Here is a 70,887-nt window from a genome sequence, read left to right on the forward strand (position 1 = left end):
TTCCTTTTGTGGTGCTGGGTAGAATGAGGAAGTAGGATGTCCTTCCCTGGCACTAGGGCCAGAAGCAGCCAGGGCAGGCTGCAATCCTGAACAAACACACTTAACAGAAAGTAAGACCAATTGAGGGCAGTGACACTTTCTTCCACGTAAACATGCATGGGGTTGCACTGTAAAAGAGTCTTACGTCATGGCTGGTGAAGTCAGAAGGCGACGGCCGGCTAGGCTGAGCTAGACTGGGGCTGTGATGCCTGTGTGCGGAGGTAAAGCTGCCCAGCTTCTCTCTTGCATTGTCTGTAGGACCTGCTTAGAAGCTGCCTGGGCACTGGCTGGGAGATGAAAGCGGAGGCATTATCCCTGCACTGAGACCATTAATCCCTGGACCTGCCCGGTCAAGGAAACAGCCTCTCTCCACTTAATTGTTTGCCGAGATGGAGTTATGCAGAGAAAACCATCCTTTGGTCTGTGGGACGAGGGTGGAGCCAAGGCCCAGTGGCCGGTCTCTTCCCATGGCTGTTGCAAGACTGACCCTGGGGACAAGAACGCTTTCGGGCAAGACCTGTTGTGGGGGATGGGGTGGCCAGCCTTTCGGGGGTGCATGTGTACCTCACAATTCAAGCACAAACCTTGAATACAGTGACATGGGGTGCCCAGGTGTCCTACTAGGAGCCAGAGGGCAGTCCTCTAGTTTGGAGAGCTGGTAGAGGTCAGTCCTCTAGGCATTTATTGAACCCCATTTGAAGGTGTAGACAGGCTACAAGAGGTCCCTGTTAAATAGGGTGACCCTATGGAACGGAGGACAGGGCTCCTGTATCTTTAACAGTTGTATAGAAAAAAAGGGGTTTCAGAGGTCATTTGTATGCATGCAGCACCTGCTGAAGTTAAAACTCCAGGAGCCCCCTTTCATTTCTGGTCACTCTAGTATAGCTCCTGTCTTTTCTATTCCACTGTTAAAGGTACAGGAGCCCTGTCGGCCTGTGCCTATGGTCACCTACGACCCAGGTTCCATCCCTTCCTAGGGTGACCTTGTCACTTGCGCAAGGTCCTCTGCTGTTTAGGCCTGGTAAGGGCCGGAGGGCACCTGGTGCTCTAGGGTCAAAGAAAGCCATTTCCCAGGCAAGGTGTCTACTGGCAGCAGGAAGGTTGTGGAAGAGGAGGCTCCGGGTGCGAAAGCCATGTGTGAGCTTACGAGCTACAGAAACCCAAGCGGAGCTCACTGAGTGATAAGGCCAGGGCAGGGGCGGGGGGCATGTACACAGCAGGGAGTCCAGTTGGGCAGCAGTGGATCCGCTGGCATGGCTCTTGGGATGGGAAGAACAGGATGAATGAAGCCTGTTGGAGCTGCGGAGCGCCACGATCCGTGCTGCAGGTAGACTGGAGGATCCTGTCTTCCCCCCCAGGGCAGTAGTCTTTAGCCTTTTCAGATCCAAGACCCACCTGTAGCCGAAATAAGCATTTGGGAGACCCACTACAACTTCTTCTTTTAATCATACATCAGTGTGGTGGTAGTGCTTCTTTTGTGACTCACCTTAGGTCAGGCTGGAACCCTACAGTGGGGCCCGACCCGACAGCTGAAGGCTAGTTGCCCACATGCCACCGTGTGTGTGTGTGCCCGCGTGCGCGCAGAAAAAGCAGTTTGCAAGAGATGGAGAGAGAGCTGTGAGTGGGCTGAAGGCACGATGGGGGTAAAGGCAGGAGGTGCCACCACCCTGGGAATTTGGTGAGAGAGAGGGCAGCGGGTGGGGTGGGCAGAAGGTAAATCTGGATCTACTGGTAGATTTCTGGGTGATTTGCAGCGGATCAGCAAAGATCCCCGATTCCCATTTTTTTGAAAACAGCAGCAGCAAAATGTCTCTTCTCCAATGCCCCAAAATTATGCTGAAGAAAGCTTGCGGTAACCAGGAGTGGAGTTTGTGTGGAAGGACTGTGAGTTCCGTTCCGTTTTGGCACTCAGAACACATCCCCTGGCTCAGCATTCTCCGCTTCAGTGTGTCTGTTTTGCACCGAGCTCCGGTCGATGGATCTCAGTGCTCTAGTAAAAACCACAGTAGATCCTGCACGCCTGGGCTAGGGGATCTGCTGCTTTGCAAGAGCATTTGCTGTTTGCCTCCATTGATGCTCAGACTGTGTAAATTTTACCAGAGGTTCCCAAGTCCCCTCTTGTCCCAGGGAAACTACCCTGGATGTTCTCACTGCTCACAAAAACTTTCTGCATCAATCTTTCTACAGCTGAGTGTACTAGAGTCAGCCTCAGACTTACCTGCAGCCTCCCACCAACCACGGAGGAAGCAGTAAACTGGGGTAGTCCTTATGGCCTCAGAGTTTAACTTACTGCCCCTTCAACCAGCCAGGTTTATTTTCCTAAAGAGTTGTTCCTGAAACCTTGGGGCTTCTTTCCTGAGCTGGCTGATCTTAGGCATGGCGGGTACCATTTTTGCTAAATAATTCAGAAAATGAGTTCACTTCTAGTATACAGCAGGGTGCTCATTCTCCCCAAGGCCTCGACTCCACCCCCACCCCCAGGGCTACCCTTCTCTCCACCCCCTCAAGTAGTCTTGATACAGATCGCCGGCAGCAAAGGAAGAGCAGTCTAGTTTGCCAGGGTACCGGAACTCCCAGCTACCGCATGTGGCTAACAAGGCCGAGCACGGTCACTTTTGCCACCCTCTACACATGAAGGGCCAGTCTGTGGAGAGGAGAGCTTCCCACATCCATGGGGGCTCTCTGCATGATCCAGAAGGCTGATTTGGGTCATATGTGGCTTGCGCGCCTCTCTGTGTGAATGCTGGCTGGCTGTGTGTGAAAGTGGGTCCCATGTTGCAGGATGGGATTAGAGGCTGGTCTCCAGTCTGGACAGGTTGAAGACCACCGACCTACGCCCCCACTCATCCTCCCCTTGTGCAGCTTTGGAGGATGCCACCGTTGCCGTGGTGCCTGAAGCTCCGCAGATGTTGGCAGCCTGTCTGGCCCACCTGCGTGCCGGCCATTTACAAAGGTGATGGCCCTGCTTTTCTTTGCAAATGTATATTTGCTCTCATTAACATAACCAGAGGGGAGACATAAGAACATACCAGAGGGAGCATAAATAACTCTATACAGAAGGACACAGAAGGAGGCAGCAAACATAAGAGTCAGTTGACCAAGGAAAACGGGCGCAGAGCAGAGTGCATTGCAGGCACCAATCCCACAGAGCTTAGCTGTAAGCCACCAGTTCACGAGGACCCCTCCTCCTCCTCCTCTTTACTTGCAGTGCCTGCTGGAAGAGTAAATGCAGGGGGGAGGGGGGGGAGGAAGAGGCTCCCAGTGCAAACACTCCATGGCTGGTCCCGGAGCGCAGCTTTCCTGCTGAGAGCTTCTCCCAGGAGCATTTCCAGTTGCAGGAGATTGTGAGTCTTTCACAGTGTGGAAGGGTGAAGGAGCATCAGGGCCACGTGGATCAGAGAGGCAGGTCTATGTCTCGTACCGTCTCAAGCGCAGCCAGCGCAGCAACCTTTGCATAGGAACATCGGGGCTAGACGCTCCGTTCAGGCCCTCTTCTGCTGTCAGGTGCTGAATTGCTTTCAGCCCAAGAACCATCGTCAGCGGGACATCATCCGGACAAACTCTGTAGACAAGAAGGGAGAGAGGAAGGACATGGGAAGGTGCCTTCTCGTGAGTCAAACCCTTGTCCATCAAGCTGAATGGTGGGCAACTTCAGAGGACAGGAGAGCTTTCCACAGCTGGGATGCCACCGCTGAAAAGCCCTGTCCTTAGTAGCCAGGCGCCTCACCTCATCTGGCAGGGGCAGCCAGAGAAGGGCCTCTGAGGCCGACCTTAAGAGACTGGGCAGGGATATAGTATGGGGTGAGACGAGTCTTCCGGCAGCCTGGCCTCCAGCCGTTTACGGCTTTGGAAGTTAAGAGCAACACTTTGAATTGGGCATGGAAATGGACTGGCAGTCCGTGCAGATCACAAAGCACTGTTGCAATATGGGAAAATCAAGCAATCCCCGTTAGCAATCTCCTTGTCTTATTTTGGACCAGCTGAAGTTGCCAGACCTTTTTCAAAGGCAGCCCCATGTATAACACATTGCAGTAATCCAGACAGGAAGTTACCAGGATGTTGATAACTCATCCAGACAAGACTGAGATGCTGTTAGTGGGTGGTTTTCCTGACCTGATGGAGGGTGGTCAGCCTGTTCTAGACAGGGCTGCACTGCCCCTGAAGGAGCAGGTTTGCAGCTTGGGGTTTCTCCTGGAGTCCTTGTTGTTACTAGAGGCTCAGGTGACCTCATGAGTAAGGAGTGCCTTCTGTCGGCTTCATTTGGGTGCCCAGTTACACCTCTATCTGTACAGGAATAAGCTGGCTTCAGTAGTTTACACTCTGGTAACCTCCAAGTTAGATTACTGCAATGTGTTCTATGTGAGGCTGCCCTTGAAGACTGTTCAGAAGCTGCAGCTTGTGTAAAATGCAGTGGCCAGAATGGTAGCATGGACCAGAGGATTTGAACATGTAAGACTGACTCCGGCTTGCTTGCATTAGCTGCCTGTATGTTTCTGAGCTCAATTTAGGGTGCTGTTTTTAACCTATAAAGCCTTACATGGCTCAGGACCACAATACCTGATGGAATGCCTCTCTGACATGAACTTGCCTGTACACTACGCTCAACATCTAAAGTCCTCCTCCAGGTGCCTACTCCAAGGGAGGCTCGGAAGATGGCTACAAAAGAGAAGGCCTTCTCGGTGGTGGCCCCCGCTATTATGGGATGATTGCTGTCTTTTCAGCGCCAGGTCCAGACTTTTCTCTTTTCCCATGCAACTGGAAGCATGTGATGAGTTTTAATCGATTCCGGATCTGTTTTTAGGTTTGGTTGATTTCTCAAAGTTGTTTTTAGATGTATGTTGACTTTGTGTATGCTGGCTATTGTGCGTTTTTATGTTTTCTCATTTTGTATATTGCTTTTAATGGTTTAATCTTTTGTAAACGGCCCAGAGAGCTTTGGCTATGAGGCGTCATAGAAAAGTAATAATAAATAATAACAACAACTGCAGCTGTGCTTTCTCCATCCAGAAAGGGTCGTGGTTAGTATATCAGCATAAGTGTATCCGTGGGACCTGCCCCACCCACAGGCTGTGAGTTCCTTCGCACACCTCTTGCCATCCTGATGGGGGGAACAAACGAAGCACGAAGGAGGGTCTTGGCTGGCTCTTGCCTGCCGCGTTTCCTACCGGGCAAAATCCTGTTGAGATGGGACAACCCCCCCCCCCCCGCTTTCTCTCACCTTCAAAATCCACTTGCCCGTCTCCATTGAGGTCAACGTCCCGTATGATCTCCTCAATGTCTCGGTGTCCCACTTGCTGCCCAAGTAGCTTCTTCATCGCTTCTCGTAGTTCATTGGTACTGATTTCTCCGTCGCCGTTGGTGTCGAACTACAAAGGAAGCCACAGGCGCAATCCGGTAAGCCACGGAGAGTTGGAATCGGCCTTCCTTGTCCTCTCAGGTGCTGCCTCCGTAGTCCTCCACCTCGATGGACTGGGGCAAGATTCCAGCCTGTTCCTGCCTGCTTAAAATCAGACTGTTTCTCCATATCTATATTTAATTCATTTTGAATCCGGGGGAAATCAATTTAAGGAGGCTTGCAACAGAAAAAATATTAAGGGTGTAATCCTATGCATGTTCAGACATGCATAGGATTGGGGAATGGCTGCGGAATGCTGGGAGTTGTAGGACTTTTTTTCTGTCTGAACGTGCATAGGATTACACCCTAAACTGCAAGGTGTGAAGCCCAGCCTGGGGGTAACAATGCAGGAGCAACCCTGCTAGATCAAACCAAGGGCCCAATGAATCCAGGATCCAGTTCCTCACGTCTAAGGGCTGCTGAGAGACCTGTTCTCCATTAGTTTATCGAATTCGGTCTTCCCCAACCCCCACCATTCCGAAGTCTATGCTGGCTGGGGTTGATGGGAGTTGTAGTCCATCATATCTGGAGTGCACCAGGTTGGGGATTGTAAATGACCTTATGGTGACCATATGGAAAGGAGGTCAGGGCTCCTCCCATATCTTTGACAGTTGTATAGAAAAGGGAATTTCAGCAGGTGTTTTGAATGCATGCAGCACCTGGTGAGATTCCCTCTTCATCACAAGAGTTAAAGCTGCAGGAGCCCTGCCCTTTTGACCAGAGACAAATTTGCATTGAAGGTGGCCGTGCAGTCCGGTTCTCACCTCTCTGAAAGCATCGCGCAGCTCCTTGACCCCGATCATGTCTGCCGTCTCTGCCAGAAGCTTCGGTCCCATCAGCTCCACAAAGTCATCAAAATCGACATGGCCACCCACTAGGGATGCAAGGAGGACGGAACGCGTATCAGAGATCGCAAGGACCCTGTCTGCATTGGGAGGCCTTTATTCCTGCAGGGCGTTGTGGTTTTGGTTCACGCTCCCCCAACCCCTCTGGTCACTTCATCTGGATCAAGCACGACGGGGTGGGAAGGGGGCTGCCTATATTCCCTGGTGCGCCGTGGGGCTGCGTCGGTCATACGGCTTCTCTGTAGCGGCTCCCACCCTCTGGAGGACCCTCCCTCATGTTGTTTGGGAGGTGGGAAATGCAACATCTTTTAAATGCCTCCTGAAGACGCACCCTTTTACAGAGGCTTTCCCTGGATTTTAACTTAGCTGGTTTTATATTGCCTTCTTAACTTTTAACTTGATCTGACACTTGTTGTATTTTATGGTTTTAACTGTGCACTGCCCAGAGAGCCTTGGCTAATGGGAAGTATAAAAATGTAATAAATAAAGTAAATAAAATAAATACGATGCAGCAGCCACCTTTCCGCCATCGCAGGGCTTTCCCACAAAGCTGTGATTTTAAAATGTTGGAGACTTGCCCTGACATTTTTGCTGGAGAGAGGTGACTGCGGCACATCCATCCTCAATCCTTGCTCCAGCATTGTGGCGGAGGCGTTCCCCAGGCGGATGGTGACCCCTGATTGGTTGCCATCCGCTTGAGCAGAGGGCAGCCCCGGCGAGCTAAATGGCCGCTGGAAACCTCGCGCCCTACCTCTGTGTCGGGACTAGCCTCCGCCACCGCGAAGCAGAGAAAGTGCGGGGTTTTGTTTAACGCAGCAGCAACCCGACGCCATAGAGGCAGCTCCCAGGTTACTGAGAAAGCAGCATGGGCAGCGTGATTGGCCTGTGCCAAAGGGACTCTGGGAAGGGCTTGCATCTCAGTAGAAATTTGCCATTCTACCTGTCAACACCCACTGCCTTCCCTCCCCCCCCCAGCTGTTCTGCAACTGCTCCAGACTCCGCGTGTGCAAAAGAAAAAAAGAAGGGGAAGTGTTTTGACCTCCAAGTCCCACCATCCCGAACCACTGTAGACCAAAACATCTGGAGGGCCACAAGTTACCCAGACAGTTATTGACAATGATAAATGAAACCAGTCTTCTCAAGCCTCGGACTCTGAACTTGCAAGGGACGGTTATTCATTATATTAGTTCTACGTGATCTTCTCATCCTTTAAATAGCCTTTGAACCCTATTTCTCTCTGTGTGTTTTGGGCTCTGTGTGTATCCATGCAACCTACATTCTCAACACACCAGCTTTGCTGTCCATATAAAGTCTGCTGTATCTTAAGGGCTTGACACAGATTTGGAGCAAAAGTAATAGCGCTCAGGATTAGCTTCACGGCTGTGATGCACATCAGAGTTCCTGAAGCAGCATGTCCAGCAGGCCAGTCTTCACAAAGGCTGGAAGGTGTTTCTCTCCAGCCAGCCGGCTATGGTTTGATGTCACTCATTTATGCCAGTGGAGACAGGGACTGGGAACCTCCCCATAAACGCTCATGTAATCCTTGACTAAGGGCGAGTCGTGAAGAACAGAGGCAACAGCCCTTTGCTTCACTCACTCAGCCCCACAGCTGACTGCAACCTGTAAGGGTAGGGCGAGGGTTAACTGGACCTTGGGACTGGCATGTCTTTTAATTTGTGAATTTTATGGTTCCCTAGGAAGGGAGATAAGAACCAGGCAGCTGTATGGGGGAGAAGACTGGAGCCAAGCCGATTGTAACTGTCCGCTTGTCCTTGAGTGATTAACCATCCCGGGCAGAGGTGTGAAGACACTCCACGCATCAAAGCTGAAGGGAGGGGGGAAGGAGTGAAAAGAAGAGTATAAAGACGTTCCTGTGATTAGAACAGGGGGTGTCGGCTGAGTGCGGTCTGGGTGACGTATGAATTGTAGTTTTAGTTTTTTAGCTTGCTTGCGTTCTTAAATATATATATGCATGCTTTTATAGTTTTATTCTGCTAATCCCATGTATTCCTACCCTTTTCCTAATAAATGGTCTTAAACCTCATTTTGTGTGAGCCCTGAGTGTCTGTGCCTGGGGATCCGTGCTAAATCCAGTCGAGAAGCCAGCTGGTTGCTGGGCGCTCTTCCTTTACACAACCTTCCTAGGAAGAAGGCGCACCCGGGGATTGGCATCTGTTATGTGCAAGGCAGCTCATGCACATCGCCTGGCAGGGCTCCTGCTTCCTGGCTAGACATGGCAGCCTGGACAAAAAGCACAGAGCAGGGCTGCCAAAGCACCGTCAGCCTCAGGGCCAAATTCAATTCCCAAGGAGCTCTGGGGCTGAATCCCAGTGGTGGGTGGGACCGAAGGCAAAAGGGGAGGGGCCAAAGGAAAAGGGGCGGAGCCAAAACACCAGCCTATTGTAGTTTAAAGCACTGACTGCCAGTAACCCACCTTAAGTGTCACAACCTTTCAGAACGGGGCAAAACTTCAGAAAAGTTGGGAAAACACTGAATGATCATCAGTTGGGGGGCGGGGGGGAACGGGAACCTCCTGGAGACGTGTGGGGAGAGGGATGGTCATCTGGGGAATGCCGGCCAGCTGGATCGGCTTATGGGCCTCAGTTTCTCCACCCTTGCCAGAGAAGGAGGAAGGGGCCTGAGGATATCGAAGTCAGAAAGTGCGTTGCAAATGCATCGTTCCGGTCATCTCCCCATTCTGCACAACTGCCCTTCTCACGTCCTTTGTGGTGTGGAGAGAACTCCCTCGGCCTGGGGGCATCTCTCCCAGCCTACAGCACAGGGCCCAGAGCAAGACAAACAGGCCGTCCCCTTCCAACTGGCGAACGTCAGAAGAGCCCTGATGTCGGATCAGACCGAGGGTCCATCCAGTCCTGCACTCTGTTCACACAGGGGCCAACCAGCTGCTGACCAGGAACCCACAAGTGTGACATGGTGCAACAGCACCCTCCCACCCACGTTCCCCTGGAACTGGTGGTCCAACTCGCTTACCAGAGTTGTGGGTAAAAGCCACCCGAATGCAGCCCTGCGCAGGCCGTGGGGTGTGGGGGCAGGGGAGAGAAGGGCGGTGGGGGCGGTGGAGCTGCGCTAGCCCCTCCTACAGCTCCAGCACAAAAGAGGGGAACGCTGCACATGCTTCAGCCGTGAAACGAAGAACGGCCTTGTGTGGGGCGGCCTGGTTGCTGCCGTGCAGGTCGTGTATGCGATGGCAGGACACGCTCCACGGCCGCTTTCCCCAACTTTGGGCCCTACAGAAGTGTGGGGCTGCCTGCTAGCTGGGGAGCGCTGGGAGGGACCGCCTGGTGTAAAAGCCGCTGGGGGAGCTGCGCTTGTGCAAAGAGGCAGGCCGAAGGGAGGCGAGGGGGACCGGCCAGAGCCTGAGCTGCAAGGCAGGGCTGGGGGCAGAGCAAGCGAGGATCCGGCACTCACAGTTCATGTTGATCTGCTGGGACAGCTCAATCAGCTCCATTTCCGTCGGCATGTAGCCCATGGTGCGCATGCAGTTGCCCAGGTCCCGGCAGTTGATGTAGCCATCTCGGTCCTTGTCGAATTCCTTGAAGGCCTCTCTCAATTCTGCAGGGGCAAATCCCACCCGAGGACAAGGCCGTCAGTGAGGGAGCCAAGCTGCGTCCCCCTGCTAGCAATATCACCTGGAATGACGCCCCCCCCACGTCCCTAGTGAACAGAAACGGCACGTTGGGGTGTTTTCCGCACGGGGGGGGGGGGCTTGAGCAGATGCCAAGAAAAGTGCCCAGGGGCACCACGTCACTTAGCCCTGCCAGAGCCCATTGGACGGACTCTGGGTGGCCAGGGAGGGTGCAGCACAGAGGCCTGTGTCAGATCCCAGGCACTGACATGGCAGCCAAGGACTAAGGCAAAGCGAGCAGATCCCAGAAGCAGAGCCCCCGGGAGCTGGTGCAGGGTAGCAGCTCAGGGTGTGAGCTGGGAGGGCACCACTGGAAGTCCGGTTTCGGCTGTGAACTTGCTGGAGGGTCCGAACAGACAGACAACTGTTGAAAGTGGTCTGGTCTGAGGGAGTCTTTGCTCCCCATGGTGTTCACACGTGCATTTCTTTTTCCCTACTCACCATTAGGTTTTGCAAGTTTATCCAACTATGCAAAAACCTGCAAAACCTGTTTAATGAGAGGCAAAAGTGAGATGAGGAAACACACCTTGAACAGTGCCCTGCCCTTCGATGTGCTTTCAGCTTGCGCCTGTTTCCTGTCCCACCCCCTCCATCTGCGATACGAGGATGTCAGGGCTGACTTACATTATAGGTTTTACGTGAGGATTCAAGATACACAAATGGCCCGGAATACTCCAATGCAGGCTTCCCCAACCTGGTGCCCTCCAGATGAGTTGGGCTGAAACTCGTATAATTCCCAGTCAGCATGGCCATTGGGGACACCTGGTTGGAGATGACTGTATTATGGGAAGTTTGCACCACAAATCACACCATGGGGAGGCCCTGAGGCCAACTCTATGTTGCAAGTGGTCTCATCTGGACCTCCCCAATGCTGGCATGGAGATAAAAGAGGTGTGCAGGAAAGATCCGTGACAACACAATGAGCTTCTCTACATTAAGCAAAAATCCCGCATCCTTACCGGGCTTTCTTCTTCCGGAGTCTTTCTGGGTTTACGATGGGTGCCTTTAGATGGCAAACACAGGATTTGGAATTGAAAACTTTTCTTCTTGGTAATGCTCTATATGTTCAATGAAACACCACCATCTGGTGGTGTTTATAGCACAACACCAGCATTACACACTGCCACTATAGCGCCATTATGACAGCTTATCTCTGATCTTCTTGAAAGCGGAATAAAAGGGGGAAAGCGCAGGAGATGTCCTGGAGGTTGACGGCATTGTGTAAAGGACCTCAAACTTCTGTGAGTGACTGATCACGAGCATGAAATAAATCGCTCGTGTAGAGAAGCTTAATGTCTGTGAAGCACATTTTGGGGGGCAAACAAGAAGATGCTGGCCCAATCCCCCTCACTTCTCTTTTCAGGATCTTTCCTCATCCCGTAGGCTTCTGGTGACTCCCATCAGAATTTCCCTCAGTCTTCACCCTCCCCAGAAATTCTTTCTCCCTTTACAAGGGATTTCCAAAGGGCAGAGAACAGGAGAACACCTTACCTTCTATTTCTTCAGGACGCAGCTCTCTGTCCTACAAGGAAAGGACATCAGTCATGATTAAAGCCAGCTCCTGTGGGAGCGGGAGCAGCATTAGGGGAGCGCCGGCAGGCTTGGAGTGGGGCGCTCCCCTCAGAGCGTAGGAAGCCAGCGCCTGGCGCTTCCAGCCCGGCATTGTCTACTCCGGCCTTCCCCAACCTGGTGCCCTCCAGAGGACTTGGAATGCAAGGCCCATAATTTCCAGCCAATGTGTTCCAAGACCTCTGCCATGGAGCCACGGCCCCTCCACAAAGGCGCAAGGAGGACGACAATGTTCAGGACGGGTTCAGGATGAGCTCCTGGCAAGCAGAGGCTCCTCCCAACCAGTGACGTGGGCAAATGCTGCCTATGCGGGACGTTCCGGAGCTCCCCCCTCCCCAATCCTGGTGCTCCCTGCCTCCAACTCAGGTGTACCACAAGCTCCGGAGAGCCACGGGAGCACCTGCAAGAAGAGACGCTGAAAGAGGCGAGCAGGTGGCCGCTTGGCGCTCTTCGCGGAGCCCAGGCGCGGTCGGGCTGCCGCTCGCGGAAGACTCGGGGTCGCCCCGAGCTCTCCAAACACCGGTGCCGCCGCTGGGGAGGGCTGGGGCCGTGGAAGCCCCCAGCCCTTCCTCGGGCCGGCAAGGGCAGGGAGCCGGCAAGAAGCGCGTCACAGCAGGAGGAGGAGGAGGAGGAGGAAGAGCAAAGGCGGGCCGTGGCGCGAGGAGGGGCCGCGAGCTGCGCCTGGTTTGGGGGGGCGGGAGGTCCGAGGAGGGGGCGGGGAGGAAAGAGCAGAAGGGAACCCCCGCGGCCGCAGCCCGGGCGGAAATGCGCTGCTCCTGTGCGGGGCGGGGGGACGCTGCCTCCGTCGGGGCTGCCCTCCCAGGCGACCCGGGCCCCGGCCGCCCGGCCGCCCGCGCGCCCAGCCTCTGGCCTCGAGCTCCTGGCGTGGTGGAGCGGCCGGCCCCTCGCCAGGGCTCGGCCCTTCGCCGGCGCTCCCGCCTCGCCTGGAACGAGCGCTCGGCAGGCTGCGGGGCGGCTTTTTGGGCGCGGCTTCCCGGCTAGGGCGAGCCCGCGGGGCCACGCGGGAGCAGGCCGGAGCAGAGAGCTGCTCGCCTTGCCCGGGCACCGCTGTGCCGGATGGGCCAGCGCCGCCGGAGCCCTCGAGCGCTTCCAGGAAAGCGGGTCCGGGGGCAAGAGCGCAGCCCTCTCCGGCCCGTGGCTGCTTCCCTGTTTGCGATGACGGGTGGCCCGGGCAGGAGGAGGAGGAGGAGCAGCGGCGGCGGCGGCGGTGGCGGCCCTTTGCCAGCTTCCATACGAGCATCGCGGTGGCGAGGGCCGGAGTGGCGCCTCTCCCCACCGACCGAGCCCAGCAGCCGAGCCAAGAACAGCGCCCTGGCTTCCACGCCGGCCTTGCTGGGTGGCAAAGCGGAGCAGAAGAGTTCGGGTGCCCCCTTAGGGTCGCCAGGGGAGAGCTGTGGCCCCCTGGGGAAGAATCCAGCCGCAAGGCCTCTGCAAGAGAACTTCCCAACAGAAGAAGCGGCCTTATACTGAGTCAGACCCTGGGTCCACCTAGCCCAGTATCGTCGACACTGACTGGCAGCAACAGCTTCCCAGGGTTCCCGGCAGGAGTTTTTCCAGCCTTACGTGGAGGTGCTGGGGCCTTGTGCATGCAACGCACGTGCTCTATCCCACTAAGCCATGCGCTGCGGTTTGTGCCTAAGGGCCAGCCGGGTCTCCCTCCCTGCCCCCAGAATCTACGTCCCTTTGTGCCTCCTGGCAGGGCTGCCTCTGTTGGGGATCTACCCCTTGGCGTCCTTCCTGCTCAAGGTGTGCACTTGGATAGTCAGATGGGTGGGGGGCAGGGGGCTGGCATGCCCCTGATCTGGGCTGCTGGGGGGAGTTCGAGGCCCAGGGAGTGGTGTGTGTTTGGCTCCCCCCTCCCCCCCCCCCCCCGTGGCAGCCCACGGACCGCTCCGCACCCTCTGGGCTTTGCCGTGCCTCTCGCCCATCAGGGTGCAACTTACGTACTGGCTGCCTGTTTTCTGCGAAGCCCTTCCTCAGGAAGATGCACGCCGGCCCCAGCAAGTTGTGCATCACGGCGCAATTCTGGGCGAGCACCATGAGTGGACCCTGGCACTCGCCGGCTGACGGCCCCTCCTCACTCATCTGGACAGCCTTATAGCATGTCTTCTCCTCATGGTGGATCTTCTCAGCCAAACCAGCAGCAAGTAAACAACACAACAGAGGAAGTTACCTCCCTGTTCCTCCTGGACCTGCACCGGTCCAGTCAGCTACTAAGGGGGAAGACACCATTGTGTCAGCTGTGGAAGCAGCAGCAGCAGGTCCTTTGCCTGCAGTACAAGCCCAGCTGAGCTTGCACACCTCCTCTATGCTTTCCAAGTAGAAGCTCTGGATCAGCTAGGCAGGGTGATTGCTTTTTAAAATGACAGCATAAAAAGCCGTGTGTATACACTTAGAAATGCATCCTCTACTTTGCAAACACCAGCTATAAAACTGTTAAAAATGCACTGGGGATTGCGGGGATGTCTGCTGATGATGTTCCAGGTACTAGCCAGTAGGTGCTCTGCACAACTGGCTCTTGCCTTCCCCATCCAGACATGCTAGAAAGCGGCAGATTCTCTCTCTCCCCCCGCGGAGCTTTGCTTCAACACATTCTGTGTGCTTGCAGGGCAGCAAAGGGTTGTTCAACGAATTTCCATCAGGTTGAATATGTTACGTCTGTCTTCGCCCCTGGCAAGCCTTTTCGTACATCCCCTATCCCAGCTCTGAGCAGCCAGAACTTGAGTTCTCTTTTTGCAGGTGATGAAAGCCTTGCCTGCTCAGAGGAGCTCCCCTTTGAGGTGGCATCAAACGCCTGCTCAGCACTGCACACATCCCTCCGGCGGCAGGCCCAAGGCAGAAAGGGAAAAAGAGCGCCTGGCATCTTTTCTGCCGCCAGCCCCCAAACAATGCAGGGATTCACGCCTAGGCTGCAAGACACAGGCGTGTAGTCCTTTGCACGTTCGGGAGGAAGCCGATGAGAGAAACGTCTCCCCGGGCTCCCACTGAACGTGTCAGGCAATCTGCACAACCTGGAACAGGCAGCTGTGCGTTAGTAAGTACAGCGCGTCCTGCGGTATGCATGCTCTCGCTTATACGCGTGGTGGTCTGTGTTTCCAGGACCACACTGCAGGTGGGGCCAAAGTGGGCACAGGGCTGCGCTCGCTGACGGTGTCTGCTCTGGGCTTGAGGGGGCCTTGGCAAAATGCCCTCCAGTGAGCCCCCTCCTGTATCGGTTGGCCCTTGTGGGCTTCTGTGCTGGGAGGCAGCAGCAGCCTGAGCGGCGTCTGTCCAGCCATCCTTTTAGGTTCTCACTATTTCCTGGATGTCGTGTTGCTCTGGAGCATTGTGGGGAATTAAAATGGCATCTAGTGCCGGTTGCCTCGGGGGTCTTGGAGCGCAGGCCAGGTTTATTTTTCATTTTTAAGAGTGGGGAGGCAGGCAAGGCCTCAGCAGTGGGGTCTACCCTGGGAGCCTAGCAGCTGCCCAAAGATGCCAAGTGCTGGTGCCGCTCCTGCTTCCTGGGAATTTTGATGGCCGTTTTTAAAAAAGGGAGCTTGTTTTTAAAGCTCCTAGTCCCTGTGGCTATGATAAACTTGAAAGCCATCAGGCAATTGTGTTGAGGTCTCAGGTCCCAACTCAGTGTTACAGGGTCCATGTAGATGCTACTCAGTCACATCTTCAACCCATGTCTCCCTGGTAACATCTAGTGAAAGGGGTGTGCTGCATGCTCAGGGCTCCCCTACTCCTTTTCACTGGCTGGCCGTTTTCAGGAGGTGGCTGGGCATAAGAGCCGAGGACTGCAAAGGGGTCTCCTGCCACGATGCCACCCCCACCTTCATGCATCTGGTCAACTGATTAAGGCTGAGGTCTGCTCATCTACAGGGTGTGGCGGGAACTGTCATAGTACTGCACAGGCACAACATTGGCAATGGACATGGAACGTGGTGCCCTGGGCATCTGATTTTTTTTAAATACAATTTCTCGCCTTTCATGTTGTCATGGCAGAAAACAGGAGGGTAAAATTTTCAGAAGCTCCTGCTTGCACATTTGTGTGATTCCTGGTGTTCAGAGACCAGGCCTTCGTCGCCTTGCATATTTCTTCTGAGCAAAATGACCAAACCAGTGGCCACCATGAGCTGGGATAGCCAGACCTGGAGCCCATGGTTGGCCCAAAGCCCCGTGGCCCAGAGCCCCAAGCTCTTCCCCCCCTCGCCCCCCTCTCTGCTCCACCTCCTGCGGGGTGCTGTGCTTGCCACAGGCTAGCTCCCGGCCTATGGGGGTCCAGAGTGGAATCCTGCACCGGGAGCTCTAGGCCCCACCAGGGAGGCAGCAGCTGGCCTTATATAGCCATGCATCGCACGAGCTCTGGCAGGACCCTTTTCATCCTGACATTCCCATGCGGCTATAAAAAGCCAGCCGTGCTCGCAGGAAACTTTGGATTTTATGTAGTAAACATGAACAATCCCATCGCTGTGTTGACAAGGGGCCGAGAGCTCCTCTCCTCTGAGTTGCTCTGGCCGCGGCGGGCAATCTCCTTTCCCCAAACTACAGGCTGCAAGCGCCTTTCGACACGGACACCGACGCTCACAGATTCCCAGGCTCGGCTGTGTTTATTGGCAGAGTGCGTTTGTTGCACGACACACTTCCAGCCTGATGGTAGCTGGCATTTTGAAAACACACACAAAAAACACAGCCTGCTTAGGTATGATGCTATTGGCAAGACGGTGCAGGAATAGCATCAACGCCAGAATCACCATAAACCACAAAGACACACCGGGAAGGAAAGCGCACAGCTCAGGACAGAAGTGTTGTCATGAAGACCATGACACAGACAGGAAGATCCTCCCTGCATCGGAAGAGTGTGACGTTGCACTGGACAACACTGTTCTGAAGAGGGGGGAGGAGGGCTGGGGGACAGCTGCCTTGGCGCACGGCTTTTGGGTGTCCCTCTGTCACCTCTGGCCTTTCATAACAAGGCAAAACAAGCGCAGCCGTCCAGTCCAGCCATGGACGCTACATCGTGAGGTCCGGACCATGCGGTGTGGCTGCTTGGTGCCACCTGTGTCTTGAACCGGGCCCTCAGAAGGGACCCTCTGCTCCCTCCTGGCTCACCTGTAGGAAGGGTGGGGGCAGAGCCTGGCCTCGGTTGCTTCTGGGATGTGGATTCCCCAGGAGGAGCTCTGTGAATCTCCCCATCTAAAATGGTTTCTAGGTTGCTTTCTGAATGTAATCCCCTCATGTGGCGTGGGCGAGAGGGCTCCTCCTCAGCCTAAATTCTGGGGGTGGGGTAGCACGTGGGGTGGGAAGCTGTGCTTCTGGGTCTCCCCACCCCCACCCCTTTAAGCCAGACTCTTGTTCCTCAACCTCCCCACAATGCAGCCTGGCCCTGGAGGTAGGACATACCTCACACCAGAGGCACTAGCCAACCTGGCTCCCTCCAGATGTGTTGGGCTACATTGGTCATGTTGGCTGGGGGTAATGGGAGCTGTAGTCCAGCCCATCTGGGCGACTGCCAGGTTGGGCAACGCTACACAGAGCTTCTTTTGGCTAGCCAGTGCGCCTGGGTATCGACGGAATTTTGCACCCACCTTTGCCTCTTGGGAACATCACTTTCAGTGTTGTCTTTTGTATGTTTTAATTTTAAAAAACAAAAGTGATCACAGCCAACCTTCCTTCCTCCCTTCCCCATTCAACAGTCTACCTCCAGGTAAACACACCTCATTAGATGCTGCCCTAAGACTAATTTCTGATCTCCATAAAGTCCACAGAAACCTCCCTGCTCATGGCCAATTGTGCTCACCTTTAACCTTCCTGCTCCCAGGCTTGGAAATAGCATCCTCTCTAAAATGGCTGGGCAGAGGTTAATGTGGCCCAGAGAGGCAAAAGTAGGGTGAGGTGGAAGAGTATTGCCACTTTTGTTTCTGGGCTGCGTGTTAGAGCTCCTAGGGCCATTGCACACGTTGGCCTCTTTTGCATGACACAACAGCCCATCGTTTAATTTACCTGTGAGGGATTGCAATGCACGCTGGCCCCCATTATGAATATGCCAGCCCTGGGTATGACCTGTGTTGTCCAAACCTGGCCACTGGGGTCTATTGGAGGGTTTATTGCCTGCAGTTCCCAGGACATGAGGCTGCAAACTGGCAGAAAGTGGACCTGCTTTCCGAATAGAGAGCCTTTCTACCCTCACTTAACCCTAAAATAGACTGTGGGTTATGCAAGGTTTTTTTAATCCTCAAATACCCACCACCACCCAAGTTTGGATGACATGACAAGCCATGGCAGCCCCCAGATGGGACCTGTACAGCACCATGTACACTGATCGTGCTATATAAATAAATAAATAAATAAATAAATCATGGTGGCTGGCACACGCTGCAGCTCCTCACAGGTAAATTGACCCATGATGGGCTGTCGTGTTGTGTAAACTGGCCCAGAATGTACAATCAAACCTGGGTTTGTGTCCGAATGGACCCCCATCAGGGTACTACAGCCAATCCTGGCTCCCTGACCAGTTGTACCTAGATGAGACAAACGTGTCTCATCTAGATACACATTCACACATACACTTTCAGGTGCACACTTAAACCATCTTAGATGTACCTCCCAAAATGTCGTGTGCGAAGAAGCCCTCGTGACACTGGTGTGTGTGTGTGTGTGATGCTGCTGTCGCCTCCCTTGCCCCACTGATGACTCACTTGCCCAGGGAAGCCAGCAAGCCGCTAGTCCGGCTGTTGCCAATGGGTCTGTCTCAAGCCTTTCTGGCTGCTGTTCTCTTTCGCCTCAAGGCCGCTCTGGACTGGCCATCAAGGGTGCCACGATTAAGTTAAATGGCCTCGTTGCGCTCTCCTCAAATCGGAGGGGCCCTAGTGCCACAGAGGAGGAAGTCTCCCCTTTTCTCCCTCCTAGCGATGTCCTGAGTTGTCCAAAGAGTGGGGGCCCCCCACGCATCCCACTCAGTGAGTGGCCGTTCTTACTCCCCCTTGCTGGGAAACGGCGTCGGCTGCCTCGTTTCTCACCAAAGTGGCCAACGGGTGAGCCTCACAGCTTCTGGCCTCTCAAGAAGGCAGCGCGGCTGGAGCTTCTGGTGGCGGATGCCGTACGGCACCCTTGCCCAACCTGGGGGGGATCTACACTACTGCTTTTAAAGTGCTTTGAAAACGTTTTGAAAACTATATGCAGTGTGTCCTGGGCCCCAACAGTTGTCAAAACTGTTATAAAGCGCTTTAAAGCGCTTTAAAGCAGTAGTGTAGATCCCCTCCAGTTGTGTTGGACTGCAACTCTGAGCGTTCCCAAACAGCCATGCTAGCTGGGAATGATGGGAGTTGTAGTCCAACACATCTGGAGGGCACAAGGTTCAGGGAGGCTGCTTACAGAGCTCTGTCCTCACCTACTGCCGTCTCCCCCCTTTAACGAGGAACAAAGACAACTCCCTTCCTGCTGTACTGGCAATTCTAGATTGCTCCCAAGAGACTTCATCTCACCAACTCTTCCCACAGGCACATTTTGTCCCGATTGCTTTCTTGAAATCAGTAGCAATGGGGAATCGGCCCCCGTTACCAGCTCAGCAGCACACACGGCTGTGATTGTGTCAACAAAACTCATCTGAACACTCCAGCACAGAGCTGCCCTCTGGCTGAATGCCGACACACACACAAACATCTGCACAGATGAGCTGAAATGTGCACGTTTACAGATCAAGCGCACGTATGCAGGGCAGCTCAGGCACATGTGAGGACAGGCATGTGTCCACTGGCAAGCACATGTTCACCCAGGGAAGGCTGCCACAAGGAGATGTGTGGGAGTGCAAATGTGTACATTGGTCAATATGCACGCCTACTCTGCTGTGCATCACTCAGTCCATATATGCATGCGTGGACAGGCGCAAGCAGGCACACATCCATCCCTATGGCCCATGGGCATAATTGCATGAACTCACACCAGTTCCCACCTGCACAGGTGTATGTCTGTCTGCACAGGTGGCATGCTCAGCGCATGTCTCTCCACACCTCTTCTTCCTTGTGGTTCAATAATGCCTCGCATTAGTTGTCACCTGGCTTCCAACAACCCCTGTTAACAGGAGCTGGTCACTCACAGCCATGGCCGCCACCTCAAGAGGACTGTACATGTTTGCAAGCCTGCCTTAGAGACAGGATTCCGTATACAAAGCACTTCACACCACGCCTCAGAGAAAGAAAAACCTAATATTTCCACCAAAAATATTCTATTTCCATATTTCCAATGCATCCAAGTGAAAAATAATAATGTGTAAATGTTTTGTGGATGCTCTGTCTATTGCTGCTTTTATTTATAAAACATAAATAAAATGTTGTATTCTCTGCCAAAAGGTACTTGAAGTGATTTACAAAATCAAGTCAAAAGCAGATCTCTTAAGAATGGGGAAACAACTGAAACCAGTAACACAGTAAACCAGTAACGCAGCTAAAGCCTAGTTTACTAGACTTACTGGAATTATCATGATAGATTAAAGCGTCTACTTCTCAGTCCATGAGCCAAGGTATAAATACACAACATAACGACAGCCAGTTAGTATTACTTATTCAAAGATGCTTTGGGGGTTATATACGCACAGGTCTCAACTGGGCACTGAAATGAAAATATCTACGTCCTGCGGCTCTCCCAGGAGCCACTTTGGGAAAGGCCCTGCTGCCACGTACCTTTTTGATCCCACCTGGACGAAAAGTGCTGCTCACTAAACTACACAAGACTCTGCCTACTTCAGGCACTGGCAGCATTCAGCATAGAGAAGATGTTTTAAGGTTAAACGAGGATTTTGACACATGAATTCCATGTAGCTGACCTACATTTACATGGAAGATGGGGCTGAAGGAACAGAAAGAGCGCCCGAGAGAAAATCTGGGAGGAGCAGAGGATACGGGAAGAAGGCGAAAGCACTTCTTCAGCTATCCCAGATCACAACAACCTGGCACACATCATCCTTTGTGATGTTCAAACAGCAAGAACAGATCCAGGGACGTACTTGTGATACAAACAACTGGGCTTGCTAGAATAATTGGCTCATGCTGTTGGTAGAAGAGGACCCACATGCTACTAACAGACACATATAGGTGAGAACTTCTTGGGGAAGATGTTCTAAGATAGTTGTGTTTGTTGCCACGTAGACCCATAGGAACAGAAGCTTCCTGCCTACGTCTCAGTAACATTTGCACATACATGCATATAATCCACACGCAAAAGCAGAGCTTGCTTGCCTACATCCGTCCCTAGCGAAATGCCTCATTTGGGACTTTTGTATCCAATGTGTGCACTAGTTGTATTTAGGAAAGGAAGCATGAACGCCCGCTCATAACCAAACTGGGAGCACATCTCCTGCACACGCCTCATTGAAAAGAACGGCGGCAGCATCCCGGGGAAAGCTCCTCCCGGTCATTTCCGTGGCGTTTGCGCAAGAGCACTTCCCAGTGGATTGTGCCCCCCCCCCCCGCCCCATTTTGCAAAGCGGCACACACACGACCGAGCCTGCCTACGCCGGCACACAGTTGCACGTGGATGGCGCCATGCCTGCACGCGCACGCACAGCCGGTGCGCCCCTCAAGGGGGTTCTCGGGGAGCTCAGAGGGCACCTGCGCCCCCACCCCACCCCACCCCCTGACCTGCCCTGCCCTGCCTGCCTGCCCTCGGCGCCTGCCCGGGCGATGCTGGCCCAGGGCGGCGCGGAGCGCCTTGTCCCGGAGGGGCACGTACCTTCTTCGAGAGGTTTCTCAGCGGAGACTTCACACAGTTGCCCATAGTAGGGGGACGCTGCCTTCCCGCGAGGCCGGCGTACAAGGGGAACCGGGCAAGGGATCCCCGGGAAGGCAGGCGGGCGGGCGGGCAGGCAGGCGGGCGGGCGGTCCTTGGGAGCAAAGCGAGAAAGGCAGCGCCCGTCAAAGCCAAGCCGACTCCGCCGCGGCCGGCAGCCCCGGGGCGGCGGCGGCGGGGGGGGGGGGGCGCGGGGCGGCTTCTCTCTCCGGCGAGCGCTCCCTCCCTCCCTGGCCGGGCTCGCCGGCGCCTTCCCCTCTCTCTCTCGCTCGCTCTCTTTAACTTTATGCTCACTTTCTCGAAGAGATGAAGCGGGGAGGGGAGGGGAGGGCAGGGCGCGGGGGAGGGCAGCAGCGAGGGAAGGGGATGCCTCGAATCGACGTCAGATGCCAGTCCGGAGCCCTCCCACCGCGCAGTGTGCGAGGCAGGCGGCGGCGGCGGCGGCACTGGGGCTGGGGGTGAACTGGTCGGACTCTCCAAGCCCGCCCCCCCTCCCGCAGCGACACTCTGCGCTCCGCTCTGCGCCCCCGCCGCCCCGGCCATCCTTGCGGGTCCACCGTTCCATCCCTCCCCCCCCCCCGGCTTGGATTCCCAGGCTGGGCAGCCCTCTCCGAGGCGCCCGGAGGAGCCTGCGCTCGCGGCGGCAGGGCACTGGGCGGGAGGCAGCGCCCGCGCCCGACTGCCGCGCTCTGCGGAGGCTCTCCGCTTGCCCCGGGCGGTGCAATGAACACGCAGTTGGAACCGGCAGATTAATTCACAACCATTGTTGATGCACTGACAGAGAATGGGCGTCAACGAGCCTGAAGGACGCCGTCCCCGACCCGCTTTCGCTTATAAAATCGGAAATCAGCTCATGCTCCCTTCAGTATTTGAAAACAGTGCCCATGTTGCTGATTCAAAAACATGCGAACGTTGATTGCGATTTAATTGAATCTACTGAATGGCAGAGAGCTATTCAACTAATTCTGGGGCTGTCAGACATTCTACCTCCACCAGTGGGTCTTGTCTACACGTGTTTCCTTGCTGAGAGACTCCTGCCCCTTCACGAGTCTCCCACCATCACCCTGGGTAAACAGAGAGCATTCCTACAGCACATCCCACGTGCCCCTGCAGCCACGCGTCACAGGGGAAAGTGGCAGTCACGGCTTCTTGGCCATTTGTGACCTTTTTCTTGAGGAGCCCCTGGTCAGCGTCTGAGGGTCCCTAGAGATCCCACGAGACCATTTGGAAACAACTGGGCTAAACTTCCTTTAACCAGCCCTGCCCAAACTGGTGCCCTCCAGGTGTATTTTGGGAGTTTGCAGCTCAACACACCTGGAGGGCTCTAGCTTGGCCAAGGCTGCTTTAATAGGCTGCTTTAACATTATGCTTGAGCTCTGTAAACTGCCCAGAGAGCCTCGGCTATGGGGCGGCATACAAGTGTAATAAATAAATAAATAATTCTTTGAGCGACATCCTCTCAGGCGTTCATCTTTAACAACACGGAATCCTTCTCATGATTGGACTGCTTCGGCTTTGAAGGACTGATAGGGAAGAAGAAGGATGTCCCAAATCTAGTTGGAATTCCCCAAGTCACATTTGGGGAATTCTGTGCATTTCTACATGAGGCTGTTATTCCGCACCTTTACTGACGCTTCTGCTTCCGGATTCTTGCGGAATTAAGATCAGCTAGGGCTTTTTTCTTTCTCTGCCTTTCTATATGTTTCATTATTCAACCACCAGATGGTGTTGTGGTATAGTGGAACATTGGGTATTGTGTTTTCTAAATAAGAGCAGGCTTTCTTTGTTAGCAAAAACGTGATAATATTTGCAAAGAGTGGGAGAGGCCCTGGAGGATGGCGGCCTTCCTATAAAGGACCCACAGACCACTGGGAGTGAAGAATCATGAGTGCACAATAAAAGCTTCATGTAGAAAGGCTCTCTATTCTGAAAGAAGGTCCACTTTTTGCCAGTTTGCAGCCTCATGTTCTGGGAAATGCAGGCAAGCAGCAGACTTGGAAAGAGGTACAAACTCTCCAAAACAGATAACCAGTTCAGGCAGGTGGACATTACGGGCTCTAGGAAGCAGAGAGATATTTGGTGGTGGGGAGCACAGGTGAGGGACAGACAGAGAAGACCAGCTCGGAAGAGCCAGGAAAAGTTCTGGGGAAAGTCAGGCAGGTTTTGCATCGGAATGGACTTGCTAAGCAGCCTCAGCTGATCAGCAGCCACCGCCCAGCAACCCTGACTCACTGCAAGAGCCTTCCCCAACCTGGCACCTCCAAATGTGATGAACCCAAACACCCACCATCCCCAGCCAGGGCGAGGAAGGCTACATCATGTGCAGTCTCTGTGCAGTCATCATGTGCAGTTTTTGACGGTGCCTCTCCGAGGTCTCTGGACAAGGCAGGTCTTCTCTGTGCCTAAAATCGCTTTTACCAGAGAGCCTCCTGTGGTTGGAGTTGGAACCTCCTTAGTGTGACGCAGGTGCTCTGCCACAGAACTAGGAGCCCTTCCTCCTCCCCTCTGCTGCCGCCCCAAAGTGGAGTGGCTGGATCTTGATGCACAGCGCTGCCTCCCAGCAATATTTTTTGGTCAAGTGGCTGTTGAGGGTCTGCGGCCTTTTCCAGCCCTGCCGCCTGGTGATCCTTGCAAGGGGAGGTGCAACTCGTGCTCCCTATTGCCCTGCCGTCGTCGCCTTCCTCCTCCCCCGCCCCCAAAGCATCCTCTCCTAGTTGATATAAGTCCTATCTTATCCAAACGGTGACAAGAAAGTGGGCCTGGGGAAAGAGAGAAGGGCCCTCGGTGGGGGCGGAGATGCCAAATCCACCCCATCATCCCACAGAGATCCCTGCAGTCAGTTCTAGACTGGGCCGTCGTGGCCCTTCTGTGAATTGCTGCCCAAAAAGACAAAGCAGACGGATGACACCCAAAGAGCACACTGAAGAAGCAGATGTTCAGATCCAGATGCTGTGATAAATGACCTCCCCGAGTGTGTGTGCGCGCACGCATGCTGAGCAGGAGGAGCAGGAGGAGCCCGGCCTGTGGACTTACGAGTCATTTTCCAAGCAGTTCAGAATCTAAACCGACCGATGACGAAGCCCCCGTCTTCAGGCTGGGATTCGCCCGCAGGGTTCCAGCGAGGGGCTTTGGGCCAGCTCTCCATTCAGCAGGACAACCGCCTCACCCCCGCTCCCACCATTGCTTGGAGGGAGAACTGCTGTGCTGGGGATTAAAGACGGGGACCCTTGGCATGCAAAGCTGGTGGTCTGCCACTGAGCTCCAGCACCCACGATTCCCCCCGGGGTCATGCTGGGAAGGCCTTGCAGTGCATCCTTGGGGAGCGCTGTAGAGGCACAGAGGGGCAGGCAAAACCTCCTGGGCAGTGGAGGCTGGGGGCTCCGATGTCAGTGGGGCAGTGAATCCACTCCGGATTTTAGCCAGAACTCTAAAGGAGCTCTCCAAGGTGTTTGAGCATGGAGCTTGCTTCACAGCTTGGAAAGTGCCTTGAGAGTTCTGACTGAAACGCGGAGTGAAACCCGGAGAGCCCACCTCCCACACTGGAGGCCTTCAAGAGGCAGCTGGACAACCCTCTGTCAGGGATGCCCTAGGGTGGATTCCTGCACTGAGCAGGGGGTTGGACTCGATGGCCATTTAGGCCCCTTCCAACTCTACTATTGCATGATTCTATGGATTCTCCGCCCCACTGACATCGGAGCCACCAGCCTCCACTGCTCCTGAAGAGCTCTTTCCCCAGCAGAGGGTGCCCTGAACCCTGCAAACAGCCCTGGAAGCTGCGGAGCAGGAATTTGCAAGCACTCTCGCTACTGCAGAAGTCGTAGCGCTCTTCTGGCAACAGGAGATCAGTCTCCCTCTTCAGGTTTTTCATATCCTTCTTTTCGCTTTCTTGCAGTGCTGATTTATTGCAAGTGGCTGCTACTTGTTCCGGGCCACTCACTTCTTACCATGTGCGCAGGGGGCTGAGCTCTGCCTAGAAATGTAGCCCACCGAGTGCCCCCCCCGCATTGCATGGCTCTTCCTCCACCCCCGCCCTGCTATGCAACTCTCTTCTTTGACCCCGGTAAGTTGACCTCACCACTTTGGCGACTGCTTCATGCATCAGATAAGGCGGCCTCTAAGCCACAAAAGCAGGTGCCACGATACATATGCTATTTCTGGCACCCATGACTCCGTGTCCCTTGGGCTGCCATGAGCGAACATGGGGCTCCTGCGCTGGAATTTGGCAGCAAGGATGCAAGCTCTCCAGCTTCTAGGGGTGAGGCCAGGGCCAGCCCCAGATTTGTGAAGGCCCTTAGGCAAAACTGGCTGGCGACTGAGGCCATTGTCATATAAAGCCCTGAATAACTTGGGACCCATGGCAGATGGCCTCCCAATCTTTAGAGGAGGCCTTGCTGGTCATTCCAAAATGAATGGGATGCCGCCATGAAGAATCTTGAGGGTGGGTCTTCTCCGTGACCGCACCCACCATTTGGAAAAACCTCCCTTGTGCAGTTCGGGAGGTAACCTCCTAAAAACACATTTGTTCACCCTGGTTTTCCTGGGACTGTAAGTAAATAAATTATGCCACTTGGTTTTTTTTTTAATTTTTTTTTACTGTAATTGAAAGTGTTTTTAATGTGGTATTTATTTTTTATATTGAATTTTAAGGTTTATCATGAACCACTGTGAGATTTTATTATATTGAGCGGTCTATAAATGTCATAAATACAATAAGCAAATAAAACGCCCTCCATGGGGCCCCTCCCTCGGGGAGTCTCCCTTCCCACCCCCAGGGGCCCTCCCTCTGCCTCCTCTTTCCATGCTTGCTACTGCTTGCTTGCTTGACCGGCAGAGAGCCAGGAGGCCGTGGCAGCTCCTGCTCCTCCTCCTCACTGCAACCATGGCCAGGGCCAGAGAAAAAGCCAGGTGAACAAGCTGGTTGCATGAACAGGAGCCGGTCTAGGGGCTCTTGCCGGTGGGCCCCTGCTGGATTGGGGCCCTGGGCAGGTGGCCCATCTGTGCCTGCATGTGATGTTGGCCCTGGGTAAGGCTGGGTGAATGTGTGGAGAAATGGTTCAAAGTTTTGAACCAATAGGCAAACTGAAACTCTGCTATTCTTCAAAATTTGCCCTTCCCCACCCTTGGTCTAAAGCATGTCGCAATGTGGAGTGCTGCCTTTGATGATCACTGGTGCTCTTCAACCCCACTAATGTACTTTAAAGTAGTCAGTACTTTATTGATACTACTATGCATCAAATAAGGAACCGGGAACCAGGAACTGCCTTCAGCCTCATGGTTTACGCATCCTTCAGAGCATCAGCCATTCCAGTCGATTCATCCTACTGTTATGAACAAGAGGGGTCTACCCTTAAAGCCTAAATATAATGTTAAATGAAACAGATGGATGGATAGATATTGCATGTACTTTTCATTCCTGCATCATCTGCACACAATTGCATTGAAATAAAACTGGCATGCATCTATAGATGTGCATCTGTCTGTCTATTTATCTGTCTCAATGGTGCAGTTTGATAACGGTGGTCATGGTGGGCTTGGTGGTATTACGGGGCTGCCCCTCTTTGGATGGCCGCAATCATTCACTCCCCTTCGCTGCAAAGCATGGAACACCAGTCTGGTTGCACCTGCAGCCCTTCCGTTCACCCTGTGGAGTGGGGGGCTCAGTTTCCCCCAAAGTCCTGACTCTGAATGCAACACTGCTCTGTCTATTTGCAATAGTTGACTCCTTCAGCTCTATTCCAGACCTCACCAAAAGAAATAAAATAAAAAACCCTAGCAAGTAGAGATTAACTCTCCTGGCAAGTAGCGAGAACCTTCCTTCTTACTCACAGAGTTCAACAATGTCACACCCCTCCTGCTTTCTGCCGTGGTACAGTCCACCCTACCTCCACAGGATTCTATCAGCTCATTCTATTGCCCGTCAGGCCAGGCCCACGTCTGGATCTTTTGGTGTTTGTGAACGCCAGTCAGTTCTGGATTATGGTTGTGTGGTCAACCATATTGCCTTATGGTTATGGCTGATGGATCAATGTTTTTGTTTTAGATATATGTTGTCTTTGCATATATGGTTTGTTTGTTTGTTTGTGTGTTTTATGTAAATGGATTTTAAACCTGTATACTGTATTTTAGTGTATTTTTAACTGTAATTTAATGTTTAATTATTTTAATCTTTGTAAACCAGAGATCTCAGCTATGGGGCAGTATAGAAACGTAATAAATCCACAGTGGCCTAGCTAAAGCCTCCCACCTGGCTGCTAGGAAGTGTGGTGGCTTGGGCCACGTTTGACCTTTTGCATTTGCATGATATCGGACCACCTTCTGCAGTGGTTCTGTGTCAGAAGCCAACAACACGGCCAGCCCCTCCAGGTGCATCATCAAGCATCCCTGGAGCGGCTGCTGATGCTGCAGCCAAGAGACGTCTCTCCTGCCCTGCTGGAGATTGACCGATTTCTCCATGCGGCATCGTTTAGAAAGGGCCCCCGACTTCAAAGAGGTTGTGGGAGAGCTAAAACAGGCCCATCAATCCTCTCCGGAATTCCTCATTTGTGGAGGAATTAATTATTTACGCACACAGCCATCCCCCGCCGCGCGCGCTGCATCCAGCGTATTTATGAAGTTCTACAAGCCTGAAAAGGAATGGTGGACGTTTTGCAAGCGCCTGCCTTACAATCTGGCTGCATTTGTGTGTTCTTACAGCCACGTCCTCATTCAGATAGCAAATCAGCTGCAGGCAGGCAGCGGGCTGCTGTGCTTTGGCATCATGTGCGCACACACACACACACACACACACACACACACACACACACACACACACACACGGCTCTCATCACCACCACCACCCCCAGGCCCGTAGAGCAGCCTTCGCCACAGCTTTGGCCTTGGGCAGTTACTTATCGAAGAAAGGGCACTTCTGCTCCTGCACAAGTTTGTGCCGCCTTTCTACTTTTGTGAAATTTATTCTTATTCTGCTCCTCATGGGGAGGGAGCAAAGGCCTCCACCCCAACCCCTGGCTCCAAAAGGAACCCTCGTCTCCCTTGGGAGATTGGCAAAGGTTATTTTTGCAGCCATATAGCAAGGGCTTTTAAATGGTGGCCCCTCCGTTGTGGAATTTACCCCCATGGAAGACGTCCAGGACCCCCAGTCTGCAAACGTTTAGGGAGCTATGCAAGGCCTTCTATTTTGGCAGGGTCTGTAGTGCATTTCTGGGATAGCATATCTTTTTATCTCCTTTCATACTGATCAATAAAAAATGCTTTATCTGCCTCTGGTCCAGATGTAGCAAAATCTGCACACACGCACACACAATCCCCTCTCCCAGTGTATACACAAATGAGAAAACATGTTACCGTTGCTTTTACAGGGACATAACTGACTTGCGGGTGGGCGATCCCCAAAGACGCGGACTTCTGAAGTTGTGAGGAAATGTTTCATTTCACACTGAGAGAGCGGAAGCGCTACGCCAGAGGTATGGACAACTGATAACACCCGGCCAAGCTCCACCCACCCTTGCAAACGGCATATAGCATTATGCATAAAAAGAAAAACTGGCCGTATAAAGGCCCCTTTTGAATCCCTGAAAGAATCCAGAACAGGAAGAAGTGGTAAATCGCGGGAGAAAATGCCCCGTCTGAAGACACCCAACGTCTCTTTTTGGTCGTCGTTTAGTGGTAACAAAACTAGACATCCTGCACTTGCAACTGCCCTTAGGAGAGGCCCAGAATCACTGGCTGGCTGGACCTCAGCACAGAAGTGATCTCAGCTGCTGCAGTGGGTGTTGCTTTTTGTACGCCGTTGCTGCAGTGTTCTTATTATTTTTGTTTGTAGATGTTTTTATTATATTTGTTGTAAGCCATCGGGTGTGTGTGTTGTGTGTGAGTGGGTGGGGGAACAGGATATAAACATTTTAATAGGCTATTTAAAAAATTGTACTGGATGGCTGAATATCTCAAAGCCTGCCAGAAGACTTTGGGTACTCCAAGGGTGGGTGCTCGCCTTTTAGGGAACAGGTGCAGTTGGGTGCACCAGCCTCAGCTGTGCAAGTGCACTCGTGGCCACCACTGAGACCTGGCCTTCCAAGTCCAAGAGGAAACCCAAACTGTGAGCCTGAATCTTCAGGGGAAAGGCAACCCCCATGCAGCAGCAATCGCATCCCTACCTGGTTCTGACTTTTGACTGACTAGAAGCACCTCTGTCTTGTTTGGATTAAGCTTCGTTTGCCCTTATCCAGTCTATTACTGACACAAGACACTAATTTGGAACTTGGATTTAGATGGAAAAGAGAGATAAGAGTAGGTTGTCATCAGCACACTGGGGGCATCGGACCCCAAAACAACAGGCCATCTCTGCTCGTGCTTTCCTGCATTTGTTAAATAACATCAGATGGGATCCTGGGGGACACCACAGGCCAGTGGCCACGGCATCATTCAAAACCCTCCAGCACCAGCCTCTGAGAGTGCCCCGAGGAGGAGGAGGAGGACGAAGAGGAGGACGAGGAGGAGGAGGAGGACCACCACTGGAGCCACTGCATAACAGTGCCTCCCAAGGCCATCCTGGAAAGATACCTCAGCAAGATTCCATGATCAATTGAATTAAAAGCCATGGAAAGGTCCAACAGAACCAGGAGGGACACACTCCCCCTGTCCAGTTCCTGGAGTAGATCGTCCCCCAAGCAGTTTCTGCCCCCTAACCAGGCCAGAAGCCAGACTGGAACAAATCTAGATAATCTGCCTCACCCAGGAATCCCTGGAGCTGGGAAGCCTCCCCTCGCTCCGGTGTTTGCCTTACTCTCTGTGCTAATGTGGTGGCCTGCTGGAGAGGGGAATTGTTCTCGGTTGCTCTGCAGCAGTGACAGCATAGAGGTTCAGGGGGTGGCACTGCAGCTCCAGGCTCTGCAGGGATCAGGTGGCGCACAGGGTCCCACCTGACCCCCTGAAGCTGTGGGCTCTGACCTGGCTTCTCGGGCAACGCATGGCACCGTTACAAACTGAGCTGCTCTCAGAATGCAGCGCCACCTTCTCCTGGCAGTTTTGGCATGGCCTAACAGCGTGTGCACATGCGCGGGTTCATTTTGTCTGAGCCGTCTGCTCTACTGGCAGCCCCATTCTGGAACTCACTGCTTGTGGCCCACAGGAGGAGGGGAGGGGAGGGAGGTTGACTGGATGCCTGGTGGAAAATCCAAATGCGCCCCCCTGACACAGACCCCAATTAACATGGGGCACAATCCAGCAGGAAGCTCCCCTTTGCAAGCACATTGAAAGGAAGAGTCTTGTCCAATTCCCATTCATTTCAATTAAGGCTTGTGCAGGAGAACTTCCCAGTAGGATGCACCCAGTAGGACAGACTTGCCCATCTCCCAGTGCTCCCCAAATTGGCCACCAACCCCTCAAGGCTCCCCTTTCACTTTGGCTCCTGGGAAGGCCCCCGACCTGGCCATGTGCATCTTCCACATGATGGCAACCGGGACAATTCCACGCTCAGCACTCCACAAAGGCACTTTTCTCATTTCATGCTGGATCTGATGAAGACGTGCAGCAGAAAGTTGGGGACTTAACCCAACTTTTCCTGCTGGAGCGAGGTCAGCACAGCTCTTCTGCCTTCTGTCCTTGTTCCAGTACGGCACCAGGGCTATTCCTGGGCAGAAGGCAACCTCCCATCAGTTGCCAGAAGCCAGGGGAGGGGGAAGGCTGGGCCCGGCAAGCTGAATGGACACCAGAAAGCCCACGCTGCCTGCTGTGTTGGGACTACCCGACGCCACTCCACAGCAACAAAAGTGCATTTCGCCCCTAAAGCAGGGGCAAACCAGTGCCGTCATGGCAGCTCCTCTATTACGCATAGAATCTTAGAATAGTAGAGTTGGAAGGGTCCTCTAAGGCCATCGAGTCCAACTCCCTGCTCAATGCAGGAATCCACCTTAAAGCATCCCTGACAGATGGCTGTCCAGCTGCCTCTTGAATGCCTCTAGTGTGGGAGAGCCCACCACCTCCCTAGGCAATTGGTTCCATTGTCGTACTGCTCTAACAGTCAGGAAGTTTTTCCTGATGTCCAGTCAGAGTCTGGCTTCCTGTCACTTGAGTCCATTATTCCATGTCCTGCATCTTGGGAGGAGCAAGAAGAGATCCTGGCCCTCCTCTGTGTGACAACCTTTCAAGGACTTAACTGAAAGGTCATTTTAAATGCATATTGTTGTTTTTATGCTTTTGATAGTTTAAATTTTTTGTATATTTGTTTTTAATGTTCACTGTTAAATGTTTTTAATTTTTGTAAACCACCCAGAGAGCTTCAGCTATGGGGTGGTATATAAATGTAATAAAATAAATAAATAATAATAAATAAGAGTGCTATCATGTCTCCCCTTCTCCAGGCTAAACATGCCCAGTTCTTTCAGTTTCTATTCGTAGGGCTTTGTTTCCAGACCCCTGATTATCCTCATTGCCCTGCCCTGAACATGCTCCAGCTTGTCTGCATGTGGTGCCCAGAACTGGACTCAATACTCAAGATCAGGCCTAACCAATATTGAATAGAGGGGAACCAGTACCTCGTGCGATTTGGAAGCTATACTTCTGTTAATGCAGCCCAAAATAGCAATTGCTTTTTTGCAGCCACATCACACTGTTGGCTCATATTCAGCTTGTGATCTACAACAATTCCAAATTCCTTCTTGCTTGTAGTATTTCTGAGCCAAGTGTCCTCCATCTTGTAACTGTGCATTTGGTTTCTTTTTCCTAGGTGTAGAACTTGGCATTTATCCCTATTAAATTTCATTCTGTTGTTTTCAGCCCAGCACTCCAGACTATCAACATCACTTTGAAGTCTGTTTCTGTCTTCCAGGGTATTAGCTATCCCACCCAATTGTGTGTCATCTGCAAATTTGATAAGCATCGTCCAAATCATTAATAAAAATGTTGATGAGCACTGGGCCCAGGACTGAGCCACATCCTAAGCTGTCATTAGCCTAATGCGACACTGCAGCATATGCTCAGTCACAATGACACCACATCTGCTTCTCCACATGTTGCTCCACTGTGGGAACAGAGCAGGCTGTGCCAGAATTGCAGGCTTTGCCAAATGCACCAGAACCCAATTAGTGAAACAGGCACTGCAGTGCCCTCCCTCCCTCCCCTCCTCCCCGCTCCCTGGACAGCATGCATCTCTCCTTGGGTGAACCTTTTGGCTCAGGACACCTTCTCCTGCTCTGAGCGGGAGGCAAGAGCCTGCTGCATGAAGCCGCCCCTCCCGCTTGGCACTCTGCCTTGGGAATCAGACCTCGGCACCGTCGTGCTACGGCTCCCTGGTGGGAAGCGGTCTTCCCTTCCTCTGGGGTCTCACCACCATGCTGTGATGCTTTACTGTGAAAGGGGGTAGGATTTTGTGCTCCTCTGGGAGCGCTTTTCTGCAAAATCATTTTAGGAAGAAAGCAAGCATCTCTTTTGCTCACTAAGAGTACTCTGCATGCCACCACGAGATGAAAGGAATCCACCTTGCTGGCTGGCACGGTTCCTCTCCTTGAAATAGCAGATAATAAAAGACGGCTGCGGCTTCTGCCACATTGCTCTGCCAGCTGAATCATTAGGGCACCCTTGAGGTGCTCAGTACTCTCTTCCAAACACTCCTCCAGGCAGTGATTTCCAGCTTCCTCCACTGTGCCTGTGCAGTGCCGGCAGAGGGAAGGTTCGCCCACCCATTTCCCACTCCCTCCAATTCTCCCATCATGTGAAATACCGCCCCCCCCCCGCCATTCACCCTAGATCCCTCCTTCTTCCAGCTTGGGTTCTGCAACTATTTTATTAGCATTGCCAAACTGCAGCGATCCAGGCATTCCCACATGGGAGCACCTGCCCAGTTCTGGGATTCTCCCCTTGCTTTTAAACACACCGGATAAGTCACAATAAGGCTTTTTATTATGACCTACTTGGAATGGGGGGGCAGAGAAGCTCCTGAAGCTTCTCCCACATCAAAATTCAAAGCAACTTTGGGAGCTCTTCCTTAGACAAATCATCCAACAAATTTCAAGTGAAGCTGGAACCGTTTCCATTGGCCTCCCAACATTTTTCAGGGGAGGGGGGAGGGAATTGGATCCTTAATTTCAGTAGGGCTTGTGTCAGTAGGGCAAGTGGACTGGGCTCTGTGGGGTGGATCAGTCCACCCCTACTCCAGCCTTCCCCAATCTGGTGCCCTCCAGATGCAGCCTGGGAATGATAGGAGTTGCAGTCCAACACAACTGGAGGGTACTGAGATGAGGAAGGCTGTCCTACTCTGCCACTCTTAACAACATCTCGACTCATGATGGTGTAGAAAGAAGCAAGAAGAAGAAGAAGAAGAGGAGGAGGAGGAGGAGGAGGAGGAGGAGGAGGAGGAGGAAAGCCTCCAGCTGGTGCTCAAAAGAAGTAACTTACTGCATGACAATTGCCCAAAACGTTTTGACCTTTGTTTTTTTCATTTGTTTGTTTGTTTCACTGCCCCTGTTTTCTAATGTTTAGTGCTTCCAGCTCTCTTTCTCCATCCATCTTCTGCCAGCTCTGGGGACATCCATAACATGGGATGGATGGCAGCGGGGGTGTAATGGACTTTAATTACTAGAGCACTTCCCATTTTACTAGCATAGAAGAGCCTGTGCAGACATTCACTGGCAGACAGTTGCTTTAACTTCTTAAGCAAAGTTTTAGTCGCTTTGAAATGGAGTTGAAGTTCGACATGACCTCAGTTTCCACAATGACGTGAAGCTAAACCCAACAAGCAGGAGAACCAAATGGTGTCTGATTTCCTTTTGTGCAATTGAATCAGCCGGACTTAGACTAGTTTTATGCTGCTGAGCAGAGCAGAAGGGGTCAGCGCTTAAGCCCTGCCTACGTTGCTGAAGCAGGCAAAAAGTGGCCCTAGGGTGGACCCTTTCTCTGCGACCAGAAAGATGCTCCTGGGAAGTTCAAGAGAAGGGTTTGGAGGGAGCAGCCCTTCCGCCCCCCCCCACTTTCTTGTCTCCTGCATCTGCTCATCACAGATATACTTTCTCTGAACATGGACGGTCCACCTAGCCGTTACTGCTAAAAGCCAGAAATGTGAGCGCTATTAATTTGACAGATCCTTTTAAAAGGTCATCAAAGGCTTTCAGCAGAATGAGGTGGCAGAATGGAATATATTGCCAAGATTGCAGGTGGGCACCAGTGTGCGTGTGTGTGTGTGTGTGTGTGTGTGTGTGTGTGTGTGTGTGTGTGTGTGCAGTCCATGTCTTTTGGTAGCTGCTCTCCACTGCGGTCTCCTCGCAAAACAAAGACAGCTGGCGAAGGGTTAGGGCTAGAAGGCCCTCCTGGATGCAGTACTTTTCCATTTGCAGGGAGGCTTGAGCGCGGGGAGCCTTCAGAAGAGACCTCTCTCCCTCCACCAGCAGCCTGAAATGGTGGCCCTTGGCCCTGTCATTTCATTCTACACTCCAAGCTGGAGGACAAATGCCAGAAGGGTGAGCGCCATCAATTTGATGAATCCTTTCGAAAGGTCAGCAAAGTTTTCACGTCAGAAGCTCTCATGGCTGGGGCTTGGAACACAAAGCAACACATCAGGGGTGGGGAATCTACGGCCCTCTCAATCTTGCTGAACTCCCGTCAGCCCCAGACAGCATTGTCAGTAGTAAGGGAGGGTAGGAGTTGCAGACCAGCAACATTGGGAGGGGCAGGAGTTCCCCATCCTGGCAAGACATGAATGAGGAAGAATAGCCTTTGATAGAAAGGAAGAAGGAAAGAAAGAAAGAAAGAAGAAAAGAAAGAAAGAAAGAAAGAAAGAAAGAAAAGGTGCCATCAGAGCTCTTTTCAGCTTCCAGTAATGGCTTGTGCTGCAGTTCCTATATGCTTTGTCAAGAACTGCCCCTAAAGTATATTGTCACAGAGACTCAGGTAAGGAGACATTTTAACAGGACCTCCGTACCTGCTCCTTGGAATGCAGATGCTGCTTCATCTTGCCTGCCTGAGCCTTAGGCCGTAGCTAGACCTAAGGTTTATCCTAGGATCATCCCGGATTTGTCCCTGCCTGAGCGTTGGATGCCCTGTGTGGCACTTAGATGAACAGGTTTGACCCCAGAACAATCCTGGGATAAACCTTAGGTCTAGCTACGGCCTTAGTTCCATCTGGATTTCACCCTTGCTCCAAGGAACTCTGATGACCAGGCATCGGCTTTCCTCTGTTCCAGCCTCCTTCTCTCAGCCAGGTTCCATCCAAACGGGCTGCACCTCAACTCCTGCCATTCCCAGGGAACCAGGTCGGAGAGGGCTGCTCTATCCAAGTCCTCCCAACAGCATTGAACCTGGTCTCAAGTCAGCCCCATGGCTGAGCAAGGATTGAGCCCAGGCTTCCCTAGTCTGGCTCTGGCGCTCTCTTCCTTCACGCCACAGTTGCTCACAGGTCACTTGTCCATACGGGGCAAGAAGTGTTTCCTGGAATGATGCAGGGTGTTGCATTCCTCCAAGAGGATACAGCTTAGGCGTCCTCTGTGCCTTCACACACACACACACACACACACACAGGTATGAAGCACTCTTTACAAGGATGGTTTTCTGTCTCTGTTCCTGATCAGACCCCCGAGATCCATGGGTCTCCATAGGTCTCCCATGCAATCCCAGCTCCCCCACAGGCTGCGCCTTTGATACAACGGATCAGTAGAGACCCAAATCTCCCCTCTACCCCCAAAATCTTCTCTTTGGTTTCAGGGATTACTTGTGCTAGATCAGCCTTCCCCAAGCCTGTGCCATCTAGATGTGCTGGGCTGCAACTCCCATCATGCTGTCTGGGAGCACGATGGGAGTTGTAGTCCAACACAGCTGGCGGGCACCAGCTTGGGGAAGGCTGTGCTAAAACACAGCCCCGCTGCGGCTTATGCACCCACAATTCTACCTCTGGGAGGTTGCATCTCATTAGGTCTTTCTGGAGATTAAATCTTCTCTTTCTCTCTCTCTCTCTCCCCCCTCCCCTACGCAGGCTGCAAGGAGAACGTTCAAAACCAGGTGGCCTCCCCCTTCCCAGCTGCCCGTCCTCCCCTCTTCCTCCCCCTGCACTGCTCCCCATTGGAGGGGGAATTCCAGCCTCAGGAGCACTTCAAAATTGGCATCGTAGTGCAGGGAGAAGCAGGGAAAGGCGACATACTGAAACTCTGAAGGCTGCGGAACTGGGTCAGAAGGATTTTTGACGTTGCTTTACACACACACACACACCACTTTCCCCTCTCTGGCAGCTTCTGTCAAATGAATATTTTGTGAGTGGCTGCGCAGGGACTCTCCCCCCCCCACTCCCCACCCCACCCCGCTCTATCCAATGCCGGGCTTTGCTCTTTCATTCAGCAGGTGCAGCAAAAATGCCATTTTTAAAAGAAACATTTAAATGGTCGAGAGTCTGCGATGTCTTGCTTCTGTAATTCAAATGTCAAACCAGGGGTGCTCCATTCATGCGGAAAGGTGGAGCGGCCACCTCAGATTCTCTGTGCTAAGAAGGGTGGCTGAGGGGGAGACAGGGAGATCACGTGACCCACGGGGCAAAATTCACCAGGAGGGTCTCCGTTGGAAGGAACGGGTGCTGCGCAAGAGCATCTCCTGTTTATTTCACTGGGGCTGTGCAAGCCACCTTCCCACCGGATTATGCTTCATCTTATTTTGCGCGGTGGTGGTTGTGGTGGGTCTGGCTTGTGCCCCCCTCCCCGCTGCCACTGGAACCAGGATGTCTTGAGTCCGTCCTAGGGCAGTTTCACACATGACACTAGAACATTTTCTCATGCCAATGGTGCACATGTGCGGGAAATGGGGACAGAATAAAGCCGAGAGAGCCGGTCAAACTCAAATCAAGTATTCTAGGGCCGCCGACGCAGCTCACGCTGGAGATGCGGGAAATGCAATGCATTCATCCCCCCCCCCCCCCGTTCGTTTGAAGCTGAATGTCTCCTCGGCAGGCGCACGCAGCGGTGATAAGCGGCGCCCATCCTAGCTATTGCGACGATGCGCTCAGCTCCCACGGAAGTGGTGTAACCCCGACCCCGACCCCCCCACCCCTGCCCTTCCCAGGTAGCCCTTGCGCGACTTGTGGGGCACCAGCCTCTTGCAAGTGGCCGGCCTGCTCGTGCCCGGATTCCCTTCGTGGGGGCGGGGATGGCGCGGGTGGCGAGTCCTTCTAGCCCCGCCTGCCCCCTCCCCTCCCCGCTGCCCTTGAGGACTAGCCGCTTCGCCTTGCCTTGCCGAAGCGCCGTCTCCGCCTGACCCTCTGGGCCGGGCAGCGCCCCCCTTTGCGGCAGCCCCTGCGCAGCTACGATCCCAAGAGGCTTGTATTGGGCTGGGCGCGGGGGAAAGGCGGGCGCAAGCCCCCGTCCCGCAGCCCCTCTGGCGTCCCTCCCCCACGGCCCCGCATCTCCCCGGGGTCTTCGAGGGGGCCGCAGACCTTCGCTGGGAAGCGCCTGGAGAAGTTCCCCGCCCCGCAGCAGCAGCAGCAGCAGCGCATTTCCAGACGGGACTTTCTGAGCGCCCCCCCCCCAGCGCGCGCGCGCCCCGAGAGACGCCTGGGAAGAGAAGGGCAAGGGGGGGGGCAGGCGGGGAGGAGGGGCCGAGGGGCCGGGCGGGGCGGGGCGGGCGGGGGCGCCGCTTACCTGGCCGAAGACGGAGCTGAGGATGGGGCGCAGCTGGTGGAGGAGCGGGTCGGCGGCGGCGGCGGCGGCGGCGCTCTTGCTGCCGGAGCCTTTGGGGGACGCGCCGTCGGCGAGCGGCAGCGACTCGCGGCTGGCCCGCGTGGTGCTCAAGTCCGGCCCCCGCTCCGCCTCCCGCGCCGGCCCGCCCCTCTCGCTCTCCGGGCCGCCCGGCCGGGCCCCGCGCGCCCCGCCGCCCCGCCGCCCGCTCGCCTCGTCGGGCTCCCGCTGCGGGCGACGCCTGAGGCTGCCCCCGCCGCCTCCCGGGTGGCACAGAGGCCGCCTGGCGCTGGGCTCGTCGCCCGGGGAGAGCGCCCACGACGCCTCCGGGCTGCCCCCGCCCCCGCCGCGCCCGTCCCGCCCGTGGCTGCGCGGCGGCGGCGTCTCGCCCGCCTGCGGCTGCTGCGGCGGCGGCTTCGGCTCCTGCCCGCGCCGCCTGCCGCTCCCGCCGCCCGGCGCCCGCAGCAAGGACGTCTTGGACTCGCTCTTGCGCACCGCGGAGGAGCTCATGGTCGGCGCGGCCGCTCCGCGGAGCGCTCTTAAGGCGGGAGGGGCGGGGCGGGGCGCGGGGGCAGGGAGGGGGCGGGCGCGCAGGGGGGGGCGCGGGGAGCTCCTCCGCAGGCGCCGCCGCCGCCGCCGCGCTCCAGCACCACGGCCGCGGACAGCGCCAGGCCGGGCGCCGCAGTCCCCGCGCCGCCGCAGCGCCCCCCCTCGGGGGAAGCCGCCGCCGGCATCCCCGGCCGCCCGCCCACCCGCTCCCTCCCCTCCCCTCGGCACGGCTCGGCTCGGCTCGCACACGTGGCGGCGCCCCCGGCCCGGCCGGGCCAACGGTAGCGGCGGCGGCGGCGGCGGCGGCAGCAGCAGCAGCAGGGCCGGGCGGCGAGGCGGGCGGCGTCCCCCGCGCGGCGCGGCCGCCCTTCGGCCCCGACGCCGCCTCCCCCGCGCCTGGCGAGCCGGGCAGCGTCCCGCGAGCAGCCCGGGGCCCGGCGAGGCGGCGCGGCGCGGCGCGGCGCGGCCGGCGGCAGGAGGGGCAGCGGGCGCCGGGGAGAGGGCGGCTGGCCGGGCGCCTCCGGGCCCAGCGAAGAAGAGCCTGCCGCCCGGGCAGCGCCCGCCCCCTGCAAGCAGAGGCGTCGGCAAGGGCCAGCGGAGGCGGAGGCCTCCGTCCGCACCCCCCAGCCCACCCCCGATCCCCGATCCCCACCTCCGGGGCGTCCTCATCTGCAGCCCCCCCCCCCGAGACGCCCCGGCCTGGCCTCGAGCGAGCCCCACGCACTTGCGGGGGCCCGTGGGCACCGGTGGGGGTCGATGCCGTTTCTGGGGCAGCAGCGCCTGGCTTTATTGCCGTAGAGCTCCAAGTGGTGCAGAGCGCAGGGGTGAGCAGAAGCCGGTGGGCCTCCGGCTGTTTGGGGCTGCAGCTGCCGGCATTCCTGGCCACTGGCCACGCCGGCAGGGACCGCTGGGAGGTGAACTCCCAACCCTCTGGAGCGCTCCCTGCCGCCCTCCACTTCAGCGGGATGCCCCCCTGCCCCCTGAGGACTGCCTGGCGGGCTAGGCCCCACGTGCGTTCTTGCGAGGCTGAGCGCTTGCATTTTGCGCTCTGAGGGGCCGCATTTCTTTGGCCAGGTAAGGTCAGTCAGCACGAGCGAGCGAGCGCTCACCTGGTGCAACAGTGTCTGCTTGTAAACTCACCAGATCGGGTGGTTTGGCTCCGATCCACACCAAAGCCGAAGCTAAGACGTCTTCATCGTGGGTGCAACTCATCTCCCGGCATCTCAGGTTCTCCGGTGTAATCCATCTTGGGTTAACTATCCCTTGGGGGCTTGGCAGGGCGGCAGCAGGGGATTAAAGTGTCATTGGATTCTGCCTTGCAGAACTAAGTAAGGAAAGTGTCCGACTAGGTAGGCATCCAATATCAGCGGCCAAAGGTGACACCTTTCCTTCCTCACTGACATGCAAGGAGGTTGACATGGCTGCTGAGATCACTTTGCTACTGCCTATTTTTATACTGCCATAGCCAGGCAGGTCTCAAAGTCAGGGCAGTCCTTCAGGGGGGAGGGGAGGGGCAAGGGGGAGACAGGGCTCAAAATTCCAGGGAGAGAAAGGATCCGGAAACAGGTCCTTCCTCCGGCCAGCCAAGATCCTGCAGGGCACCTTTGGTGAACCACACTGAATTTCTGGGAGAAGGTGGCTGCACCATGAGCAGCACCATCACTGGAAAGAGGAGGCTCATGAAGAGCAACTGCCTTGAGCTTGGGAAAAAGGAGGCTCAGGGGAGACATGACAGAGGTGTACAAAATCAAGAGTGGTGTGGAGAAAGTGGATAGGGAGATGTGTTTTTTCCCTTCCCTCTCCCATAATACTAGAACCCAGTGGGGTCCCATGAAGCTGATGGGTAGAAGATTCAGGACAGAGAAAAGGAAGTCCTTCTTCACACAGCACATAGTTAAACTCTGGAACTCACTACCACAAGATATAGTGATGGCCACCACTTTGGATGGCTTCAAAAGGGGGTTGGATAAATTCCTGGAAGAGAAGGCTATCAAGGGTGCCACCTCCAGGATCGGAGGCCGTTAGCCTCTGTACATCAGTTGCTGGGGAACAGGGGCGGGAGGGTGCTGTTACATCATGTCCTGCTTGTGGGTTGCAGGTTGGCCACTGTGTGAACAGAGTGTAGATCCTTGGTCTGATCCAGCAGGGCTCTTCTTGTGTTCTTATGTCCTTATAAATTGTTTCTCTGTGCTTGACCTGAGGATGACTTATCTGAGGAGAACCACCTTGTTCATGTGCAACTCCTCTGCAGGTTGTAAGAGCAAGTCAGGAGTGTGATGGATCAAGGGTCCGTCTGGCACTGCAGCCTGTTGCCAAAAGTGCTATATAGTTCTGGGAAGTCAGGGCTGGGCCTCCCATGAGGCAGACTGAATCCTTTGCCTCAGGCAGCAAACCAGGAGGGATGGCAGAGCATGCCCCCCCCCATCACCAGAGGGCCTGCTGACTGTTGCTGCCATGTCGGCTGGGGATTATGGGAGTTGCAGTCCAATACATCTGGAGGGCACTAGTTTGGGGAAGGCTGCTATATTCCAATCAGGCCAGCCATAAGCTATGGATGCACCACTGTGCTGGCCGAGCATGACGTATTCTGTCATCATGATAATTATATGCCAGCTGAACACTCAAACACACTAGTAGGACATTTCACCCTTATACAGGGGAGTCTGGTGTCTCCGCTGTCACTGGGGTGGTGTCTCTGCTCTACGTTTCAGTCATAACTCTAAAGGATCTATTGATTTCAGTGGGGCGATGAATCCGCTCAGGGTTACAGTCAAAATTCTTCGCTCATTTAGATTTCGACTGACACCTGGCGTGGATTCCCCACCCACTGAAATCAATAGATCCTTTTCTGACTGAAACCTGGAGCAGATACACCACCCCACTGACATCGGAGGCACCAGCCTCCCCTGTGGTGCCGCTGTTTTGTCAGCAATTATGTGTGGACAGCGGAATGACTGAAGGCTGAGAGCGTCACGGGTGGCACAATGCAGGGGCGCACCCACATGCCTGCCCCTGACGCAGCTCCACGCCAGCCCTGCCCTGGCACAAGGCATTCCTCTCCCATGGACCTTAATGGGGATTGGGGTGGGGAGCAGGGCAGCCGTCGGGGCTGAGCGTGGTTGGGCCCCTGTGGGTAGAGAACGCTGGAGGGGAGAAGGTCTCAGTCCTGTCTCCACATGGCTCTTCTGCTCCACCAGCCCCTGTGCTCCTGGCATCTTTGATGGAGCTGGGGTGGGCTGGATGGGTTGGGGGGGAGAGAAATGCCCCACAGTGAGCCTGAGTCGTGTTTGCTGCTGTGGCTGCGTGGTCTGAGGCTGACTTGGCCAGGGTTGGAGTGCGGCTTCCAGGCCCAAGATAGGCCTCTCCTTTGCCTCCGGCATGGTCATCTTAGGCCAGGCCTGCTCAGCTTGGGGCTGTGCTGCCCCCTCCCTATCAGCGGGGCCCAGAATCCCACCTGCTGCCTCCAGCTCCCACGCCCTGTCTGGTGAGGCCCCGGAGCTGGTGGTTGCCGGCGTGTGTCCATGCTGCCTGCGTCTCCTTGTGGGGTGTCTTGGCCCGCCCCGTTGGCTGCTTGGCAAAAGCATCTCCCCTCCCCTCCCCAGTGGGTCTGGGGCCCTTCTCACAGGAGGGCTGTGTGTGCTCTCTCCAGGCCCCCCGCCTGGCGAGCGTCGTGGCTGCTGTGTTGTGTTGGCTCTCTGTCCTCCCCTTGGTGTGTGGGGAGGGGTTGTAAGCAGCCTGAGGGGACTCAGACCACCGCCTGAAGGGCCGCCCGGGGCCTGACCACCCCGGGCCTCATCTACACCAAGCAGGATATTGCGCTATGAAAGCAGTACGTAAGAGTCAGGAGCCACCCGACTGCTTTATAGCGGTATTGAAGTGCACCGACAACTGCTGGGGCCCAGGACACAGACCATGCCCCCATCTTGACGGTGGTGCTTTGGCGCTCACGGTTACCTGCGCCAGAGGCACCCATGGGAGGAGGGAGCCGGGGGTGGTTCTGCATGGCAGGGTCCCGAGGACCTGACCTGACCAACCCAAGCCCATTGGCTCCCTCTGTGGCTGGGCGGCATGTGAGTGCCACAGCCGGAATGGTGGAAGCCTGGGGGGAACCTGGGGGATTTGGGGAGGAAACTTTTCTTTCTGAAAAATTGGAAATAAAATATGAAACATTTTCCTTTCGAATGAGGAATAAAATGTTTAAGACATGAGCTTCATATGGTGCTACCTCACTTTTACTCCCCCCGCAAAATGGTTTTTTAAAAAGAACTGCATAATTTAAGACCAGAGATGTAAAAGTTCTGGAAATGTTGATGCTGGGGGTGGGGGTGGGGGGTGAGTTTTAATACTCTCTGGAAGTTTCCCAGCATTTATTTCTTCCATTCCTTATTAAGCTCATTGATCTAACATATCTTTTACTGATAGGCATTTAGGGATGTTCCAAGTCATGCTCAATTTCCCAACCTGTGGCTATAGGGCACATGTGAAGAAAAGATGCCTTCTTGACAGCTTGGGTTCCGTCCTGTGGGGCCCTGTGCTTCTGGGCTTGCCCTGGTTACGTTTATGTATTGGTGATAGCAAGAGCTGAGAAAATGATGCTTAGATGGGTGCGCACCTCGGACCTGATGACCACATAGGGCCCTTCCAAATCTACTGTTCTGTGGTTAGAACCCCATGTCTAGAAATTCTGAAGGAAAAACTAGTTCAAGAAGGAGAGGGGATGCTGGACACTGAAATCCTGACGGCACAATCCCAAACTATTCCCTTGAGAAATGAAAACGGGCCAGTGGCTGCCCAAGGACCTCTACGATGAGCTGAGACTCGGGCCCAATCTACACCAAGCAGGATATTGCACTATGAAAGTGGTACGTAAGAGGCGGGAGCCACACGACTGTTTTATAGCGGTATTGAAGTGCATCAACAACTGCTGGGGCCCAGGACACAGACCATGCCCCCAGCTTGACCGTGGTGCTTTGGTGCCACGAGGCGCCTGGCTCCTGCACTTGCTTTCCTTCCCGGCATCTGCACATGCAAACTTCCCCTGCGGCGATGAGGGAGAAAGGAACGAGGGGGCAGGAACGAGGCAGGCAGGAGGACGAGGAGAGGGACGCCGGGTGCCCGAACCACCTCTCCTCCCTCTGGCTGCCCATACCTTCCCACTTTTTTATTTTTATTATCTGTATCTGCGCAGCTGTGCAGATACAGATAATAACAATTTTAAAAAGAGGGGGAGAAACGGGCCCCATTCCTCTCCTCCCCTGTTTTTTAATTTTTAAAGAGGTACGGGCCCGTTCCTCTCCTCCCCCTCCCCCCATTTTTTTTTTAAAAAAAAACATTTTCCACAGGACACAGGGCTCTCCTGAGCTCCTGAGGTCTACCCCCTTCCCTGTCCAGCCCATGGTGACCAATCAGGTGACAAGCTTCCGCTGCCAAAAAGTTGGGGTAAGTGCCCGCCTTGTTTTCAGTGGAGTTTCAGGGTTTGCCCCCGGATGGCTTCACAATGGCGTCTGCGTCGTGTAGACGATGTGCCGCTACTGCAGAGCCACCCCAGGGCAAACCCTTCGTGTAGACGTGCCCCATATACTGTTTTCATCCCGCTATATCCTGCTTGGTGTGACTCCTGCCTTTTATATACCGCTTTCATAGTGCCATATCCTGCTTGGTGTAGATGAGGCCTCAGAAAGGTCATGCGTAGGTGATGGAAGGAGGGATACGGCACCACGGGGGAGTATACGAGATTTGCCTGCACCTGTGATGATGGGGTCAAGAAGGGGAAGGGTTGCAAGGGCTGCTAAAAACAAAACAAAAGCCTCCTGGGGCACAAAGGAGCAAAAAGAAGCTGCTTAAGGAAGATGGGGAACACTGTGAACAGGCGATGGAGAGAAGGAGGGACTGCTCAACCCCAGTCTTCTCCCACAAGGGGAGATGCGTTCAACCTGGGACAAGTAGAACAAATGATATCAGGAAGGAGGGATTGGCAGCCCAGGATAAATAGCACAGCTAGAGAGCACTTAGCTACTTTAAATGAGTTCAAGTCTCAAGGGCCAGGTGAATTACATCCCCGGGTTCTGAAGGCGCTTGTGGACATTATTTCAGGTCTGCAGTCTGTGGGAAACCTTGAAGATGCCAGGAGACCAGAGACAGGCAAACACTTTCCCCATCTTCAAGAAGGGGGGAAATGTCAGTCTGTGGGCATCTAGAAAATAAGGCGTCGTTGATGACTAGGAGTCAACATAGTTTTGTTACCAATAAGTCATGCAGATCAACCTTATGTCCTTTTTTGACAATTTGGGAATGTCATGGACATGGCATGTTTTGATTTTAGCAAAGCATTTGACAAGCTTTCTTGTTGACCCTGTTCAGATGACATGTTAAGCAGGAGGGCAGCTGGAGAACCATTCCTGCTGCATCTGGATCCCTACTCAATGGCCCCTTAAATTCGGTGCTTATTGCTTCAGACATTAGGGTGTGCCTGGGCACACCCGGCACACCCCTTGTGTTCACCTATGACCTTAGCATTGACTATGCTGGTTAGGGTTGATGGGAGTTGATCCAACAACACTTGGAGAGCCAGGGTGTGTCATTGCCTGCGCTTGGATTAGATGATCTCCAAGATCCCTCCCAACTCTATGACTCTAGGGAGGATGTGGAATCATGGGCCTGTGAGTTACTGTAGACTACTGGTTCTATTTGTAAAATTACTGTTGTTATGAATTTTAACTATTTTGCATTGTTTTTATTATGTACACCGTCTTGGGGAGGTCCTACCCTTAAAGGCTGCCTAAAAATTGGCAAATCGGCAACTTGAGAGCTTGGAAAACATATCAGCTTTGCACGTTTGCTCTTAAAGATCTTCGCATCCCTCCACCTGCAGATGTGGTGGTGTAACAGGAGAGGTGGTGTATTGCCTTTGGCATACGAAAGAGCTGGCTCTCTGGCTGGCTGGCGGAACCCAATCACCAGTCCCAAGGAGGAGGAGAATATTACTAAACTGCTAGTACATAAACTGCCTCTCTGGAGAGTCTGGATTATGTGCCATCTGGCAGTACAGAATTGTCAAGACACTTAATATCTTACATAATATGCTTATTCACTGCTTCCCAAGGTGGAACAAATGTTTAGTTGAGTAATGTAATTCAAAGTCAGGGGCAAGATTGCCCTTTGTGGTGGGGTGGTGCTGCCAGAGCCGGGCATCTGGTGGTGCAGCAAAGATACCCAGGCCCCGGCTGGATGCAGCAACCTCGGGCAGAGTGTCCACATGGGTGAGAGGGACAAGGGGCAGCTAGAGACTGGCAGCAGGCAAGCCACTTTCACACAGTACAGCGGGGGTAACCTCAGGGCGGCTCAACTTCAAATAGCACCTCCCCACTCTGGCCAAACTCTATGAGCACCACACAAATCCCATTGGAATGAGTGGGAATGAATAGAAGCGTGGTAATGCAACCCCCTTCACATCAGTAATTTTAATTCAGTGGAGTTTGGTGGCTTCAGTGTCAGTGGGGAAGTTAATCCACTCCCATCAGGATTCTAAAGCAACTATCCAAGGTTGTCAAGAACTTTGGATAGTTCCTTTAGAGTTTTGACTGGTTCTGGCTGAAGCCTGGAGCGGATTCACTGCCCGACAGACATTGGAGCCACCAGCCTCCAGTGCTTCAATTCCCAGCATTCCTGAACATTGGCCATGCTGGCAGGGGCTTCTGGGAGTTGAAGTCCAAAACATCTCGAGATCTGCCCACTCCTGATTTAGGCTTGCACAGCTAGAGACAGGGGCCATAGCTAGACCTAAGGTTTATCCCTGGATCGTCCAAGGGTCAAACCTGTCCGTCTAGGTGACACACAGGGGATCCAGTGCTCAGGCAGGGGCGAACCCTGGATGATCCCGGGATAAACCTTAGGTCTAGCTGTGGCCATAGTGTGTCATTTGGGTTTTCTACCTCCAGGAAAATATCTGCCATGTGTCACTGCTCCTTGATTCATCTGAAACACCTTTTTGCAATTGAGTTCTAAGGAATCAGAGATCATAACCTCTCAAGAAAGATATGGAATTTGGAAAGAGAAAAGAACTGACTACCTGGAGTTTTTATATGGTCTGTTTAAACTCAGAAGTCGCAATTTTATGGAACTGAATACAGATGAACCAAGGTTAATGTTTGAGCAAATCATAATAATTGCAGCAGGAAAATAATTGTTACGAGATACTACCTATGCAGTGCTTAAATGCAGCAGGAATCAATGTGATCTTCCCCACCAAAGCCAAGAAAATAGGAATGAGGGTGAACACATACATTGCACAATTCTGTAGTGGGTTGGGGTTCACAAGCTGGGCCGCCTGGGTGCTGTGGTTCTGCGTAGAGGCCAAAGAGCCATGGATGGAGGCAGAGTTCAGTTTCCTGAGAATGCCAACGTTTAGTTTTTAAAAGAGTCAAGTTGCTAGCTCTTCTGGTTGCAAAGATAACCTTAAATGTAAACAGGCAATGCCTCTGGTGGGCTAGGAGAGGGACTGACGAAGGTTTCCAGTGGTCGGTGGGGGTTCTTCACTGCCCGTACGGCATTTTGGTTCCCAAAAACAGAATGATGCAGTAAACAACAACAACAAACAAAAACAAACAAACAAACATGATTGTGCAAATTGAGCAGAACTTGCATAATTTATTTTATGTTGCTTCATTGGTTCCTAGTTGCACAATACTCTGCACGTTGACATGGAATCTGGATTGCCTGTCTGCAGAATTTCATTTTATTATTAATATGGGGAAGACACACTGCTGAGCCCAGTTCTCAACTCACAGGAAAGGTTTGGGTGGCTCCCGAGAATGTAAGATAAGAAATGCAAAGATGTAAATTTAGAAATAATTGCTATAATTTAAATAGAAACACCGTCACTCTCACCACAGTGTGGAAGACTGTAGCCAAGCCTTTGCGCAGCCTGCTGTCCAGGTGCTGCTGATGGCAAACTTCAAGGCCCACATTCCAAGGCCTCAGTCTTCCTTCCGCTGGGTCTTTATCTTTGGGGGGGGGGCTTGGACCAGACCCCCCCATAGAGGATTTCTTCAAACAGAGGACTGTAAAATAGGCCCCATGGTGTTCAGCTCCAGTCAGCACTTACATGAAATACTTGGACTAGATTCCAGGCTGAGGAAGGTCTCAGAGCCTTTAACATACAATAAGAATGTGGCAGGGGAAAAGCCACGTGTGTCTTTGCACCTACAGCAGCATCACACAGCTCAGCCTTTCACAATGCCCTTTTTATGGGCTTCCTAATATTTTAGGCTGCAGTCCTGCCTACACCACTGACCTAGGAGGAAACTCCACTGAACATACCTTGAGATAGGACGTTCAGGGGGCACAACGCAGCGTCACTTGGCTGGAAATGATTTGCGAGTGCTCAGCAATGGGGAAGTGGTCTTTATTTTTCTTTATTTTTTCATGTATTGCATTTTTATACCGCCCAATAGCTGAAGCTCCCTGGGCGGTTCATGAAAACTAAACCATTCAAAGTATAAAACAAACAGTATAAAAACATGATATAAAATACACATTAAAAACTGATTAAAAACATACCATAAAGCATCTTTAAAACATCCTAAAAACCTTCTAAAAACTGAATGAAGCCATTTAAAGTTGAAGGCACACACTTTGAAGGCAAACAGGACCTGTGGTTTGGGGAGGGGTGGGGCATGAGGTAGAGTGACCATATGAAAAGGAGGACAGGGCTCCTGCATAGAAAAGGGAATTTCAGCAGGTGTCATTTGTATATATGGAGACCCTGGTGAAATTTCCTCTTTATCACCACAGTTAAAGCTGTAGGTGCCCTGCCCTCTTTTAAATCTGGTCACTCTAGTATAGCTCCTGCACTTTTAACTGTTGTGATGAAGAGGGAATTTCACCAGGTCCCCCATATATACAAAGGACGCCTGCTGAAATTCCCTTTTCTGTGCAACTGTTAAAGATACAGGAGCCCGGTCCTCCTTTTCATGTGGTCACCCTACCTGAGGAGAGGGAGAGAAAAGGGTGGTTTGCTCTTTAAAATAAACATGTGTTTTGGTTGGGCTCCCCATTGTACCCATAATAAAGGAGAATGTTGCCAAGGGGAAATTCAGTTGGAATGTGTGCTGAACACGTTGGAATGGCAGAAGCGTGAAGATGCTCTCTGGGAACTTCTTCCTGCAGCCCCAGCGCTCTTTTCATGGAAAAGGGAGGCTTCCTCTCCAGAGCTTCATCGGAGCTGACGAATAAACAGTACAGTTGCCTGCTTGGAGATGCCTCCTCACCATTGGCTGCATAGGGCTGGTGGGGGTTGCAAGCCAAAACATCTGGAGGGAGTTGCAAGCCCAAACACCTGGAGGGCCACCTGTAGTCCACCCTGGATATAAAGCTTCAGGAACACTTTGGGGGTGGGGAAATAGTCTGGGTTTGGTTTTGTGCCGTGTGGAATGAGGGGGCCTCAGGAAAGATTGCTGCTCTTGTCCTGTTTTTATTTGTTCCTTAACTCTGCTGTTTCAGTGGTGGAGCGCAGGACTGAGCTCCAGGCAGTGGAAGCTGGTGGCTCCCATGTCAGTAGGGTGTGAATCCACTCTGGGTTACAGTCAGAATGCTAAAGTTCTGACTAGTTCTGACTGAAGCCCAAAGAGGATTCATTTCTCCATTGACATCGGAGCAGCTACCAGCCTCCACTGGGTCCAGGAAGCAGGTGATGGCACAGTTGCAAACAGGTCTGGTGTCAGCATCTGGCCAGCACGGGCATTCTGGGGACCACTGGGGTTGCTGCTGGTTGCTGCAGCATCCTTCCATCATCCTCATCATCCTCATTTAAAAAACAGTGGACTGACAGCCGGCCATGCAGATGTTTATGGAATAGTGGTGGGGAAAGGACACGTGTGAGTGGTTCGCTTTCCATTAATTCCAGGGTTTAAAACGGGTGAGCAGGATGTAGGCTTCCAGATGCCTACATTCAAGAGGCAGCTGGACTACCATCTGTCAGGGATGCTTTAGGGTGGATTCCTGCACTGAGCAAGGGGTTGGACTCGATGGCCTCGTAGGCCCCTTCCAACTCTACTATTCTATGATTCTATGATTCTATGCTTTGGACTTCAACCACTGGCCCTGCTGGTGGGATATTCTGGGATTTGAAGTCCAAAAGCTCTGGAAACCTCCCTTCTGCTCACCCCTGGTCAATTACCTAGCTGCAAATCAGTGGTCTTGTACCATCCGGGGGAGGCAGCGCAGCTATGGCTGGAGGGAGCTCTGCTACTCAGGGTGGGGTGCTACTCCGTAGGCTTTAGGGATGAGGCGGGTGGGGTTCATTCGGTTTGGTTTTTGGCATGGGTTTATCTAATTTTGTGCATGGATTTACCTAATTTTGTGTTTGCGATCAACCTGTGAACCAAAACTCAGTTCTCCTTCAAAATCCCTCTTCTCCACATTTTCCAACCACGTTCTCCAATAGAAAAAAATGCAACCCAAAATATTAATGAAATATTAATGAAAATAATATTATTAATGAAATTTTCATTGAAATATTCATTAATGAAAATTAAATTAGGAAACCTGCAAGCAGAAAATGTGTATATTAGGCAAAATTGCATACAAAAATGCACACATTAGGAAAAATGCATACACATTTTCATGCACACCTTAAAAAAAAAGAAATCTCAAAGTTTGAGACCAACTGAATTTAAGATTTGAAAAATCAGAAAGTGAGAGAAACTGAAATGGACGAGCCTATCAGGGTTGGCTTTGCAGCAGGAGAAGGAGAACTCCAACAGCATTACAAAACCATGCTTGTTGTTCTGACTTGAATCCCAGTGCACCAATGATCACTGACACACACACACAGCACCAGGGCGCAGGGAGCCCACTGTAGCCAGTGAGCTCAGAAGGCTGGCCAAGGGGACCGGGAATGAGGCCGTTCTGTGGGGCAAAGAAGTGCTTTGCATTGCCAACTTGCAATTTTGAAAGCCTGTACTGGGACAGAGTCAGTCGCTGGAAGAAACCTAATGAATCAGAGCGTGGAGTCAGTTGAAGAAAATTAACCTTGCAGCACGAAATAGATGATTCATTCTTTTCTCTCTCTTTTTAAAATGATTTTCAGAAGAAATTGGTTTTTTTATTGAAAAGGTTCAAGTAAATTATGTTTTATGAAGTCTGCTTTTTACATACAGTGACACAAATCGGCAAGCAAAAGTACAGCCTGAGACAGGGGCTGTTCATAAGATGGAGCGGCCCCTCCAAGCACCCTACGAAAGGTGGAGAGTAGAGTTAAACTCAGCAGAGAAGGCCTGGAAGTGAAAGTTGCATTGAGTTAGGGTGCGACTCTTAAGATCAACAGGCTTATTCGACGGCGCTTTCACCACCTGCTACCCACTTCAGTGAAGAGCTTGATAAGAGGGTAATATGATATTAATAAGCAGGTACCGTGGTTTTAACACATCCATTGGCAGCAATGTAGTCAATTGGTCCTTCAAAACAATATTGCTTAGCATTTGGTTCATTGCTCAGCCAGCAATGTAAGCAAGGGATCGTGGAGTTCCTTCCATGGCCCCATTCAAAAGCAAAGCTAGAATGATGTAGGGCTTTGCATAAAACTGTTGTGGGACTGACCGGTCTGGGTTCATTCTGTACTGGCTTTATACACCCTCAGTCATCCTGCGCTGTTCTGGCCTCTTGCTGCCTGCACCGCCGTGACTCCTGCAGAGGAGTGGCAGGTGGGTTTTATTATTTATTTATTCATTCATTTAGGCATGTGCATCCTGCCCTATATCACAAAGATCTCAGAGCAGCATACAGATGAAATCATACAAACAATATAAAACAATACATATACATGGCTAAAACAAATTAAACCATTAATAAGCTAAAACCAGTACAGAATTTCAAAACAGTAAAACCAATTAAAACAATTAAAACTATGTGCAGGCTTGGTGAATTTAGCTATGTTAAAAAGCCACGTCTGAAGTTGGTGCGGAAATGAAACCAGTGCGAGTCGGGCCTCCAAGGGGAGGGTATTCCATAGCCAGAGTGCCACCACAGAGAAAGCCCTCTCCCATATCCCACCATAGCATATGTTCCGCGCTACTGGGATGCAGAGAAGGGCTTCTCCAACAGACCTCAAATCTCAGGCAGGCATATATAGGGAGAGGCACTCCCTCAAGTATCAAGGTCCCAACTGTTTAGGCTTTAAACATCATTACCAACACCTTGAATTCTGACTGGAAGTGAATAGGCAGCCAGTGCAATTCCTTTAAGACCGGTGTTATATGGTCTCTGTGAGATGTACTAGTGAGCAGTCTAGCTGCTGCATTTTGCACTAGCTGCAACTTCTGAGTTGTCTTCAAGGGCAGCACTACGTAGAGTTCATTGCAGTAGTCTAATCAGGAAGTTACCAGTGCATGCACTACTGCGGTTAGGTTATCCCTGTCCAGGAAAGGACGTAGCTGGCAGATCAGCCAAAAGGAGTGCAACACCATCCAGAACAGGCTGCTTACCCAATTCCCAGTCTCCAGAACCACCAATCCACAGAGCTTCTGTATTTTCAGGATTCAGCTTCACTTTATTAGCCCTCTTCCAGACCATTACAGCCTCCAAGCACTGGTCCAGCACCTTCACAGCCCCAGCTGGCTCCAATGACAAGTAGAAGTAGAGCTGAGTATCATCAGCATACTGATGACACCCAACCCCAAAACCCCTAATGACCTCACCCAGCAGCTTCATATAGATGTTGAACAGCATGGGGGATAGAATAGAACCCTGTGGCACCCCACAGCTTAATAGCCATGGGGTGGAACAGGAAAAATAAAACCCCATACCACTCTCTGGAATCGGCCCTGCAAAGGAGCAGAACCACTGTAACACAGTGCCTCCTACTCCCATCTCGCAGAGCTGATCCAGTAAGATACCATGATCAATGGTATCAAAAGCTGCTGAGAGATCCAGGAAGATCAACAGGGTAGCCCTTCCCCTGTCTTTCACCTAGAGTAGGCTGTCGGTCAGAGCCACCAAGGCTGTTTCAGTGCTGTGCGCTGCCCTGAAACCAGACTGAAATGGGTCCAGAGAAGCCATTTCCTCCAAGAACGTCTGAAGCTGCCCAGCTACCACATGCTGCAGCACCTTGCCCGAAAAGAGGATATTAACGATAGGTTGGTAGTTTTCACATACTTCTGGGTCCAGGGAGGTCCTCTTCAGGAGAGGGCGCACTACAGCCTCTTTCAAGGCAGCAGGCACCACTCCCTGACAGAGGGAGGCATTTACCACCCCCTGGACCCACCCAGCCAATCCACCTCTGCTAGATCGAATTAGCTAAGGTGGGCAAGGGTCAAGCTTACATGTGGTGGGACAGCCTGGTCCAAGCGTCTTGTCCACATTATCAGGCTGCAACAACTGGAACTGATCCCAGGAAACATGACCAGATGGGGCACTGGACACCTCCTCAGGCTCTGTGATAACTGTGGCATCAAGTTCTGAGTGAATACCAGCAACTTTCTCCTCAAAGTGCCTAGCGAATTTGTTACAGCAGATGACCGAGGGTTCCAATCTGAGGGTTCTCAGAGCCTGAGCCTCCTCCCAACAGGCTCTTCACGACTCAGAACTTTTCTGCTGGCCGACATTTTGAGGTTGAAATGGAAAAGGCATCAGTGACCTAGGGAGGTTGTGGGCTCTCCCACACTGGAGGCCTTGAAGAGGCAGCTGGACTGCCACCTGTCAGGGAGGCTTTAGGGTGGATTCCTGCATTGAGCAGGGGGTTGGACTCGATGGCCTCGTAGGCCCCTTCCAACTCTGCTATTCTGTGATTCTATGATTCTAAGATTTTTTTTGCCATCCTCACTGCCGCATAAAAGGCACGGCAAAGAGTCTTTGCTAATCTTCGATCGTACTTGCTCCAAGACCTGCGCCACCTGCACTCTAGCTGTCATCCATCCTGTTTCATTGTCCGCAGATCTTCTGTAAACCAAGAGGAGTTACGGGCTCAACAGCACTGGAGTGGGTGCTTGGGAGCGATTGTATCAATGGCCTTTCCCATCTCACCCTTCCATAGTGAGACCAAGGCCTCGACCAAATCACCAGCCGTATCACCCGGAAAATCCCCCAGAGCATTCAGGAATCCTTCAGATTCCATAAGTCTCTGGGTGTGGACCATCTTAATCAGTCCCCCACCCCTGCAGGGAGGCTCTGCTACCAGCAAACCAAATTTCACAAAGAAATGATCTGTGCATGACAACGGGGTTGTTGAAGCCCCCCCCCCAAAACCAGATCATCCCCCAGCTGACCAACAGTAAAAAACAGGTCTAGGGTATGTCCTGCCAGATGTGTTGGGCCAACGATGTACTGAGACAGCCCCATGGTTGTCATGGTAGCCATGAAGTCCCGAGCAGGCCCTGTCAGGACAGGCTTGGCATGGATATTGGTCCCCCAAAACCAGTCCTAGGGTTCTCCAACACTACCTCTGAGACTGCCCCAGCCAGTTTGGGCAGGGAGACCTCTGGGCAGCAGGGTGGGTGGTACACCAGCACCCTACCTGTTCTGTGTCTTTGGCCCAGCACAAGGTGCAAACTCTCAAAACTGGTACTAGGACGGATGGGCTTCCTTGTGAAAAAGATGGAATCCTTGTGGATGACGTTTGTGCATTGTGGGGTGGGGTGATGTCTGGCTGCTGTCTCCCATTCCTGTCATGAAGGTCAGCCCAGCAGGGGAGTTGTCCAGCAGAAATCACAACAAGACAGGTGTTGCCTCAGCAAGAGCCGGGCTCCAGCTGAGCGTCTCGTTAGGGTCCTGACCTAGATCATGCTTCCTCCTCATTAGTAGGGCTCAAGGACATTCCTGACTGTGGAATGAAGACCCCGCTGAGGTCTGCCTGGCACCGACACTGCCATCTTTCATGGTATGTTATGAGACATCTGTGCTGTTTTAGACTATTAGGAAAACATTGTTTATTTGTTTGTAACTGTTTACACTGTTCTAATTTTTCTATGCTAACATTTTTATTATGATGCTGCATTTTGTGTGTTTATCAATCGTTGTAAAATGTCCAGGGAGATTCAGCCACGGGGTGGCACAGAAACAAACAAACAAACAAACAAACATGCACCTCTGTGCACCTGTGCGAGGGGCTTCTGTTGGGACCTTTGTTCCTGGGGCCCTGAGGGTGATCATGGTGAGCTACTGGCATCCTTCAACTCACCCTGACCCTTGCAGCCAGGGCAGCCAGTGGCCAGCTCCTCCGCCTCATCCTCCTTCATGGTCCTCCCCAGTTCCAGGGTTCTCCTGCCAGGAAGGCCGTGGGATGCAAGTCACCCTGCGTGGACTGGCTCCTCCTCCCGTGGCTGATTGATGGACGGCATCATCACCATGACGGCCTGTGATTTGTTGCTAATGCTATCGTGAGGCGGGGGCGGAGTATGGCTGCTTGCTGTTGCAAATTGTGCCTTTTGTAGTGGCATATTTTCCCCCTCTTGACTTCCGTGCTGGGTCAGTATAGGACCCTGGCTAACTCATGCAGACGTTGCAGTTGTGTATGTGACCTGCCGTAGGACCCCGCGTCCTCTCTGGTGTAAAAGGAAGCCATCTAATAGCAGCCTTCTAGCTTAGCAGCTGAAGGCAGGGCAATGTACTAGGAAGCTGGGAAGTTCGTTGTTCCTCCCAGCCTTTGTTCCCAAGCTGGATCCTGCTGCAAAAGGAGGCTCTCTGGGGCCTCCAGCTCCCTGCACCCTACTAGCCAAGAGACAGGGAGGAAGTTTTGCACTCACGCAAATACGTGCCCACCCATGAGTGCATTCCCCCATGTGAGTAATTCCTACTGGGGAAAGTGCTACATTTTTGTCCCCAAGTGCTACCTTTGGGGATGTAGTTTGTGAGGAAGGCAAAACCAGCCCTCCGTCCCTGTCACTGGGCGGGCCCAATCCCCATTGACAGAAACCCCACGCTGGGTATGTGTCAGTGTGCGTGCATGCAGTGTGTATCTTACCCAAAGAAGCTCTTGCTTTATGCAATGCTCACATCCCTGCCCATCATAAAGACAACACTTTTGCTAGTAAACTACTCACTCGAAACATTCAGAGGCCCTGAGGATGTCTGAGTGCCCAAAAATGTCCCTTTCTTTGTTGGAGAAAAGGACAGAAAAGGAAAGCTGGAGAATTTCCCAGATTACCCGAATGAACAGCAGCATGGCATGCAATTAGAGCTTTTGAATCCACATCCCCTGAAGAGATAACTTCTTATGAACCATTGCGTAAGGTGGCAGCCATTAGAGGGTTGTCCTGCCTCACGTCAAGGATGGCAGCGTTTCGGTGGTGGTGGTGGTGGTGGTGGTGGTGATGGGAAAGAGCTTGACTTTCTCAGCCTAAAGACAGGCAAACGACGGCCACGTCCCTGGGTCTGGGTCCAGGATGGCAGGGACAGAGGGACGCCAGAGCCCGCTCATTGGGCTTGCTATGCAGAAGGCGGAGCACGCCTGTTCCCTCTTGCAGTGGAGGGCAAAACTGGAAGCAATGGGTGGAAATGGCAGGGCACTGTATTCAGGTGAATGTCAGGGGAAACATCTTGAAGGCAAATGCTGACTGATAGTGGAGCAGACTGGTAGGCTCGCCTTCCCTGGAGCCGTTGAAGCAGAGGCCACCTGTCCAGAATGCTGGCATTGCCAGATTCAGCCATGTTCAGGGATTGGACTAGCTGACCTGCAAGAGCCCTTCCAACTCCATGGTTCTATCATTTATAGCATATTGGCAAAGATGTCATGGGGCAGCATGGTTCAGACTGACCTTCATAAGAAGAACATAAGAACATAAGAAGAACCCTGAGGCTGGATCAGACCAAGGGTCCATCTACTTCAGCACTCTGTTCAACCAGCTGTTGGCCTGGGACCAACACAGCAGGACATGGTGCAACAGCACCCTCCCACCCATGCTTCCCAACAACGAGTGTATACAGCAGAGCTTTCCAAACTGTATGTCACGACACGTTAGTGTGTCGGCTGCAGTGTGCAGGTGTGTCGCGCGAACGTATTACAATTTATGTATGTGTCTGTATCTCTTATAAGGGGTTAGTTTATAACCTCTGGTTTGCTAGTAAAACTGAATTACTGTGTCGCGAAATGATGCATGTCTAAAAAGTGTGTCACCAACATGAAAAGTTTGGAAAGCTCTGGTATACAGGCTTATTTCCTCTGCTACTGGAGGTAGCACCTAGCTATCAGGACTAGTAGTAGCCATTGAGAGCCTTCTCCTCCAGGAATTTATCCAAAGCCCTTTTAAAAACCATCCAAACTGGCTTCATTAAAAAATGAAGGGCTGAGATTGGACAATTTCAAGATATCTTACAGGGGACAGTGTCATCTGGGATGACCCAAGGCATGTTTTGTGGTATAGCCCATCCATCTCTCCTCCCTCCCCCCTGTTCTTTATTCATAGAGCAGAATGACTTGAGGCATGTTATGTAAAAAATAATTAAAAAATGGTTTTGTCCAGAGATAAAGCTCGTGCAGCTAGAACAAAATGCATGATATGAAGCAGCCCAAAACTCATTTTGGGATGCAGATATGTATAATTTTCAATTCCTGATTTAGAGGTTCATCAGACGAGCATTTTATCACACGCTCCCTACTGCCCCACTTACAGATACTCATGCATCCTTTAGACGACGGCTTCCACCTCCCACACCCCTCCCGCTCCTTCCACCTCCCACCTCCGCTCCTTCCACCTCCCACCTCCACTCCTTCCACCTCCCACACCCCTCCCGCTCCTTCCACCTCCCACCTCCGCTCCTTCCACCTCCCACACCCCTCCCGCTCCTTCCACCTCCCACTTCCGCTCCTTCCACCTCCCACTTCCGCTCCTTCCACCTCCCACTTCCGCTCCTTCCACCTCCCACTTCCGCTCCTTCCACCTCCCACTTCCGCTCCTTCCACCTCCCACTTCCGCTCCTTCCACCTCCCACTTCCGCTCCTTCCACCTCCCACCTCCGCTCCTTCCACCTCCCACGCCCCTCCCGCTCCTTCCACCTCCCACCTCCGCTCCTTCCACCTCCCACACCCCTCCCGCTCCTTCCACCTCCCACCTCCGCTCCTTCCACCTCCCACACCCCTCCCGCTCCTTCCACCTCCCACCTCCACTACTTCCACCTCCCACACCCCTCCCGCTCCTTCCACCTCCCACCTCCACTACTTCCACCTCCCACACCCCTCCCGCTCCTTCCACCTCCCACCTCCGCTCCTTCCACCTCAAACACCCCTCCTGCTCCTTCCACCTCCCACTTCCGCTCCTTCCACCTCCCACTTCCGCTCCTTCCACCTCCCATGCCCCTCCCGCTCCTTCCACCTCCCACGCCCCTCCCGCTCCTTCCACCTCCCACCTCCGCTCCTTCCACCTCAAACACCCCTCCTGCTCCTTCCACCTCCCACTTCCGCTCCTTCCACCTCCCACTTCCGCTCCTTCCACCTCCCATGCCCCTCCCGCTCCTTCCACCTCCCACGCCCCTCCCGCTCCTTCCACCTCCCACCTCCGCTCCTTCCACCTCCCACGCCCCTCCCGCTCCTTCCACCTCCCACCTCCGCTCCTTCCACCTCCCACGCCCCTCCCGCTCCTTCCACCTCCCACCTCCGCTCCTTCCACCTCCCACACCCCTCCCGCTCCTTCCACCTCCCATCTCCGCTCCTTCCACCTCCCACACCCTTCCCGCTCCTTCTGCTTGTTTTTCTGTTGCAAAATTGACCATTTTAATCTGATTTTTTAAAACGGAATATGCCGCAATTTCCTGCTGTGCGCAGGAAAAGCGGTGCAATACGAATGGCCCCTGAATGGGTCATGTGGTCTTTGTTTACTTCCTGTTTTTCCTCCCGGTAGAATGAGGGACAAAAGCAGAGGCGGAGAAGCAACGGTAAGGAAATGCGATTCCCCCCCCCCCCCCCGAGTGATGACGCTCTTAGGCCATTTCTACTCCAGCCCGAAAATACGGGCTGGTCCTGGCCGAGTCCCTGTGCATCCCTGCTTCCTCCTTCCTCCCCGCGAATAGCAGGGTGCAGTAAAGGGAAGCAGCCAGGCCGGGAGGAATCAAAGGTCGGTGGGGGAGTGGGTTCCCCACCCCACTTACCTCCTGTAACTTTTTTTTTAAAATGGCCACCTCCACTCGCATGACGTCCCGACTCCCATCCCGGACGTCCCGCTGGCCATTTGGACACGGAGGACGATCCCAGAAGGAGGTAAGTCCGGGATTGCCCCCTCCCTCCCTCTACACCCATATGGTGTAGAAAGGGCCTCAGCCTACTCATGCCTAAGGAACTGGGATCTATCAGGAGCCAACTTCAGCCAGATGATATTCATCCTATTCAACTCTAAAAAGAACTGTGAGAGATCCTCTTAACAGATGTCCCCCCTTCTCACATCCAGATGTCCCTCCTTCTAACATCTAGGGTGCATTTAAACATTTGGAGACAGGACGAGAACTTGGATCAGCAGAGAGAGAGACACACACAGAGAGAGAAAGAACCTGAAAATAATACAGCTGATGTGCCGAGTCCAGGAAGCGGAGCAAAGCACCTCCCTTGGCCACTAGGCCTTACAGCAGCCTTCCCCAACCTGGTACCCTTTATTATTTATTTATTTATTTATTTATTACATTTCTATACTGCCCAATAGCCGAAGCTCTCTGGGCGGTTCACAAAAATTGAAACCATAATAAAACAGCCAACAGGTTAAAAGCACAAATGCAAAATACAGTATAAAAAGCACAACCAGGATAAAACCACGCAGAAAAATTGATATAAGATTAAAATACAGAGTTAGAACAGTCAAATTTAAATTTAAGTTAAAATTAAGTGTTAAAATACTGAGAGAATAAAAAGGTCTTCAGCTGGCGACAAAAGGAGTACAGTGTAGGCGCCAGGCGGACCTCTCTGGGGAGCTCATTCCACAACCGGGGTGCCACAGCAGAGAAAGCCCTCCTCCTAGTACCCTTCAGATGTGTGGGACTGCAACTTCCACAATCCCCAGCAATGTTGCCTGGGAATGGTGGGAATTGGGGCCCACCAGATTGGGGAAATCTGCCTTAGGCACATATGTTCTACCTAATCTTAACCTGCTCACATCCATGATTGGACATGACAGAAGTGCAAAAGAATATGGGCGTCGCTAGACGAGGCCTTAGCGCGCCTTCCAACTCGGTTTCCCTGCTGTGCGTCCAGATGACGCACAGGGGAATCCGGTGGCAGGCCGCAGTGAGGCCTCCTCCAATGCGCCATAAGCGAATTCGCTTATGGCGCGCTTTTCCCCCAGCTCCGGCCTCAGGCCGGAGCTGGGGAACGTCTAGCCACTTCCGCGGCTTTTTGAGGCTACTCGCTTACTCGCGAGTAGCCGCGAAAAGCTGCGGACCTGCCTGGCACAGCGCTCGTGCCTGGCCCAGTTTTAGCTAGTTTGCTAATCAGAATATCATGGGGCACTTTGTCAAAAGCTTTGCTGAAGTCAAGATATATGACGTCCACAGCATTCCCACAGTCCACAAGGGAGGTTACCTTATCAAAAAATGAGATCAAATTTGTCTGACAGGACTTGTTCTTGACAAATCCATGTTGGCTTCTAGTGATCACCGCATTGATTTCAAGGTGTTTACAGATTGACTTCTTTATAATCTGCTCCAGAATTTTCCCAGGGATGGATGTCACACTGACTGGTCTGTAGTTCCCAGGTCCCTCCTTTTTGCCCTTTTTGAAGATAGGGACAACGTTAGCCCTCCTCCAGTCGTCTGGCACCTCACCCATCTTCCATGATTTTGCAAAGATAATAGACAAAGGTTCTGAGAGTTCTTCTGCTAGCTCCTTCATTACTCTAGGATGCAGTTCATCGGGCCCTGGAGATTTGAACTCATTCAAGGAAATTTGGTGTTCTTTGACCATTTGTTTATCAATGTCAAACTGCAATCCTGCCCCCTCAACTTCTGCTTCACTTTTTCCAGGGGGGGGGGGTCATAGACCCGCTTTTGGGAGAAGACTGAGGCAAAATAGGAATTGAGCACTTCAGCCTTTTCTTTGTCATCTGTTATCAATTTGCCATCCTCATTAAGCAGTTGAACCACCATTTCTTTCCTCTGTCTTTTACTACTCACATATCTGAAGAAAGCCTTTTTATTTCTTTTATTCATTAATGGCGAACATTTATTGGATATCAGTCATAAAGAAGATTATTTTTATTCATTTGTTTATAAAACTCAGTAGACACTTATGTCCTACTCCACATTCAGCTTGCCTGACCATGGGAGGGCTGTTGGTGTGTGTGTTGTGTGTGGGAGGAATGAAGAGATGCTTCTCAAGCCTCAGCATTGGTGGGGCTTTGCGGTGACACTGGCTGGAGGGGGGGGTCTTACAAGGCAATATTAGCCTTTGGGGATCCTCCTCCTGGCATCCTTAATATGCATGGCTCCAGGCAGAGAGGCTCCCAGCAGAGCAATTCCTTTTTGCTCCTGCTGCTGGGAGCAATGGTGTGCTTTCGAAGGCAGCGGTTGTTCATTGTGGTACCGGAGCGGCAGGAGGGTGGCGGGAGAACAGTTTCCAGTGCATTTGGATCTCCCTATGGATCCCTACTCAATGGCCCTCTCAATTTGGCGTGTATTGCTTGAGACATTAGGGGGTGCCTGGGCACCCCTGGCACACCCCTTGTGCACCCCTATGGTAATGACCTAATATTCACAATGGTGAATGCTGAAACCAAAAAAGGGAGACTTTTAGGGAGCCATGCTAGAAGGCTGTGTGTGTGATGTGCCTGTTTCTATGGGTTGCCAAGCTGGCACAGATTCCGGCAGAAGGGCTTGATGTGGCAGCTTCGGACATTTCATTAGCACTGAGAACTGACTGTTGGGGCCAGGGCAGAGAGGCAACAGTGGCCATGCCTCGGTCCAGACCTGGAGGCTCCAACCCAAGACTCTGTCAGGACAGAAGATGATCCCTGCTAGATTAAACTAAAGGTCCACCTAGACCACCCTTCATCCCTCCCCAGGTCCCTTCTCCATGCAAGAAGGCCACTCCCTGAGGCTGCTTTTGACAAAAACAAAACATAGAAAGTTGGGGCAAAGGCATACAGAAGCCCACGAAACAGCTACAGTAGCTTGGCCCAAATGGGCTGGCAGTCCTGTCACCCCACCTTTATCACCCAAGGCGAAGGCACGCAAAACCATCCCACAGCATGGAAGTGGAGGGACTTTTCTATTCCTCATTGAGCCGCGGTCACATTTGGAATGCAAATGAGACAACCCAAATCAGACTCTGCATCAGAGGAAGGGATCACATCTACATCAAAATAGGCTTAAGCACATTTCCAATGGCTTTATGCGCAAGGAACTAATTGCAGGCCGAGACGGGTGCGCGCACAGAGTAGGAGCCGTTCCCAGGCACTCCAGGCCTGACGAGCCAAGCGTGTATAAGGAGGTTATATAAGACATGCTTTCGGATATCACTGAAATCTGTCACAATTAAGACAGAATATTAATAAACGACTTAAGCATGAAAACCCTCCAGCTATCACATGGATTAAACTTTTGCATCAGTTTCAGTCTCATCTGGATGTTCCTGAGCAAAAGCAGGAAGGCTGCTTGGAAATATGACGTGTGAGCAATTCAGACCCAGAGAGCAGGATCCCAGGACCGTCCCAAGGGGCATCAGGAACCCAACAGGTTTTTAGGGGTGCCAGTAAGACTCTGGAGAGATGGGCTCCAGGGCAGGAACATCAGCAGAGCCCCGTTGAGCATGGTGTAGCAGTAAATGTTGAAGATCAGGTGCTCCTCATGACTGTCCCCATAGCCCCACCCACAGGAGAAACTAAAATGGCAGCCAGCTGGGTTGGTCCATATCAATAGGGTGACCATATGGAAAAGAGGACAGGGCTCCTGTACCTTTAACAGTTGTATTGAAAAGGGAATTTCAGGGGGTGTCATTGGTATGCAGTGCATGCAGCACCTGGTGAAATGCCCTCTTCATCGCAACAGTTAAAGCTGCAGGAGCCCTGCTCTCTTTGGTATCTGGTCACAGAGGCAGGGCTCCTGCATCTCTAACTGTTGTGACGAAGGGGGAATTTCACCAGGTGCTGCATGCATACCAATGACACTGGCTGAAATCCCCATTTTCAACACAACTGTTAAAGATACAGGAGCCCCCTGTCCTCCTTTTCATATGGTCACCCTACATATCAACAAGCTAGAAAGTGCATTGTTGCTGGAGAAATCCATTTCCCTGTGAGGATTGCAGCTAAGCTTAGAGGGAACAGGGAATTCTGAGGGTGGGGGTGGCAGAGGACACCAGCCCTCCCCCCCCCCAGCTCAGCAGGTCCTCTCCAAGGGGGACGAGTGACCCTCCGGGAGGCTTGCACAGAGGTCATTGGTGTCCTGGCCAGGAGCTACACTATTGCTTTATAACAGTATTGACAACTGTTGGGTCCCATGACATGTTCCATACACTGTTTTCAAACCACTTTCAAAGTGTTTTATCCTGCTTGGTGTAGATCTGGTCCTGGTCTCAACCTGGAGGCTCCATGGCTCAGAGCAGTTGCTCAACTTCTCCTGCTCTGCTCCATCAACTTGGCTAACCATTGTGGTTTTTTTTACAGAAAGCCACCACAGACGATGGCTGGCTGGTGACACGTTCAGCATGGCAGGTCAGAAGTTTTGCAGGCCTCGCTTAGGGCACAGAAGCATCTGGCTCCTTCACAATCAGCCGTCATTAACAGGAGCATCCCCCGCCTGCTGTTTTGCTTGCAGTTCCCTTTAAAGCTGCGTTCCTGGTGGGGCATGTTCACAAGGGAGCCGCACGCTTGGCCTCCTTTGTCCAAGACAAGAGTGCCTCTTGAGCATCGCTGGTCTCCCAAGGCAGCAGTAAGAAGGCAAGAGGCTTCGAAGTGAACCCTGGGAGAGGGGGGATTATCGCAGAATGTAATGCAAACAAGTCCCGTCCCTCCACGCTCGCTCTATACATGCACCACCCCAGAGGCTTTTGCAAAGCCACAGGAACGGAAATAATTTAGTTTGAATCCATCAAGCATTAAAATCCTTTCACTGGGGGATTGAAGTGAAAAATGAGCCGTAGACTGGAATTAGAAGCTCTCTGCCTGGGCTGTCAAAGGGATTTTCCCCAGATAGAAAACAAGCAAAAGTGGAATTGCAAGGAGCAAATCCTTCCTGAGTCTCTGATTCACTGCAGGCAGGCAGGCAGGCAGGCAGGCAGGCAGGCCTCCTCCTGCTGCTGTCTTCCCTCTGTGGCACTGACGGTGCTGCGTTCTCACCCTTGGAACCGGGACCAAACCACCAAGATCACTCATTGGCTCGTTGGCTGGATGTGCTGAGTGCTGCTGGTGTGCAGGTCAAGAGGGGAGTGGATATTGTTCTGGGTTGGTCAAGATGACCACACAGAGACCCTTCCAGTTCCTGCAATCCTGGACTCTTTAGGGTTCAGTAAGGAGAATTATCAGTATGATGCCCTGAAGCAACACCTCTTAAAGTTCTGATAAAAGCCAGTGCTGATGTGGGAGCTGTGATGGCCCAAGAAGATGCAGATGATGGTGATGATGATGATGATGATGATGATGATGATGATGATGATATTTATTTATATCCCACCTTTTCCCCAGTACAGGCACTCAAGGCAGTTTACAAAATTAAAACATGCACAATTAAAGCATATATATATATATATATATATATATATATATATATCAAAAGTTAAAATAGAATTAAACCTACAGTAAAATTAAAAACATGTTAATTTTTTTTAAAAAACTGTAAGATTAAAAGGGGGGGATCCAATACATTAACACATGTCCAGAGTAGGTCCAAAAGCCTACTGAAACAAAAAAAGTTATTGCCTGCCTCCGAAAGTGTAGCACAGAAGGAGCCATCGTAGCCTCCCTGGGAAGTAGCAGCCACCGAGAAGGCCCTCTCCTGCGTACCCATCAGGCGTGCCTAGGATGTTGGTGGGACTGAGAGAAAGGCCTCCCCAGAAGATCTCCGAGCACGGGCAGGCTCATATGGGAGAATGCGGTCTTTCAGATAACCTGGAACCGAGCCGTAGATGGGCGCAGACGACTCCTCTTTCTTCCGCCCCTCCCCCGCCCCAATAAAGATCACATTGAGGGAGGTCTCTGTATGTAGCAGGAAGTCTGTCTGGGCTGAAAAGGTGGCAGAGAGCTGACTTTGCACTATGGGCCCCTAGAAATTTGATTGGGAGCAGAAATCTGTTGGAGTGTTAATGTTGTGGATCCTCTTCATAGCCTCAGCCTGCCTGTACATATCTGTAAATAAACACTATATCACGGAAGCACCGTTAAGTCTCCAAAATCTCCCAGTCACCCTTTCTCTCTATGGCCAACAGCCTGCCTGCCAGCCTGCTGGCCTTTTTCAGCCTTGCAAATAGTTGTCTGGATGGACCAGTTCATTGCCTGGCCTGAACCACAGATCAAAGTCCAGCGATGAGTCTTCGGGCTCTATCACACCCACTCCACACCCACCCACCCGGGATGCACCCAGGATTTTGACCTCTGTTTCAGTAGCTAACGTTGTCCCTATCTTCAAAAAGGGCAAAAAGGAGGAACCTGGGAACTACAGTCTGACATCCATCCCTGGGAAAATTCTGGAGCAGATTATAAAGAAGTCAGTCTGTAAACACCTCGAAAACAATGCAGTGATTACTAGAAGCCAACATGGATTTGTCAGGAACAAATCCTGTCAGGCTAATTTGATCTCATTTTTTGATCGGGTAACCTCCCTTGTGGACCGTGGGAATGCTGTGGATGTCATATATCTTGACTTCAGCAAAGCTTTTGACAAAGTGCCCCATGATATTCTGATTAGCAAACTAGCTAAAACTGGGCCAGATGGAACAACTATTAGGTGGATCCACAGTTGGCTACAGAATCAGACTCAAAGACTGCTTATCAATGGTAGCTTCTCAAACTGGGGAGAGGCAACGAGTGGAGTACCGCAGGGCTCAGTCCTGGGCCCAGTGCTCTTCAACATTTCTATTAATGATTTGGACGAGGAGGTGCAGGGAACGCTTATCAAATTTGCAGATGACACAAAATTGGGTGGGATAGCTAATACCCTGGAAGACAGAAACAAACTTCAAAGTGATCTTGATAGGCTGGAGTGCTGGGCTGAAAACAACAGAATGACATTTAATAGGGATAAATGCCTAGTTCTACATCTAGGAAATAGAAACCAAATGCACAGTTACAAGATGGAGGATACTTGGCTCAGCAATACTACAAACAAAAAGGATCTTGGAATTGTTGTAGATCACAAGCTGAATATGAGTCAACAGTGTGATGTGGCTGCAAGAAAGGCAAATGCTATTTTGGGCTGCATTAATAGAAGTATAGGTTCCAAATCGTGTGGGGTACTGGTTCCTCTCTATTTGGCCCTGGTTAGGCCTCATCTAGAGTATTGCGTCCAGTTCTGGGCTCCACAATTCAAGAAGGACGCAGACAAGCTGAGCGTGTTCAGAGGAGGGCAACCAGGATGATCAGGGGTCTGGAAACAAAGCCCTATGAAGAGAGACTGAAAAAACTGGGCATGTTTAGCCTGGAGAAGAGAAGATTGAGGGGAGACATGATAGCACTCTTCAAAAACTTAAAAGGTTGTCACACAGGAGGGCCAGGATCTCTTCTCGATCCTCCCAGAGTGCAGGATACGGAATAACGGGCTCAAGTTACAGGAAGCCAGATTCCGGCTGGACATCAGGAAAAACTTCCTGACTGTTAGAGTAGTACAACAATGGAACCAGTTACCTAGGGAGGTTGTGGGCTCTCCCACACTAGAGGCCTTCAAGAGGCAGCTGGCAGCCATCTGTCAGGGATGCTTTACGGTGGATACCTGCATTGAGCAGGGGGTTGGACTTGATGGCCTTGTAGGCCCCTTCCAACTCTACTATTCTATGATTTCCCCCCCTGCTCTTTTTTTGTTGTCTAGGGTTTTACTGCTTCAGTGTTTAATCAGCACCATTTCCGAGGGTAGCAAAGGTGTGATAGGAGCAGCAAAAGTCCATTCGACCAGCTCAGCACAAGTCCATTCTTTTGACTGACAGACTCAGCAGGCTGGAGGAGAACCGCCCCACCCTCCCCTTTCATCAGCCGTGCTGCCCCCAACAAAAGCAATATAGCAGGAGGACAGCAATACAAGCAACGGAAGGGCGCTTTTGTTTTGCATGGAGAAACTACATTGGACTTTCTGGGTGTTTTTTCGTGGCGTGAGGAAGGCCAGGAGGGGTCTGAGATGACATTGTGAGAGGGACCTGCAAAAATCCGTGAGTGCCCAGCAATGAGCGTGCAATAAAACCATCATCTGATGGAGCGCTTTGTCTGGGGGGAAATTCTTCAGAATCAGCTCTTCTCTTTAGTTCAACTTGGCAACAAGAAACGTCTCTCTGTTGGCCCACCATCCCAGTCTGTTGGATCGATCACGGTTGCAAATCGCTTTCTGAGTGCCCCTTCATCCCCAGCAGAGAGGTTCCCAGGTTAGCCTCCACACTGGTCTTGCTTCTGGGCCACATAAACGAAACAAATTGGATCCCACCCAGTAAGGCCATCATGAGGCACTTTAAGATCAAAAGAGTCCACAGATTTTATCTCACGTGAGCCTCCAGGTCATGGGATCCTTGGTGAGTGCTGGAACACCATATACTTTTCACTATTTGGAAGTGGGGTACACATATGCTACCCCCAGTATTAGAAGTGGGCCTGTGTTTCCTAGAAGAGACACTGTGAGCTAGAATGGAGAGTGAAATAACATCACCTCTCCTTGCTCTAGACACCTCTAGAGCAAGGAGAGGTGATGTTCCAGCAGAGACAACAGAACCAACAGCATGAGAGAGAGAGAGAGAGAGAGAGAGAGAGAGAGAGAGAGAGAGAGAGAGAAGCAGAGGTGTCACAGCACCAAACAAAGGCTCAGCAATGGCAAAGCTGACAAAGGATGCAGACTGAAGAGAGGCCTTTGGGCGATAGATCTCTTTGCTCCACGTGTGACCATAGAGGGGAAAATGCAGGGGAGAAGTCAGAAAGGTGTATAACAGACTTGGAGACTTGGGCGAGAAAAACATCTTTTGGTCTTTTGCTCCTAGGCTCCTTCTCGCCATTTTAAGAACTGTTTTTAGTATTTTATTCTGCTGCTAGCTTTAATTTGGTTTTATATGAAGGGGGTTCTTATTCTTTGCTGCTGGTTTTATCTTAGTTTTATTCTGGGCTCTTCTTTTTTTTTCTTTTAATATTTCTATTGTATGTTTTTAATGTACAGTACATTGCCCAGCTCCAGCAAAGGAGATCGTTACCTTGTCGTGGTGCTGGAGCTTGAGCACCTCAAGGATGCCATGAGCTAAACCGTGAAAGGACACCCAAGACGGGAAGGTCATGGCAGAGAGGTCAGACTAAATACGATCCCTGGAGAAGGTAATGGCAACCCACCCCAGTATTCTTGCCGTGAAAACTAAATGGATCAGTACAACCAGAGATATGTCGGTATACCATCGGAAGATGGGACCCCCAGGTCGGAAGATGGTCAAAATGCTACTGGGGAGGAACAGAGGATAAGTTCAACTAGCCCCAGACATGATGACGCAGCTAGCTCAAAGCCGAAAGGACGGCTAGCAGCCTATGGTGCTGGTGGTGAACGACGAATCCGATGTTCTAAAGGTCAACACACCATAGGAACCTGGAATGTAAGATCTATGAGCCAGGGCAAATTGGATGTGGTTATTGGTGAGATGTCAAGATTAAATATATAGATATATTGGGTGCCAGTGAACTGAAATGGCCTGGAATGGGCCACTTCACATCAGATCACCACCAGATCTACTACTGTGGACAAGAGGATCACAGAAGAAATGGAGTAGCCTTCATAATTAATAATAAAGTGGCTAAAGCAGTGCCTGGATACAATCCAAAAAATGATAGAATTATCTCAATTCGAATTCAGGGTAAGCCATTTAACATCACTGTGATCCAAATATATGCCCCAACCACAGATGCTGAAGAAGCAGAAGTGGATCAGTTCTATGAGGATCTGCAGCACCTACTGGATAATATACCAAAAAGAGATGTTATTTTCGTTACAGGAGACTGGAACGCTAAGATGGGCAGTCAAATGACATCTGGAATTATGGGTAAGCATGGTCTAGGAGAACAAAATTAAGCGGGACATAGGCTGATAGAATTCTGCCAGGACAACTCACTGTGCATAACAAACACTCTCTTCCAACAACCAAAAAGACGGCTTTATACATGGACTTCACCAGATGGCTGACACCGAAATCAAATTGACTACATCCTTTGCAGCCAAAGGTGGCGGACATCTATACAGACAGTAAAAACAAGACCTGGAGCTGACTGTAGTTCAGATTACGAACTTCTTATTGCACAATTTAGAATCAAACTAAAGAGAATAGGGAAGACCCACAGATCAATTAGATATGAGCTCACTAATATTCCTAATGAATATGCAGTGGAAGTGAAGAATAGATTTAAGGGATTAGATTTAGTAGATAGGGTCCCGGAAGAACTATGGACAGAAGTTCGCAACATTGTTCAAGAGGTGGCAACAAAAAACGTCCCAAAGAAAAAGAAAACCAAGAAGGCAAGATGGCTGTCTGCTGAGACACTGGAAGTAGCCCAAGAAAGAAGGAAAGCAAAAGGCAACAGTGATAGGGGGAGATATGCCCAATTAAATGCAAAATTCCAGAGGTTAGCCAGAAGAGATAAGGAATTATTTTTAAACAAGCAATGTGCGGAAGTGGAAGAAGACAATAGAATAGGAAGGACAAGAGACCTCTTCCAGAAAATTAGAAACATCGGAGGTAAATTCCAGGCAAAAATGGGTATGATCAAAAACAAAGATGGCAAGGACCTAACAGAAACAGAAGAGATCAAGAAAAGGTGGCAAGAATATACGGAAGATCTGTATAGGAAGGATAATAATATCGGGGATAGCTCAGACGGTGTGGTCAGTGAGTTAGAGCCAGACATCCTGAAGAGTGAGGTTGAATGGGCCTTAAGAAGCATTGCTAATAACAAGGCAGCAGGAGACGACGGTATCCCAGCTGAACTGTTTAAAATATTGCAAGATGATGCTGTCAAGGTGATGCATGCCATATGCCAGCAAATTTGGAAAACACAAGAATGGCCATCAGACTGGAAAAAATCAACTTATATCCCCATACCAAAAAAGAGAAACACTAAAGAATGTTCAAACTATCGGACAGTGGCACTTATTTCACATGCCAGCAAGGTAATGCTCAAGATCCTGCAAGGTAGACTCCAGCAATTCATGGAGCGAGAATTGCCAGATGTACAAGCTGGGTTTAGAAAAGGCAGAGGAACTAGAGACCAAATTGCCAATATCCGCTGGATAATGGAGAAAGCCAGGGAGTTCCAGAAAAACATCTATTTCTGTTTTATTGACTATTCTAAAGCCTTTGACTGTGTGGATCATAACAAACTGTGGCAAGTTCTTGGTGGTATGGGGATACCAAGTCATCTTGTCTGCCTCCTGAGGAATCTGTATAACGAACAAGTAGCAACAGTAAGAACAGACCATGGAACAACGGACTGGTTTAAGATTGGGAAAGGAGTACGGCAGGGTTGTATACTCTCACCTTACCTATTCAACTTGTATGCAGAACACATCATGCGACGTGCTGGGCTTGACGAATCCAAGGCTGGAGTTAAAATCGCAGGAAGAAACATTAACAATCTCAGATATGCAGATGACACCACTTTGATGGCTGAAAGCGAGGAGGAGCTGAGGAGCCTTATGACAAAGGTGAAAGAAGAAAGTGCAAAAGCTGGGTTGCAGTTAAACCTCAAAAAACCCAAGATTATGGCAACCAGCTTGATTGATAACTGGCAAATAGAAGGAGAAAACGTGGAGGCAGTGACAGACTTTGTATTTCTGGGCGCAAAGATTACTGCAGACGCTGACTGCAGCCAGGAAATCAGAAGACGTTTACTTCTTGGGAGGAGAGCAATGACAAATCTTGATAAAATAGTTAAGAGCAGAGACACCACACTGACAACAAAGGTCCGCATAGTTAAAGCAATGGTATTCCCCGTAGTAACCTATGGCTGCGAGAGCTGGACCATAAGGAAAGCTGAGTGAAGGAAGATAGATGCTTTTGAACTGTGGTGTTGGAGGAAAATTCTGAGAGTGCCTTGGACTGCAAGAAGATCAAACCAGTCCATACTCCAGGAAATAAAGCCAGACTGCTCACTTGAGGGAATGGTATTAAAGGCAAAACTGAAGTACTTTGGCCACATAATGAGAAGACAGGATACCCTGGAGAAGAGGCTGATGCTAGGGAGGGGCTGACCAAGGGCAAGATGGATGGACGATATTCTGGAGGTGACAGACTTGACCTTGGGGGAGCTGGGGGTGGCGACAGCTGACAGAAAGCTCTGGCGTGGGCTGGTCCATGAAGTC

General features: G+C 52.1%; 1 protein-coding gene across 1 annotated transcript; it reads right to left on the reverse strand.

Annotated features, from left to right (window-relative positions):
- Nucleotides 1-3,014: 3,014 nt before the first annotated feature.
- CABP1 (calcium binding protein 1) lies at nt 3,015-21,293 on the reverse strand. Its single transcript, XM_063144130.1, has 7 exons — nt 21,224-21,293; nt 13,463-13,639; nt 11,417-11,447; nt 9,709-9,852; nt 6,199-6,308; nt 5,258-5,405; nt 3,015-3,601 (listed from the first exon to the last, which is right to left on the reverse strand). The coding sequence occupies exons 1-7, from the start codon at nt 21,266-21,268 to the stop codon at nt 3,576-3,578; spliced, it is 681 nt and encodes a 226-aa protein (XP_063000200.1). The 5' UTR covers nt 21,269-21,293; the 3' UTR covers nt 3,015-3,575.
- Nucleotides 21,294-70,887: the final 49,594 nt, after the last annotated feature.

Source organism: Elgaria multicarinata, chromosome 18 (genome assembly GCF_023053635.1).
Source record: "Elgaria multicarinata webbii isolate HBS135686 ecotype San Diego chromosome 18, rElgMul1.1.pri, whole genome shotgun sequence".
NCBI lineage: Eukaryota > Metazoa > Chordata > Lepidosauria > Squamata > Anguidae > Elgaria > Elgaria multicarinata.

Coding starts and splice junctions, on each gene's coding strand:
- CABP1 (XM_063144130.1), bottom strand. CDS start 21,268: ATGGGCAACTGTGTGAAGTCTCCGCTGAGAAACCTCTCGAAGAAG. Junction 11,448..13,462: donor TCGCAGAAAACAGGCAGCCA/GTACGTAAGTTG, acceptor CTTTCCTTGTAG/GACAGAGAGCTGCGTCCTGA. Junction 6,309..9,708: donor CCAGCAGATCAACATGAACT/GTGAGTGCCGGA, acceptor TTGCATCCCTAG/TGGGTGGCCATGTCGATTTT.